This window comes from Scyliorhinus canicula, chromosome 15, assembly GCF_902713615.1.
Source record: "Scyliorhinus canicula chromosome 15, sScyCan1.1, whole genome shotgun sequence".
Lineage (NCBI taxonomy): Eukaryota > Metazoa > Chordata > Chondrichthyes > Carcharhiniformes > Scyliorhinidae > Scyliorhinus > Scyliorhinus canicula.
Window position 1 is genome coordinate 140,754,168 of NC_052160.1, and position 72,089 is coordinate 140,826,256.

Genomic DNA, 72,089 nt, shown 5'->3' on the forward strand with positions numbered 1-72,089 from the left:
TAAGGCTTTAGCACTCCAGAAGTTATCATCCAGAATAAAACTTTCATTATATCTAATGTAAACTAATTCTGCAACATTCTTCACCATTGGTCCCCTTCAAAACCCACAGCATGTGTCTCTTACCTCAAGGTTTACTTTATCACTCTAAGCTGTTTGCCTCAAATTCACTGTCTTCCCGAGTTTTAGTGATGCTTCCTTTTCTTTGTTCAATATATATGGTGAAAAGGAATATGTAAAACTAAAACACTAGGAAATGCAGAGCAAACCTTATTTTGGTATTTTGCGTTGAAACAATCAGTGCCTTAAATTGTTTCCTTCTGAAATGAAAATCGCTTATTGTCACGAGTAGGCTTCAATGAAGTTACTGTGAAAAGCTCCTAGTCGCCACATTCCGGCACCTGTTCGGGAGGCTGGTACGGGAATTGAACCATGCTGCTGGCCTGCTTTAAAAGCCAGCAATTTAGCCCAGTGTGCGAAACCAGCACAGTAAACCTACCCCTGGTAGGCGTGTTATTCATTGGAACCTTACTGCAGTTTATCTTAAGCCACATTGCTGAAGAATAGGCACAAGTCCCTTAGTGTAATTCACACTGAGCCTGACGTACTATAGATATATGTATCCAAAGATGCGTGGGAGGCGGAGGCAGCAAAGAGACCCCATCAATGAAACCCGTGTCTGAAGAGGTGTGAAGTACAAAAGCGACACATCAGATCAGTCAATTTCTAAAGAGTCCACTGACTACCTAAGAAAAGAAACATGATACCAACATACATTTAGTTTGGAAAAAAACTGCATTTATTGTTCAGTGATTGCCTCTGCCAATATCTAACAAGATTTGTACAATGGAACAGTGGAATCATGTAGCTGCCTAGGAATGTCACCACATATTCAACTCTTAGGGTATTTTGCGCGAGCTTTGGTTAAATCTTCAGGTTCATGAATGTTTTTGAAAGCCAAATAAACTCCAGCCTTTCAAAATATGCCCATTACTTTTGGTGACAGTAGAATTTAATTGAAATTAACATGTTAAGCCCACTAAAAATAAAAATTTAATATCTTCATTTAAAATAATGGAGATTCATTTCATCAGTGCATTAAGCACTCTGGTAAAAAAAAAATCACTCAGTCGTTTCAAGACTTATGTAGTTAAGTAGGAAAGATTAGCTAAGTCCTATTTTTAGCAAGGATTTCACATTAAGTGCACACGTGTGTATAAATACATACCTGCACACAATTTATATGTGTCTCCATAATAGCAACAAAACTAGAAGATAGAAAGATTTGTGAAACCAATGGCTCAACACTTCTTACCTGTGATGTAGGCAAACAGTCGAACCATTTAAAAAAAAAAGGTTACTGATATTATCGAATTGGGCGCTGTAACACCAGCCTAGCAACAGGCCTCATAAGTCAATTAGAAATGTTATTTTTCTTTTTGATTAACATACCAGAGTTGTTTGAACAAATGTATTGCGAAGATTAGCAGTGAAGAGCACAGTGAAGATGTGGTATACGTGACGCACCTAATGCATTTAACAATGAACAAAAAATACATTTCTTCTCTAAGTACAAGTGACAAATATGAATCAGGACTGAAGAATTAATGACATGGGTACACTCAAATGCCAAAAACAACCATAAAACAAGCAGAATGAATGAAAATTCAAAAAGAGTCGAGGATCCATTACATGCCATTGTTATATTGCAATTGTAGGTCTCTGATCAAATATGTCTTTTTTTAGCCTTGCTGCATTTGATAGCACTTCTTAAATCTGTTATACCTCCTGAAATGTTTCCATTGCTTTGAGTCAGCAGCAAGCGGGAGGGAGCATTTCAAAATGTTTGGCACTTCAACTACCTTTAACAAATTATTTAACAGGGGAGGGGGAGAGAAGAGAGACAATACGTTCCCCCCTACTTAACATTTAGGTTAGATGAAACTGTCACTTCAGATTGGTATGCAGCAAACATCATGAACAATGGTAGAGAACCCCAAGTTGCTGGAAAAAGTCACACGATAACAAAAAGAATGAGAATTACAAAACCGCCAGAAGAATGGAGTATTCATGAAGAAATGTCACTGAGATAACGGGTGAAGGTATAAAAAAAATACTTTCATGGCAACTAACAAGACAGACTTAAAACCTACATAAATCAAACTTCATAACATTAGTACAATAAGCATCCAAACCCAACTGCAGAAGAGGTTTCTAACTGCTAGTGACCAGTGGTAGCTCATTTTACTGAGCAATTGTTTTTAAAACCAAATCTTGTCCGAAATGGCCCAAAGCAACAAAACAGCTTTGGATGATCCGATTTGCTACTTAGATCCAGCGGTTTTTAATGGCACCTCTAACATTTATTACCATTGTTTAACATCTATGTAGTTTGAGCTGTGCTCAACCTTTTCTGTTAAGCAATTTAAATTGGTATGTATAGGAATCCCTCATTAGGATGAAGGATGGTTCTTCGCTGAAGATCTTGCTGGCGGATGTTTTAAAACAATTTATAGGTGACGGTTCGTTTTTGTCAAGTGTCGACACCTCCAGTAAACGCCCAGAGAGCTACTGGAGCTTGATTTTTAAAAAAAACTGCCACCTTCCTGTTTGTTGCCCGATAACCAGCTAACCAGCAGAGGAACATTCGAGGGAGAAAATTAAGACCCCAGCTGCTGCGGACGACTAAGACATTTTTCAGCTGGGCCGGTAAACGAAAGCAGTGTTTCTGTTGATTTCAAGTGGGAAGCTATTTTTCAATGTGAATGGAGGTCCTGGACCTATCCATTGTGAGGCATGGACTGCAACTCTTATGTATAAAACTGTCTTTCTGTGGGGCCATGAGATTCAATAGTACCACGCCTTGCACTTGGAATGACCCTCTAGCACCCCAACCCTCTTGCTTGACCTGGCGGCTGGTCAAGGCACTTTTGGCTGCTTTCGCAGACACTCTTTACTTCACAGCTGTTTTGGCCGTATGGATAAAATCACCCAATGTCAGGAGGCACAATTTACTGTGGGAACATTACAACTAGTTCTAGTCTGAACCCACCTAATGTAATAGATACCTTAGTTCCGCTGAATCCTAGGGCCTTAACCATGCAGTTGACTGGTGATTTCAATGTATTATTAATGCTTCAGTCCCGCATAAAGTTACTGAGTATAAGGTTATTGATTAAGTAATAATCAAACTATTTTAAAGAAGTCATTTCCCATATTCACACTTTGCTTCTGCTTTAGTTTGCTCTAGTCCTGCTACGCACAGAAACGCTCCTTCAGTCAGGAAGACAAGCATGGTTATTCAGGTTAAGACGCTTTATAATTGTTGCAGAAGCTACTCTATGATAAGCTAAAGGAGGCTCTCTGGTAGCAGGTTGATAGGGTCGTATCTGTGTTCAACCATTCGTCCACCCATCAGCTTGGCTGAGGATTAATGCAACTCACCCAAGGTGCTGTAGGTAGATAGGGCTGCTGGAGCATTCCTCCTTGCTTCTACAATCTGGTCGGGCAGCCACTGCTAGACTACCTGGTCCACCTAGTTAAATTCTTAAGCTGTTCAATTACTTTTTTGGACTAGATTGTAAGGAGGGTTTAAAATTACAAAGGAAAGAAAGTTATTGCAGCAAATTTAGCATTTTATGCAATGTTTACATGAAAACAACATATACTTGAGTATAAGGCAACACATATATAAGCAAAACAAAAATGTTACCCCAAAAAGTTCCAATTGCCTCATGTTATAAAGCTTCTCTGCACCAAAATTATTTATTTATTTTCGGCTGGTGTCCATACACTTTCACCCATTCTCATTTTAAGCCGTGCATACATGCTAGGCTGTTGCTCCATTCCGTCATGCTGCTATTTCAATGGAAAGACAATTTCTCTCACCCAACTTCAATCCTGTCCTCTTCTACATCTATGCCATCTCAGATCCCAAAGATGAAGTCCCCCAGTGCTAGTGCTGATAGTCCACTACTGGAAAAGCCAGGCAGAGCAACAGCTGACAGCAACCATGGAGAAGGGGACACTGGTACGGGTGTTGAATCCAGGCTCGAGAAATTGGCTCTGCTCGGAAGGACACACTCCATGAGCAAAATCTAAAAGCAGACACAATCCCTATTTGTTGCTTCATGTTAGGGACATAAATTTCCAGTCTTACACTTGGGTATATACAGTAAGCACAGACTGAAATCCAAAAGTAATTACTTCTAAGCACTCATTGTTGTAATGATTTTTTTCCTCCATTTAACCACAATTTTCTTGTCACGATTTGGAAAACAAATTCACAAGGATTCTTGGAATTGTTGCTCTTTTAAGTTTCGCAAGCAGTGAAAAAAAGTTATTTGTTTTTGCACAGCATTTTGACACAATTAGGCCGTATTACTGGCAAGCTTCAAAACAAGTTACACCCAAGATGGGCTCCTTAACGCTAGTCAGACATATATAGCCTGCACATCTTTGGGTTGTGGGTGCGAAACCCACGCAAACACGGGGAGAATGTGCAAACTCCACACGGACCGTGATCGAACCTGGGACCTCGGCGCCGTGAGGCAGCAATGCTAACCACTGTGCCACCGTGCTGCCCAATCGCACAGTTAATACTCCCAAACTAAATGATAAATAGCTCACCGTCACCACTTTTAAGTCATCCCAAACCAAGGGAAGAAGCTTTACTAATTACTCTAACTTCACCCTCAATTTTCTGCCCTTCACTCAAAAGCACCAAATTAAGCATGGAACAGGTTTCCACAAGTATCAAACACCCTTCTCGTGCCTTATCCAACCAGCTATTCTTTTATATACAAGTCTTGGCAATGAGTTTAACGCAGGGCAGGACGCCATAGCCAAACCGAATTCTGTTCTCAGTACGTGTTCCACTCCCTAACGGGGGGAAAATCAGGAATGGGGAACAGGAGTGCGGGTCGAGACCCCCCCCCCCCCGCCCCCCCCCCCCCACACTGTGGGCAATGGGTCAGTTTTAGCAGCCTGACTGTTCCTTCCACCCTCCCGCCCCATTCCGAAACTGGCTTTGCTGGTATGTACCGTTCAACCTATCAATGGGTGGTGCATTTACCAATGAAGAGCTCCTGAACTAAAACTTTAATCTACATAATGTACAGCCAGTTATCTATACTCAGCATATGAGGCATGTAGCTACCCATGAGAATATTATACAGTGAACTTGTAAGTATGCTTATTTTCAAAACCAAGTTCAAAGGACTAACATTTATTTTCTCAAGATTCAGATACACAAGTCAGAGTTACAGTAATTAATCTGAACGATTCCCATGCCAGAGCAATTAATCAAAGCTTTTGGTTTATATAAGAGACAGTGGAATCACTGGAGAACATTACTGTTAAACACATAATTACTGTATTAAGAGCCAACCAACCATTTGCTAAACTTTGGTCAAAGAAGTGTAATTTTTGGACCAGTTCTCTCTCAAAATCGTTTTCACTGACAAAGCATTGTAACTTGCCCTAACTTTACACAATGATGCATTTATTAACAAATGGCTGCTGTAGAAATTCATTCTAAAGGTCTCAAATGAAACCATTAGCAACGCATGCTGTAATAACTTCAGGACAGTTGCCATAGTTTTGAAAAAAGGTTAACACCAAAAATATACGGTGTCCAATGACACCAAACAAGGAAAACAACAAATGATACAAAACAGATGCCCACAAGGAACAAAATCTGTGCTTTACCTGACTAACAAAAACATTTATACCAATTCCTGTCCCCAAGGAAGGGCTTAAGACAATGGCATCTCCATAGGATATTATGTAATTGTGATCTTTACAAGGCCGAGGTACTGTATAAACTGTCTATTAACCTGAGATACTTAAGTGGAACATCTGCAGACAGAAGAGGCAACCAAACAAAGTAAAATTTGCACAGGCATTTGAGTACATTAATAATATTCCCCACCCCCATTTTATTGTACGACTTTAAACATAAGCAGCAAAAAAAGTTACCATCTTCTTAAATTGGACATAAAACAGTGATGCACAACTAACTGAACTAGTCCTCATAGGTCTCCGATATCCAAACATACGCAGGGCACAGTTCATCAGAAACTGTGTTCAATATAGACCATGCATCCTTCTCGCTAATAATTAATAAACGCGGGAGCAATATTAACATTTCGCATATTGAAAACACCCAAGAAAATTACAAATCAATCTCAAAGTCCACTGCTGATCTTCCCCCACCCCCACCCAACCTTCCAAAAAAAATTGCCGCAGCATTCAACATTATTTTGAAAACATGAGGTTTTGGAGCAGGTTGGATCATTAATTATAAAGATTTTAATGGTTTAAGACTACATCCTTGTGAGGCTAAGATATACATCTCACTGTCTCTTTAAGCTCAGTTGTCTGTACAATCCTGTATACAAAATAAACATAGCAGCAATTTTCATCAAACAATACAACTAAAACAAATAGTAACATATCGTCCCTTTTAGCAGCGCAAATAACAAAACAAAAATAAAATCACTCCATTCTTCGCCAAACCCCGCAACAACAATGCACAAAAGGTTTTAAATGCTTAACTTCGCTCGCTGTCGGGATTGTTAGCAGATACCAACACCTCACTAATCAGTGACTTGCCATAGTTGCTTCATTTCGATATTATTCCACATGTTGCCACTTTTTAAAAACAAGCTTCAATTTTTCATGCAATGACAAGCAGAGGAAATGATTAAAAGTGTCCTAATCAACAGAGAGAGAAAAAAAATGTCTTGAATTTTAAAAAAACTGGTAAATTGAACTTGTAAATTGCATGCACCCTCAGAAATTGGGAAACCATCAGTTTTGTCCCTTTTTATTTGGTCCTTCATATCTGCTAAGTTTTATGTGGCATAAATATTTAGTGTACAAGCTGGTCCGATGTCAAAATACTGTCAATTTTTGATTTAACAAGTCTCTTAAGATATTGATGGGCTCCCACAAAGGATATTAAGACAGCATGTTACCAAAGAGATTCTCTTGATCAATCACTGATCTGACAGGAATCTGAGAAGATGCATATTGGTTCTGAACCAATCAAAATGTGATCAATTGGTCCAGGAAGATATACAACCTTTACAACACAAAGGGACAAAGACACATTGTTCTGTTTCCGGGTCAGTTCCGCAGCACTTGGTGTATACCAGGTCCTCGTGGAGGATCTTCTGAGTAAGGCGTTGAGCAGTGGTGAATCGCAATGCCCCAATCTTTCGGCATGGAAGGGACAAGGTTCCATTCTACCAAGCACATACTCAGAAAATGATTCCCTATATGGTACTGCCCAATAACACAAGCCAGGCAGTCAACCGACTGCACTGGTTAAAATAACACCCAGAGAAAGTGAGGGTGCACTATTTTAAAATTAATTCTGCACATTTGACACTTAAAGGGGCTGTATGGTGCTCCAAAACCAAAACTCCATGGGGCAAAATGGGAGATATTGGCAATATATAAAGAGAAGTGTCCATACATGAAGCATGGGAACAGGAGGAAGCATTCTCAAGATATTATGCAAGTATAATTCAGAAGAGATATAATGTCCTATGACTTCTCTTTGAATGACAGGCTAATTTATTGGAATGTGGAGGATGAATGATTTAAGGAATACAAGAAAGAATCTAAGTGGGTTAAACGATTGATGTCATATTTAGCATAGGCAATTTCATGCAATCTAATTTGTAGCAGAAGTTATTTTTACAGCCCTTTATGCTCATACTAAATCCATTCACATACGTTACTAACTCCAGAACTAATTTTGATTCTCCTGTAAAATCACAGAGCTCTTGGGATACTTTTGGTCACCTCTAGTTTGCTGAAGCATTGTGCTTAAATCAGCAAATATTTGTAGCATTTAATACAATTAAAAATTAGCACACAAGTCCGTTTACTCATCGAGGGAATAAAGAATGCATAACTATAAAGCAGAGTTGGGAAAAATAAAAGGCAACAACACATTAAATTTTATGCCCATGTCTGTGTTCTGTGCTGTACTGTTCTATGTTCTATGTTCTATGTCTGCTGACTATTGAGCAAATGTAAATGCTGCACTTTCAATTCAGGAATGTTTTATCAAGCGATCAAGTGTTTTTTTTTTTAAAGCAGATTACGCCATTACTAAATTTTATCTCCAGGCTGCAATAGGCAAGGGGCAAAGGCTTTAAATACAGCCCAGAAAATATCAGGTAAAACTAAATTTTTCTGTCTCATTTTTTACTGATGATAGATACCACTGCAGAATAACGATACCACACAAATCATTGCTTTGGCAGAGTTAGAATGTCCATATCTGGGTGCCCTCCTTAAAAAAAAAAATGGTAAGGTCACAAAGAGGGTGCAGAAGAGCTTTACTAAGACGCTCCACAAGATAGTAAGCTTAATCTAGGAGGAATGTGTAAACTGGGTGTTGTCCGCTAAAACAGATGAGAGGCGATATGACAAAATTAAAAAAATATTTGATTAAGTTAAAAAGGGGCAAATTATTTCCTCTGGTTGCCCAGTCAGTAAGGGAAATTTAAGGTAGTTATGAAAAAGAACAAAGGGAGGGGTTAGAATTATTTTAAGGTAGTTATGAGAAAGAACAAAGGGAGGGGTTAGAATTATTTTAAGGTAGTTATGAAAAAGAACAAAGGGAAGGGTTAGAATTCTTTTTGTAGAGATTTATTGAAAATTCTATCTGGAACAAATATCCGATGAAAACAGAATCATTAATAACTTTTAAATAGGGACGTGGTTAAGTATTTGAAGACATTGTAATGAGGGGAACTGCATTAAGTGGTCAGCTCTTTCAGAGGCGAAAAGCACAATTTTACTTTGTGTGTCTGAAGTGCTTCTAGCTATTTTCGTGTCAAAGGTGGTGTATAAACGCATGTCGTCAGCCTGAATAGCTGGCTTCCTTAGCTGCCAAATTTTACCATTAACCCTGGAAATGTATCCTTTTTGTGAACAAGCATCTGAAGATATTAACTACGACAGGACTGAACTCATTACTAATTAGTATCTGGCTTATAATTGTTTTTCCATGTCACAGCTACACACACACACACACACACACACACACACACACATATACATACATACCATCGTACATCTTGGCTTAGAACAGTCTGTTTTTACGTGGCATAGCTACATACACAACTTAAATAATTACCTATAACAATGAACAGTGGAAATCTCTCCCCTGACTAGACAAATTCTCAATGCAAAAATTGCCTTCAAAAAGGGGAGCAGCCCTTGCTGTGATTGGCTTGCTCTGACTGTGCACACCAATACCTTTTCCTTTCAGTTGATGCATTTAAGCAAGGAAGCAATAATTATAAAAGTTGCTTAAATCACTTTAGTCATTTGCTTCAAGATTAAGCTCTAGATAATTTGCTACTACACACCCTTTTGGCCATCATGCTGCAGTTTTGGCCCTGGTACTTATTGCATTTACCCACATGGATATTCAAGTACATTCGTACCTCCGTGAGCGGCCACTCAATCGCGGGTTGAGTGAATGTGGTTTTGGAGACGTGGTTCTTTTCATGATTCGGCAACCTAGTATTGTTTGCCGAATCAGGCTGATGTTGCAGGCAACTGTTGTGGGTGCAGTTCGCGAGCAAAATCCATTAATTAATCTGCAAATATACAACCTTAGGTTCCTCATTCACCCTCAACTTTCCTCTATTTGCAGAGGATTTGCCACAGTTTGATACTGGGCAAGCGAAAAAAAGCGTTAGCCCCACGGGAGAGGCAACATTTAAAGAGCATTTGTCGAATCCTATAACATCACAGTACACAAATGAATGCATTTCCTTTTTCTGGGAAGTAATTTTTTTTTATGTACATGGAAGCGTTCACCCCCTCAGACAGGCCCTGGTTTTGTAGCTCAGAACAAGTGATGTCACCAGAATGAAGCGGATAGGGGCGGCTGAATCAAAAATAGAACTGACAAGTCTATTGTAATCTTTACAATAATTAAGTCTTAAAATAGATTTGGTTTGAACTGTAAAATTTTGACAAACATTGTAAAGATTGTAGTGGACTTCCATGGCTCTCTCTGATGTTCGATGGTCCTTTTTTTGTTTACATACCAAAGTTTCTGGTTTCGGTGAAGCTGTGTAAAGGGCATTAAATATATTTCATTGTGATATACATTCTATTATCAAGAAACCAGCACTCTATTTGTATGCATGTGCGCATGTACATATATATATTTTAAAATAAGGGTTGCACCGGTCTCAAAACTAGCAGAGCAGATATTTTGTTTCAGAATTTGAGCCCGCTTCATCTCCACTGCCTCATCTCCCAATTTCATTCCCACCAAGAAAAACAAATCTTGCTTCCTGTTACAGCCTTATTTTAAATATATTATATACAATTAGATCCTTGTACACAACGTCAATCAAAATGTCTCCAAAGAGCAGTACTAATCTACATATTATAGAATTATATTCTTTACATCGCTGTGCAAAATAGTCAAAGTCTGTTAATTGGGACATCGGAACATAAAATTAAAATGTCCCACTTATCAGATTGTCTCCATTGAGCAAAGTACCAGTACTGAATTAAACAGCAACAATGATGATGCTGAATGAATGGGCATGTTAATTGTACTTTTTTTTCCCCCAGGCATAATGGGGCGATTTTTCCTTTATTTCTTAAATTGTGGGATGACGTTCAGCTTAAATCTAAGGAGACAATCTCCATATGCCCGAACCTTTGCTTTTCCTTGGTGTGCGAGAGATGCTGGATGTCATCAAACTGCATGACTCGTACCCAAATAAGTTAAAACCAAAATAACGGCTTTAAAAAGGAGTACCTTGAACTTTTTTTTTTTGACGGCATTTTTGGGAAGGCACTAAAAAATAAAATTTAGAAACCAGACCCCTGAATATTTATTACAATTGCCAACTTCACAATTTGCAGCTGTTATTCATTGCTGGTTGGTCAACAAATCACAATCAAACCGTCTATATATATATATATATACACATATATAGTCAGTTGCAGGGTGCAGGAATTTCAAAAGATGATCACGGCTCTGTTTCGTTCCTTTCAAGTTTGGTCCCTCTTCAGTGCTTCCGCCCCACGTGACATATTGAAGTTAAGTAGATCTTGTCGAGATATAATTACAAGTCTTTTTTTTCATTTATAATGGCACTAAATAGTACTAATTCACTACATTGCCTTCAGAGCAGAGCAGTGATTTAAAACAATTGCACGTGGATGATCACAGGTTGACATCCCTTACGTCTGTAGGAGTGCTGGTTTGGTCTGGCTCGTGTACTGTCTTTGAGGACATGGTTTGCTCCTGCTGCTGTTGATATTGTTTTAAGCTTTCTTCCAGGGCAGCTTCAATCTGTTCTTGGCAAGCCTTCAGGCAGTCCTGGCACAAAGAACAATGACATTAACAAGCAGGTAAATGAGATCACCGCCTCCAAGTGGATCAATCTCCGAGAGCTATCGAGAACATGGATGATGAAGTAATACACATTCAGTTGCACACTGCCTGGTCAATATGTATTCTTTAACCAACAGCACTAAACAGATTATCTGGTCATTATGCCATTATTGTTTTTGTGCATGCTTACTGTGAGCAAACTGACCATCACGTTTGCTAAATTACAGCAATGACAACATTTCAAAAAGTACTTAATTGGCTGTAAAACCCTTTAGGATATTCTGAGGTTGCGACATAATTGCAAGACATTCTCGTCATCACCACAACAATGTGATGGATACAACAGCAGCTACTCCTGTGGACCTGAATGCAAGCGCAGTGCAGGTAACCCACAAGGAATGTGTAGCCGAGCTCCAATGAAAATAAATTAAAGCTCCTGAAACTAAATTCAGCTCTCAGCAGTACATCTGTTCATAAATCAATTTGCATTTTATTTGTGAAGGGAGACATTATGGTCTAAATGTTACAGATGGTGGGTCTTGCTTCCCACTATCGAAAGGTTGGTGGAACCACAACCTGACCAATTTGAGTGCCCACGGGCGGCCATTTCATGTTTGAATGAGCGTCAAGTGACTCCCTGGGTGGGATTCTCCCTTCTGCGGACCTAGTCCCCACGCCGACGGGAAATCCGGCGCCAACCACTCCGGCATCAACAGTCCACGAAAGTGAGGGATTCTCCAGGTATTCGGGGGCTAGTTTGACGGCGGAGAGGTTGGAGCTGCTCCAGCCGACGCCGAAGGGCCAGTGCGAGTTTGCGCATGCGCAGAACGGCCAGCGTGACCTCACACATGCGCGGACCGGCTGGCGTATTTCCGCGCGTGCGCAGACCGGCCGGCGTATTTCCGTGCATACGCGGGGGTTCCCTTCTCCGCGCCGCCCCCGGGCAATATGGCAGAACCTTACAGGGGCCCGGCGCGGAGGAAAGACGACCCCCAAGGAAACAGCCCACCCGCAGGATCGGAGGGCCCCGATCGCGGGCCAGGCCACCGTGGGGGGGCCCCCGCTGGGGGTCAGATCCCCTTGTGACGCGCCCCCCCCCCCCCCCCCCCCCCCCCCCCCCGGAACACTTACCTGCCTGGTCCCGCCGTGCGTGTGGTGAGTAATTCACGCCGGCGGGACTGGCCAAAACTGGACGGCCACTCGGCCCATTGGGGCCCGGAGAATCGCCGGGGGAACCGCTGTCAATGGTCCCGACCGGTGTGGCGGGAATCCCGGCGATTGCCAAAAAACGGCTTCGGAGAATAGGGCAGCCGGTGTTGGGGCAGGATTCGGGCTTCCCTTGGGGATTCTCCGACCCGGCCTCTCACTTGAGGAAACCCCGCCTTGGGAGAGCCGCTGGCCACTCTGATTGGCCAGCAGCTCTGCAGTGCCAAGAATGCCAAGTGGACTGAATAGGAATCGCATGAGGACCAAATCCGGCCACAGGAAGCCAAGGTTAAGTTCAAGTTGTCCCATGTCACGGAGGGTCGGGAAGGCCTGGGAGGGGGCGTGAAGGGGGAGGCAATTGGGGTTTTGGGGAGATGCCGGGGAGGGGGGACGGGTGGAGGCGGAGAACAGAGAGGGGTCTGGAGGTCACCTGATGTTAACTGGGGTGAGGGGTGGGGTAACTTCAGAGGGGGCTTTTCGTTTGGGGTGTGGGTTCTCCTCCACTCCCTCCCAAGATCAAAGTCTGTTAATTTTCAGGCTTCCTCCACACAAGGTCAATCCTCCCTAAAAATGGAGGCTGGGCGGCAAAAGGCTGGGCACTTTTGGGGCTCAATTGAGCTTCCCCCGAAGCCTTGCCTGCCCAAGTGTAAAATTGCTACATGGTCGGGTGGGCAGAAGGGAATCCAGTACTTTCAATTACAAACCCCCCCCCCCCCCCCCCACCCTAAATAAACACTGGCGGACGAGTGTGAAACTCTGGCCTACATGTTGATTGCCTACCTTCGACAGACCAAGGTGCTTAAAAACAAACAATCAATGCAAACAGAGTAAAATTCAGGGCACGATCAATATCAGTCCTGAAAATTCCAAAGAGCATTGGCTCGGTCAATGCTCAAGCTTAAAATTAGACAATTAGAAAGACTTAATGCATGATTAAACAATCTAAGCTTGATGTTCGTAATGAGCAGGCAATGCATACCATAAGACAGGGGCAGAATTAGACCACTCGGCCCATCAAGTCTGCTCCGCCATTCAATCGTGGCTGATATTTTTCTCATCCCCATTCCCCTGCCTTCTCCCCAAAACTCCTGATCCCCTTATTAATCAAGAACCTATCTATCGCTGTCTTAAAGACACTCAGTGATACTTCAGGTGTGATGCGAGTAATGGTGCTATATTCTTCGCACGGATAAGGGAAGATGAAGGGAAAGAGACAAAGCAAGTCCATGACGGTTTAAATGGAGAAGGTAAAGCAAGCAAAGGTCACTATCTTAGTTACATTTAACCCATACTCCCCACCCAACATCGGACCCTACCGTCCATGCAACCCACCGCTCCATCTACAACTTACTTGAACACATATGTGTTTCCCAAACCAATACCCATCTTTCATACAACGCCACGTTTGATTCTCTCCAAGACTTTGGCCCCAGTCACAGTATTGAAATAACTCTGCACAAAGTCACAAATGACATCCTGCATGACTGTGGTCCGTTACTCTTCTTGAGCCGTTGACACAATTAACAATCCTCTACCAAGGGTTATAGAGAACGGCCAGGAAAGTGGAGTTGAGGCCAAGATGGATCAGCCATGATCGTAATGAATGGCAGGGCAGGCTGGAGGGGCTGAATTGCCTACTCCTGCTCCCAGTTCTTATGTTAAGTTCTAACACTCCTCCCCAAATATGTTTATAGTCAGAGAAAGGATGAATAAAGTGCATGAGATCCATGGGATTCATCAACAGCGGCAGAGAGAACAAAAGGAACAGGCGTTATGGCAAACCATTATAAAACACTAGAATGGCCGCAAGTGGAGTATTGTATCCAATTCTGAGCATCACACTTTAGGAAGGATGTGAAGGTATTGGAAATGGTGCTGCAGATTCATGAGGAAGTTTCCAGAGGCGAGGAACTTCAATTAATCTGATGGACTGGAGAAGCTGGGGTTATTCACGTTGCAGCAGATTGAGGGGACGTTTGAAAGAGGTGTTCAAAATCACGAAGGGGTCTGAACAGAATAGATAACAAGAAACTGTTTATGTTTGTGGAGGGTCACGAACCAGAGGACACCGAGTTAAGGTGATTGGCAAAAGAACGAAAGATAATGCAAGATCATTTTAAAAAATAAATTTAGAGTACCCAATTCATTTTTCCAATTAAGGGGCAATTTAGCGTGGCCAATCCACCTAGCCTGCACATCTTTGGGTTGTGGGGGTGAAACCCACGCAACACGGGGAGAATGTGCAAACTCCACACGGACAGTGACCCAGAGCCGGGATCGAACCTGGGACCTCGGCGCTGTGAGGCAGCAATGCTAACCCACTGCGCCACCCCGCTGCCCAAGATCATTAAAAAAAAATGTAATTATAAATCCAGTGTGTGGTTAGGATTCAGAATGTACTGCCTGAGAGTGTGGTGGAAGCAGATTCAATCATGGCTTTGAAGAAATAAGGAGATAATTATCTGAAGAGGGAAGGTTTGTGGGGCTACGGATAAAAGGCAGGAGAGTGCCCTTGGGAGAGCTGGCGCAAACACTGAATGGCCCCTCAGTGTTGTGAACATTCCACAATTCTACTCCTGAAACAAATTAACCCCCCCCCACACACACACTTACCTCCAGTGGACCCCAAGAATCTAGCCTCCTATTATCCATTGTAATGACTGGAGGATTTTAGGAATATTGACATTTAAATATTGGGACAAGTTAAGAATTAAAAGCTTGGGGGTATTTGTTATGTGTGTTCGGCTGCAGCGGTCATGTCTTTAAAAATGGCGTTGTTTTGCTGCTCGGAAACAGCAGGTGAAATTGACCGGAGGAATGTGCTTTTGCAGCCTGCAGAGAACATTTGTTTTTCAGCTTGGGGAGAGGAGGTCATTGCTGGGTGGAGCACAGGAAGCTAGGGAGCTTGGAGAAGCCTTGAGAGAGAGAGAGGGGAGCTGAATTCTGATTTGCCTACCCCGAGTCCACAATAGAATAATAATATTTTAAAGCAGAGCAGTCTTGGCTGAAGACAAGGAAGAGGCTGTAACAAACAAGTTGAAGCAGCTATTTGAAGATATTCAGCCAGAGTCTGAAGGGGTTCCAACTATAGCCAAATCTGTTTTATAAAGCAAGCATTACTCTAGGCCCTGCTGATTTTTAAGCTGAATTGACTGCTGTATGTTTCTTTCCTAGTTGTTTAATGGGAAATTGTATAATAGTGTTAAGAGGTCATTTTAAGCTGTTCTTTTTGGGTGTGAAGTTAAAAGTTTAATACTGTATTCATAATAAAGTTTTGTTTTAGAAATACCAAATGTCTATTTTTTCATGCAATCACTCCTTGAGTGAATTACTCTTTCTGCACAGTCTTAAACTATTGGGGTTTCGGTCTAGTATCCTAGCCACTGTTGGGGTCTGGTCTGAGGGATTGTAATACCATCTACATGCTGCTCCTCATCAATGTCACCCAAAGACATGACACCTGGTCACACCTAACAGTGGACCACACTCTTCACCACCTCTATCTTGGCTGCAAGTTTGCCAGATGTCTAGAATTAAATTTTCACCAGTTAAACATTGGAAGTACCAAAGTGTTTGCCTTCCACCGCACACTGTACACCACCTACCTCACCACCCTCTTTAAACAATGCCCACACTCTCTCACCACTATCTTCGGTTGAACCAGGCTGGTTGCAACCCTAGTATCCTATCTGATCCAAGTTGACCTACCAAACACCTACCTCCTCCTTGTCAAAGGCCACCTACCTCCATCTCCATAATCTTGTGTCTGCCCCAGCCCATCATCTGTTGAAACTTTCATCCAATGCTTTTGTTACCTCCAAAAATGACAATTCCAATTCTGTCCTGGCTGATTTCCCATCTTCATTCCTCCATGAAGTTCAGTGTGCCCAAAACTATCATCTATGTCCTACCCTACACCAAGTCTCATTCACCCGTTTCTCCCCCCCCCCCCCCCCCCCCCATGCCAACTGAGCTACACTGGATGTTAGTCACCATTATCTCAAATTTAAAATTCTTATCCTGGTCTCCAAATCCTCCCTGGCTTCACCTCTCTCTAACCAGCCCAAGAACTGTGTTCCTGGAGCTCTGTTCTCTTATGTGCACCCTGATCTCTTTCCCCTATCATTGACAATTTTGCCTTCTAGGCCCCAGCTCAGAAGTTTCCCTCCCTAAAACTCTCCTTTCCGCTTTAGCCAAGCCGTTGTCATTTTTACTCGCATTCTGCTCCCTGGGACATTTTCCTACAATCAAGTCACTATTACAAATACGGTTATCGTCTCCTCCCTCCCACCCAGACATTTCACTCCCCAGATGAGGGCGATATTCATTTAGAGTCAAATAGAACGATCCTAGGGCGGAAGGATGGCGCAGTGGTTAGCACCGCAGCCTACGGTGCCGGAGACCCGGGTTTGATCCCGGGTCACTGTGTGTGTGGAGTTGGCACATTCTCGCCGTGTGGGCCTCACCCCCACAACCCAAAGATGCGTGGGGGACATGGACTGGTCACGTTAAATTGCCCCTCAATTGGACAAAAAAAGAACTGGGTACTCTAAATTTATTAGAAAAACCAAACAGAACAATCCTTCATGCACATACTAGGCCAAGTAGCGGTTTTTGCTCTGGTGAGCGGGGTGCCCAACCACAGGTTTCCCTATTCGGTTCCCAAGTACACTCGACAGCATATTGAAAAAAAAAAACCCCCACTCTATATCTTGGCGAGTTCGGTTTCTCAAAAGAAGCGTGCATTTACCAACTCCACAAACTCATTACCAGCAAAGGATATTGAATCAGTGCGTGAGATTAACCAACCCTCCCCAGTTTCAGCACACTGCTATATTGCGAACCGCATCATTTTGCAGGAACATGCATAACAAAAGTAGGTGACCTTTTAGTCAAGAGGAGGTGGCTGCAGTGGTCACTGAACAAGTTTGATCTCGAGTTAACTCAGCTACAGTGCACACTTATGTGAAATTCTCCACACGTAATTCATCATCGACTGTCAAGCGGCAAAAGTTTATACAACAGTTAAGCTGCGTAATTACTGCGACAGTAAGCAACTCTATAGAGCAGGATTAGTTCTGTCAGTACTGCTCATTTGTTGCTTTAACAGTGTTACGTTTAGATAACTTATTTGAGCTCATTACGGTGAGGGGGGGAAACCCCTGCTAACGTTGTGGATCTTAGTCACTGGAAGGTCCTATCGGAAATTTAGTTGCACAATTTTACGAGAGTAGAGACAGTTGGACAATGAGGAATCCCCAATTCCTGTTCTGGGCTTGTAGAAGGGAGGGCAGGACTCCAATGTTCCGAATTCAGATAGAGTAGGGACCCAGAATCTTGTTACTTAATACCATTTGTGACTCCTCAGATACTGAAGCATTGCATAAATGTAGCAAAATCTGGGCCATAACCAGGCGCGGACTGACAAGTAGGGGCTGGTTTAGCACAGGGCTAAATCGCTGGCTTTGTAAGCAGATCAAGGCAGGCCAGCAGCACGGTTCAATTCCCGTACCAGCCTCCCCAGACAGGCGCCGGAATGTGGCGACTAGGGGCTTTTCACAGTAACTTCATTTGAAGCCTACTTGTGACAATAAGCGATTTTCATTTCATTTCATTTCTCACAAATGGCAGGTAACATTCGCGCCACACAAGTACCAGACAATGACCATCTCCTACAAGAGAGGATCTAACCATCACCCTTTGACATTCAATGGCATTACCGTCGCTGAATCCTCCACAGTTAACATCCTGGGGGGCGGGGTTACCATTGACCAGAAACAGAACTGGACTAGCCATATAAACACTGTGGCTGCCAGAGCAGGTCAAGTGCAGGAAATTCTGCAGCGAGGAACTCATCTCCTGACCCCCCAAAGCCTGTCCACCATCTACAAGGCACAAGTCAGGAGTGTGATGGAATACTCTCCACCTGCCTGGACAAGTGCAGCTCCAACAACACAAGAAGCTCTACACCATCCAGGACAAAGCAGCCCACTTGATTGGCACCCCATCCACAAAACGTCACCTTCTCCACCATTCATACACAGTAGCAGCAGTGTGGACCATCTACAAGATACTCTCTACAGGATCTCACAAAGGCTTCTTAGACCGCACCGTCCAAACCCATGACCACTGTCATCTAGAAGGACAAAGGTAGCAGACATATGGGAACACCATCGCCACGTGGAGGTTCCTCTTCAGGTCACTCAACTTCCTGAATGGGAAATAGATCACCATTCCTTCACTGTTGCTGCACTATCAAAACCCTGGAGCTCCCTCCCTAACAGCACTGTGGGTGTATCTACGTCACTTGGATTGCAGCGGTTCAAGAAGACAGCTCGCCACCACCTTATCAAGGGAAATTAGAAATTAGCAAGAAATGCTGGCCTCGTCAGCCACACCCACATCCTGTAACTGGATAAAACAAATGAACAAGGCTATTTACAACTAAACTGGGAGTTCCTCTCCTAGACGAGAATAACTCCAGTCTTGAAAGTGGGAAGGCTTCTATCAGCGGCACCAGCTGACATCCCTGTCAAAAACCTCATTTCTGTGAAAAACAGCGCTCTTTTCTGCCTTAGAATGTGGGGAAAGAGTATTTGTAGCCCACTGCTCCAACTTATGTAGCCTTTCTAATTGCGATACGCAGCTTGCTAAGTGACCCAGCACATGGTGCTGCCCATTGATGGCTCTTGCAGCTCTGACAGGGGGAAAAGATGTGAATGCAGAATATATCTGTATGGGTAATGCACATCTTCTTTGGCATAACACTAATTTCATGTAATACAGCCTGCATCGATTAATTCACAGTTTAAAATGTCCACCATCTCTTACAAAAAGAAAACTCTGAAGTCGGTTTACTTTCAAGCTAGGAACACCTACTGCCATACACAGAAAATTAGACCTACGATTACCTACTTTCCAATCTTTGAGCTGCTAATGCATTTGTTGAGTTTCCCGCTTTGGCTTTTAAGGCAACTTGTAGGCAAGCCAAGACTACCAATCTCATCTCACATCTTCAAGCATAATTATCAACTTCACTGTGGACGAGGCAATGGTTAAGGTGCAGATTCACCACCATGATTCGCCACAGGATATCTCTGTATCGCTGTTGGCGGCTGCTGACTGGAGCCCACGTACTGACCCCTCCTCCGCCCTCCCCCAGGAAAGAAAGAGCACGGAAAGGTGAATCACTCCCAGGAGAAACCTTCCAAGCCCCATTGCTTGACAGTTAAAGACTGCACGGTCTAAGAAGGCAACGGGAAAGAGAAAGTGAAATACTTAATGCAGAAACTCGCAAGAATGCTCTTGGGCTTTAATTGAGCACCACGCTGCTGTCGTAATAGCTTTGAACGATACAAAAAAACGTCTACATTACTCTTATCTCACAACTATGACAGTTTAAACAGATAGGAGAGGCAGTCTATTCTTACTAGGAATTTAAAAGAAATGCTTCGAGGTTCAAATTGCAGAGGAAGTGGTGAACAAAAATAGTACCTCCAGTACGTCAGTACTCAGAATTCTCACCTCCTGCACGAATGGAAACATTGGTGACTGCATTTATTGATCCTAAGTGTTATACAAGAGAGTTAAAAGTCCAGAGCCTCACGTATTGTAGCCACTAAAACAAGAAACCTACTTTAAAAAGCAAAAATGAAACACATATTTAATACAGAGCTAATTCATTCACACCTGACAGATCTGAAAAATAAGATTCAAGGACTGTACAGCAGCGTGGTCCTGAGTCCTGTTACTGTAATGTGTTTTAATCTTCATACATCTTTTTGTACTTTTGGGGGGATGAAGCCACCCTGGTTAATCATCTTGATATTTTCTGACAGACACTACTGTCCACTAAAGAGATGAATGCAGCCTCCCATCTGTTCTCTTTCAAGCAGACTGCCCCACAAGGCAGTGTACAAATACCTAAGCTATTGGTTTTGTCTGCATCTATGCGGTTGTCGTAACTTTAGAAGTAGCCAGATTCCTTTCACCTATTGCCATCTATTATACGGAACTCACTGCAGCATTTCCAGTCCACAATGCTGAGGCACATCCCTCAAAGAGCAGCCTTTTCCCTTTATCTTCAACAGCTGTCAAGGAGGAAGGCAGTTGAAAACCGGAGAGGGAACAACAAACTCTTGGAGAGAGAGGAAGAAAAAAAAAATAAAGGCAGCTGGAGGGCAGGTAACACTGCTGCAGAGCAGTGGTATTGAGTGCTTGACAGAAAGTAAGATCAAAGAGCGAGAATAATACACTGCAGTAAACTCATCCCAGTCTTTCTGCTACAGAATGAATAGCAGAACAAGGGCCTTTGGGGCCAGTCGCACCATAATTGGTTCCAATTACCAGGATCAAAGGAGAGGCAGGAAACTAGACTCTGAACAGCCTATCCAGCTAACAGCTTGCCTATTTCTTATTTCTTCCCAATCGACACCCCCCCCTTACTTCTGTTTTTTTTTTAAATCACAAAGGGACATGCGATAAAAGCAACCCATTTAAGGACACGTAAATAAAAAAATTTGCTTCAGAACGGTTCTGTGCAAAATATACATAGAGGATAATGCGATGAGTATACCCACTCGCTACTCCTGTACTGAAGGAGTTACTTGGACATAAATACACCCCCCCCCCCAGTCAAATTCGAGGGGCGAGACTTTTTATGTAATAGAACAACGCATCATTCTCGACAGCCCAACAGTGACCTCTTCTTTATCCTCATTTGCATGAGGCATCACCCAGATTCTGCACTAAATAGCCAATTGTTGCTGTGGCAATCTGATTTCCAAAGCATGTCACACAGCAGTGCACTGAATAGCTGGATATATCCGGTACATACCACCACCCCCACCCCCCATGGCTTAGCGGGTAAAGGCATAGTTTGAGTGTGATACCGAGACACTCAATATAATGCGGACCAGGCAGCTTCCCAAATAAATCTCCTATGTCAGATTTGCTGGGATGTAAGGACTGGGCTCCAAGACTCTGCAGAAGAACGCAGAGTGGAGACTTGTGGGGAAGTGGGTCCAGGAAGCAGCCAAGGTTCAGGATTGCTATTCGGCATTCCACGTTGAAAAATGCACGGATGTTTCAAATAAGCGTGTGGTCAGTTGGGACACCCTGCTTCGCTAAGTTGTCTGCAAATGCTCTGGGAGCGTGGGCGGGTAACGGTGGACTGCAAACACCAATGGGACTGTGTCCAACATGGAAAGCCAGCCCCAGGCGAGCAAAGGGCAAAACACAACCAGCATTTAAAAAAGTTTCTCATTGAAGGACTTTCACTGCAAAGGTTGAGACCCGGGCAGAGCATGTGGCTCAATGATAACACAGAGAACATCCCAGCAACACCGACACATGATGATACATGACAGTGTAATTCGCTCATCCCCAGCACCACATAGACTGGAGGTGTTTTAGGAAGACTTGTGGAAAGGCTCAAATAGGCTTCCAGCATCCTTTTAAAAAAAAAGTTTCACACGAGCACTCCAGACGATGAAGGGAGCTCATTTTCAGACTCTCAATTGTTGAATTGCCTGGGACACTCAGCGATGCAGCGATTCCAGGTCACTCGTGGAGCATGTGCAGGGACTGATTTGCGCCAGCATCGAATGGTCCTCGCCCCAAAGGGGAAAGGTGCCGTGGTGTTTAACAACTGTGACTCAGCCAGGAGCACTCTCACCTCCCGAGTCAGAATGTTGGGGGTTCAAGCCTCAGAGCAGCGATTTGAGCACCGGATCACGGCCGACATTCCAAAGCAAAATACTGAGGGAGTGCCGAGTTGCTGGAGATGTCACCTTTTGTACGAGATGTTAAACGCCATTTTCCTTACGTAGATGTAAAAGATCCCATGGGACCATTCAAGGAGCAATGGCCAATATTTAGACCTCAACCGACTTCACTAATTATTTGGTCATTACCACAACACTTTGTGGGGCCTTGTTATATGCACACCTCCAACAGATGCTATTGTACCTGCATCCTAAAGCCCAATACTCAGCATGTAAATTTATCATCAATAGAAGAGCCATAAGTGGAGCACAAAATGTAACTTCAGAGTTGCTGATTACTGCAGACTCCTTTGATATAAAACGTTAATGAAACCCAACTGACATGAAAGATGCTTAACTGGTTAGTCACAAAATGAGGTATTCCAGCAAACAGTGGCTCAGCTAGTGTTCCAGCCACGATTCAAGGACACAATGTACAGGGGTTCAAAGTCTCCCACTCACAAGTGAAGAATACCACTCATCCAGTTCAAATACTTACAAAGCTCAGCAGATACAGTGGCATCTACATGTAGGGAGGAATTAATTAGATGGGAAAGCAAGATTTTAACTTTACAAAGTATGATTAATTTTAGCACTGATATTAATCACCACCATTCCGCTCTATATAACCTACCTCTCTTTTCAAAAATTTCCAATTAAGTGGCAATGTAACGTGGCCAATCTATCTACCCTGCACATCTTTGGAACGTGGGGATGAGACCCACGCAGACACAGGGAGAATGTGCAAACTCCACATGGGCAGTGGCCCGGGGCCAGGACTGAACCCGAGTCCTTGGTGCCGTGAGGCCGCAGTGCTAACCACTGCGCCGCCCCAAAACCGACCTGTGACCAAGCTTTTAGTAATCTGTCCCAGTATCGGTGTCCAGGTTTATTTGATAACACATCCGTGAAGCACTTTGGTAATGTTTTACGACGTTAAAGGCACTATTTCCGGGCAGCACGGTGGCACAGTGATTAGCACTGCTGCCTCACAGCGTTGAGGTCTCAGGTTCAATCCCGGCTCTGGGTCGCTGTCCGTGTGGAGTTTGCACATTCTCCCCGTGTTTGCGTGGGTTTCGCCCCCACAACACAAAGATGTGCAGGGTAGGTGGATTATCAACGCTAAATTGGCCCTTAATTGTAAAAATGAATTGGGAACTCTAAATTAAAAAAGATGCTATTTAAATGCAAATAGTTGTTGTCCTGTGGCACTTTGGGGGGGGGGGGGGGGGGAAGAGAGAGAGAGAGAGAGAGAGAGAGACCGAGACCCGCTGGGACCCGGCGCAAATCCCGCTTCAGGCCTCTCCCAGAGTTTCCCCCGACATTGCGGGATCCGGCCAGAAAATCGTTCCCATCATCAATACGTTTAATAATGAGTGCAGCATCAAGTGACGAGCAAGTCTGGATTTTAAGCTGAAACTTCAATGAAGCAGTTGCGACTCCGATTGATAAACGTTCGGAATACCTCCCAGCTTGAAAGGAGAGAAAAGTGAAAAAAGGGTTTTTGTTTCAACGGCTGGTCGTAGACAATTTACCCCCCCGATTCCCTGGATCAGCCCGTAGATCCTCAAGGAATTAGATGCTCCATTCATTAGTTCCAGATCTTTTGTACTCTGCTCCAAACTCACCAGTTCTGTACATGTGATCTTGGCCAGTAGCTCAGTTAAAGACTCCTCCGAAAGGGAACTGCACGAGATGCCAAGTCCTCGGATCGATGCTGCTATGCTTCCTGTTGCTATCATTGACGGTGGATACATCGCAAAATTAAAATCTGAAACAGATAGGCAAAAAAAAAACAATCACTGCAGGATCTTCAAAACCTGAATTGACTGAATAATCAAATTACAGGATTGTGCCAACGGTTATTGTACAAATATTTAATTTGTGTGTGTTCAAATGCATTAATTGACAAAATAGCAAGATTCCACAGACAACAATTAGACCAGTACTTCTTAGGTCTTGGTGGTGGTGGCTACAGATACTTTTTTTGACCATTGCCACAGGATCTTTAAGATCTTATTTCAAGTCTCAGAATCATAGAACATACAGTGCAGACGGAGGCCATTAGGCCCATACAGTCTGGACTGGCCCTTGGAAAGAGCACCCACGGCCCCACCCTATCCTCGTAACCCCACCTAACCTTTTGGACACTAAGGGCAATTTAGCATGGCCAATCCAGCTAACCTGCACATCTTTGGACCGTGGGAGGAAACTGGAGTACCCGGAGAAAACCCACGCAGACACGGGGAGAACTTGCAAACTCCGCACAGGAGAGTCACCCGAGGCCGGAATTGAACCTGGGACCCTGGAGCTGTGAGGCAGCAGTGCTGACCGCTGTGCCACCATGCCGCCCCATTATTGCAGGTAGAGTATCTTTCAGTGCAACATTGCAGCGTTAGTCAAGGCTATGCCCAACTCCGGCATCCAGGTTCAACCCCAATCGTCTGACTTGGAGGTAGGGATCACGTGAGCCAGGCCACAAAGATTGTTTCAGGAGCTTTATACTCTTAAAAAGCACCGATTCCTGAAACCCAAAATGAACTGCCACCAGCTGAACGCAGGCTGTTTTGCCTTCCTCGCTCTGCTCCGTGGTTTTGGGGTCCAGCATGGACTAATATGGACAGGAGCAGTTTACAAATGAAGGATTAACCCGGTGTTTTGGGCCACTGTTCCCACACTTTCCCGCACTGATTACATCAGCCATGAGGGTGAGACACAACACGGTTAAGATGTTACATACACGGCATGTTAAAATGTGCAATTTCAGCCGTGCCATTGGTAAGATGGAACCCAGTTCATCACGGAAGCCAGACCGTCGCTTTACAGACGGGAAAGGGGCGAGTTACTCAAAGCTGTTTTTTCACATTTCCCAGAGATTGATAAGAGGGTGGGGTTCGTAGAAGACTGACAGCACGTTGACCGCTCACCCATGCTCCCAACTGCTGAACTGTCTGGGACCTCCAAGGATTTTAGCATTGTGAGTAAATCACAAGAGTGGGGTTCTCAAGCTGCAACAGTGAGGCAAGGAACGTTCCGTTGTCCTCACAACGTCTATGAACTCAACCCAACCTCAGCCTAAGGGAAATGCGGAACAAAACAGTAGTTTTGCTCCTGCCAGTATCTTTGTAGCACTTGTACATGACTTGGGAAGAAAATGGGAATTGAATCTTTGCCACTGATAGCATCATTCCCAATAGGAACAGGAGTAGGAAATTCAGCCCCTCAAGCCTGTCCCCACCATTTAATGAGATGATGGCTGATCTATGGTTGAACTCCATATACCTGCCATTGGCCCATTTCCCCGAATATCTTTGCTTGACAAAAACTTATCCATCGCCTATTAAAAATGTTTTGTTTTTAAAAAAAATTTAGAATACCCAATTCATTTTTTCCCATTAAGGGGCAATTTAGCATGGCCAATCCACCTACCCTGCACATCTTTGGGTTGTGGGGGCGAAACCCATGCAAACACGGGGAGAACGTGCAAACTCCACACGGACAGAGACCCAGAGCCGGGATCGAACCTGGGAGCTGCAACAGTGAGGCAAGGAACGTTCCGTTGTCCCGTGAGGCAGCAGGGCTAACCCACTGCGCCACCATGCTGCCCCCCCGCGCCGCGCCCCCCCCCCCCCCCGATTTAAAAATAACTGTTTTAGCTTCAACTGCTGTCTGTGGGAGAGAGTTTCAAACCTTTACCTCTGATGGATCTAGTGGCCATTTTCCCAGTTGGTAAAATCTACACCCAAAGAACAATAGACTTGTTATTACATCAGCTTTTGGAAATATCATGCATCTATTATTCTGTTCCAGGACGTGTAACAAAATAATTTGCAAAGAGATTTACAATTTTATTACACATGGCAAGCTTGGAAATATTATCCCCAGAGGTTAATTGGAGCTGCCCTTAAGTAAGAACAAGCTTCTCCGTCTCTGCATTTATAAAGCAAATTTCCTTTAATTCTGATTAAAAAAAACATTATGTCAAACAACAAAGTACCTGTAGCACACATGGCAATGAATGTTTGAGAGTGTTTCTTAATAAGTTCCAGCTTGCTGAGTGGAAAAGCCAGCTTCCCCAGGATATGTTCAATAAAATCATTTGGCGTTATGGCCGAGAGATCCCACTTCAGTTTCCCCAGGACAATGATCTCCCAATTCTGAGGAAGAGGGGGGGAAAAAAAAAACTCTTTATTAGTGTCACAAAAGTAGGCTTACATCAACACTGCAATGAAGTTACTGTGAAAAGCCCCTAGTCCCCAGACTCCGGTGCCTGTTCGGGTACACTGAGGGAGAATTCAGAATGTCCAATTCACCGAACAGCACAACTTTCTGGACTTGTGGGAGGAACAATTGCTAAATGTCTCTACACATGTATGTATATACATTATATGTTATATATATATATTAAATATATTTTAAAAAGTCTTGTGATTGCACTATTTCATACGAGGAAACGTAACTATTTCCTATGCCATGATTTAGTCATGTCTCATGGCATTTTAGAACCTCGATCAATGTCTGTTCCCTGCGGAATGCATGAAGAATAACACTAACAAGCTAAACTATCCATACTTACCATTATCGTCACCTTGCAGCCCTCACAGTGTAGCATTGATATTGCTATCCTTATCCACCCCCCCAAAGGACATTATAACAGGCCTGTCTACCCATTTCCAACAACTCCGGGTGGGGGGTAATTCCGTTTACTCTACTGCAGTTTACAAAGCCTCTTAAGTCAGTGATGTCGGTCAGTTGTTTCTTTATAATTTGTTCACGGGATGGGGGTGTCGCGTGCAAGGCCAGCATTTGCTGCCCATCTGTAAATGTCCTCGAAGAAGTGAGGAACCACCACCTCGAACTGCTCCAGTCCACGTGACAATAGTTCAATCATTTCATTTATAAGAAAATACTCAAAGAACTCCGGTTACACCTTATATGTGCGCCAATCACAAATGCCCTCAGGGCACTTAGGGATTCCTTTGCAGTGTTGCCCATTCCACCACAACAAACAGGAGACACTGCAGGCCTGTCAGTGAATTTAAAGTGATAATCCAATGTTAGTGTTCATATAGGATATCCTACACCACAGGAACCGTTTATTTTTACTATCTGAATGCCCAGACAAGATTACTGTTTTGTATGTCACTGACAGCCAGAAAGAATCCTTGGCTAGTACCATGACCTTGCTTTTACTATCAGCGCTATTTGAAGCCTCATGGGGCCACTTGAATCTCAGCACTGACTCGTGTAGAACCACGTTGCCTGATTGTGTCAGACCACACAGGAACTGAACACCTGTACCAACAATTAATAGGCAAGAATTTTAATTAACCCAGGAGTGTGAATAGAATAGAATAGCGTTGACTTTTCTCATCACTTTGTGGGTATAGAACCAGTGCCCACAAGGACTGCTGATCTCTGCAGACATAACATCTTATGACGGATGAAAAGCAGCAAGGGTGGGAGAAAAGGAAGAGGGTAACGGAGAAAATAATTCTCCTTTATTTCATAATTTGCTGAGGTGGATACCGATATTCACTAATTAGAAATGTCACCCATTTCAGTCATGGTACAAACCTAGTCATGGCCAGTGCACACGTTCTAGAAAATAGCATCACTTTTGTGAATTACAATGCATTTGCTACATTCCAGACCAAAAGCCAATATGATGGAGGTAGGCTGATGCCACTAAAAGGAACTGTTAGCGGAGCCTACAAGTTACAACTGGAGTAAATGTATTGATGACGGGTTATCAGGGGTTATTGAAGGGCAAAACGGCAGGAACGGCCACACAAAAGGCCAACTGGACCAGTTCCTTCTTGAAGTCAATTGGGGAAGCGATGAAGCAAACAGTGTAACAAGTGTCTTCCTCTGGCCAACTAAAATACTTCTAAAAATGGCCCATGAGCTCACAATTGTTCTATTATGAATGTCTACAAACAAAGACATTACGCACATTTCACTCTGCGGCACTGGGAGATCAACTATGGCTAAGTTAGCTCAGTTTTATGGATATTGAAAGCATATCAAGACTGGAAAGTGAAATGTGCCCCCACTGGGACATGACAGGATAGACAACTTGAAGGTACATGACTCCTTTAACATAGAAAAACACCCAAAGGTGCTTCACAGGAGTGTACTCGTGCATAAATGGACAACGAGCCATTAAAAAAAGGTAAGCTTTCAGGAGAGTCTTAATGGAAGGGCAAGGGAGAGTCACCAGAACCGTGGGTCTCTCTGCTGAACGCACTACATAACCAGCAATTATTTCACTGGCATCACTAACATTTGTAAATGCATTCTGGCTGCGTAAAGTATCACTTGTGCTACACGCATTTATTGAGTGTATAGATGAGTCACGCTTGTCTTGTCAGTTCTTCCCCATTAAGTATCTTGTGAACAAATGCAACCTTAAAACACAAAAAAAACGTGCTTTGGTTCAAAGAGCTGAACTGCCTCGTTATCCTCCCACTAATCATTCCGTACAGCGTGTGGCAGTTTTCCCAGGTGCTAAATGCACAGTCACAGAGTTCTTGTTCTGTACCTTTCCCCGGCCAACAGTCTGCAAAAACCCCCAACATCAACACCAATATGCTGTTGTGCATATTTAAAATCAAAATACTCCCAACATCCAGCCAGGAAACAAAAAGGAAGGACGTATCTTGATATGGAACTTTACCTTGGCAAAAGTACTGTGAACTCGGAGTGTATGTTATACACTATAGCGCAAGTCAAAGATCTTGCAGGATGAATGATAAAAAGGGCTTGCACCTGTATACAACCATACTTCCCAAATTACCAAAACCTGCTTCAAGATGCAAGTTACACACTAGACATGTACATATTTGCTTGTTTGTTCAGCTGTCTACAAGCAACAGGAGTCGCAAACACCTCTGGCAGTGGAAATCCACGGCACACACGGTACTCCCAATTTAAATACTGAAGCTCCATTTTCCACCAAAGCTATTCCAGATTTCATTGAAATGAAAATCGCTTATTGTCACGAGTAGGCTTCAATGAACTTACTGTGAAAAGCCCCTCGTCGCTACATTCTGGCGCATGTCTGGGGAGGCTGGTACGGGAATCGAACCGTGCTGCTGGCCTGCTTGAAAAGCCAGCGATTTAACCGAGTGAGCTAAACCAGCCCCTCTCTCCCTGTCAACAGCTATGCTTGGTTAGTGGCATTCCCAAACTGGACTATTAGCTTAATGGGTTTGTAACTAGTGCAGTTAAGCAATGACACGTTTCCACCCATGGGGGGGGTTTCCCTTCTTTTTCAATCCCAAAAGGTTGAGTAGATTAGGATTGTTTTCGTTGGAAAGACGGAGGTTGAGGGGGGACCTGATTGAGGTCTACAAAATTATGAGAGGTATGGACAGGGTGGATAGCAACAAGCTTTTCCCAAGAGTGGGGGTGTCAGTTACAAGGGGTCACGATTTCAAGGTGAGAGGGGGAAAGTTTAAGGGAGATGTGCGTGGAAAGTTTTTTACGCAGAGGGTGGTGGGTGCCTGGAACGCTTTACCAGCGGAGGTGGTAGAGGCGGGCACGATAGCATCATTTAAGAAGCATCTAGACAGGTATATGAATGGGCGGGAACAGAGGGAAGTAGACCTTGGAAAATAGGAGACAGGTTTAGATAAAGGATCTAGATCGGCGCAGGCTGGGAGGGCCGAATGGCCTGTTCCTGTGCTGTAATTTTCTTTGTTCTTTGTAAAACAGCAACCATCCCAGAGATTTATAAATTAACGTCCGCAGTTCGATGCACAATTTGTAGTGTTATTTGACAGTTGCACAGTGCTGACATTTCCCACTGCTAGTGTGTATTCCTTACCCCCCAACCTCTAATCTAGATAATCTTCTCCATCCAATATCTGTCTTCTTGCACAACTGTTTATGATCTGCTGCACCCATCTGCCTCTCCTGTGATCTATGAGCACCATCTGTCTGCTTTTTGTGAAGCTCACCCATATCATTACTGTTGCCATCTATGTCTTTTTCTCTCTGGTGTCTCAGGTTCTTCATCCTCCAACTCTTGAAACTTCCACTTTTGTGTTGTCAAGGCTGCTGGTCTGAGATCTAGTCTCGGACGAGCAGTAACCACCTCCAGTTAAACCTCTCTGATTATTCCTCCTACTCGAGCCAACACCTGGAATGGACAATTTTGCTATTTATTTATTTTTTTGTTGCGGGAGCTCATTGTTTGCAAATCGGCTGCAACGTTTTTTTTTAACGATAGTGACAATACGACAGAAGCATTTCACTGGACTTTCTAAAAGGTGTTATATAAATGTAATTTTGTGCTTTCTCTCAGAGGCTGAATGGTAATGTTTACAATCTCAATGGCCTGTTTCAACCTTTGCAGAACTTCAAATGGCATATCCTCTCAATTACAAAACTATTGACTTTCACCCCGAAACAGACCATCCCACCACCTACATGAGTCTCAAGCAGATCGGTGCTTCTGTTAACTCTTCGAATGCCCTCACGTCCTGCTGCAGCATCTGTAGACTTTGGGCAGCACTGCTGCCTCACAGCATTAGAGACCCGGGTTTGATTCCGGCCTCGGGTGACTGGGCGGAGTTTGCACTTTCTCCCCGTGTCTGCGTGGGTTTCCTCCCACAGTCCAAAACTGTGCAGGTTAGGTGGATTGGCCATGCTAAATTGCCCCTAGGTTGAGTTACAAGGATAGGGCGGGGGATTGGGCCCAGATAGAGTGCTCTTTTGGAGAGTTGGTACAGACTCGATGGGCCAAATGGCCTCCTTCTGCACTGAGGGGATTCTATGATTCAGCTCAATGGAAGTCCCACCACCTGTACCCTGTCCCACACCAAGTTATCGTCACCATTTGCATTCAGAACAGCATTGGCTCGCAAATTTTAAGAGTACCTAAATCTTTTTTTTCCCAATTAAGGGGCAATTTATCGTGGCCAATCCACCTATCCAGACACAGGGAGACTGTGCAAACTGCACACAGAGTGTGACCCGGGGCCGGGATCAAACCCGGTTCCTTGGAGTGTGAGGCAGAAGCGCTAGCCACTGCGCCACCGTACCACCCACTCAATTTTAAATTTAAAACCCTCCATGGTCTCGTCCCTCCCTTCGCTGTGAACCTTTAGAGCCCCAAGAGCCAAAATCAGGTCATCTGGATATCCCTCCCATCCTTGTGACCATAAACTGCCGTAGCCCAACTTCAAATTCCTTCCACTTTAACAATAATAATCGTTATTAGTGTCACATTAACACTGCAATGAAGTTACTGTGAAAAGCCTGTTCGGGTACACTGAGGCAGAATTCAGAATGTCCAAATCACCTAACAGCACGTCTTTTGGGACTTGTGGGAGGAAACCGGAGCACCCGGAAGAAACCCACACAGACACAGGGAGAACATGCAGACTCCACACAGAGAATGACCCAAGCCGGGAATCGAACTGAGTCCCTGGCGCTGTGAAGCAATAGTGCTAACCACTGCGCTACCGTGCCGCCCTATGTGTGTGCCATAAAACCCACCATTGCAGAAGCTTTTGGTCACCCCATCTAACATCTGTTTGTTTGACGGAGCAAGTGTTCTTCATGCCTCTGAAACACCACAAAATGGTTTCTTCGACATTGCTGACTATAATTTAATGTAAGTTGTTGTCACTTCCTATTTTTGTATGGTTGCTTCTGCCTCCCTGACATGGTCATGTCTCGACAACCTGTTGACAGGCATGCCTTTCCTCTTTATATCGAATGCTGACTCCTGTTTCCTCTGGCCTCAAGTCTCCCTTAGCATACCCCCCATCCCCTTTCATTTGCCCCAATTCTGATCTCTCTTCGCATGTCTGTCAGTCTTCCTCATGTGCCTCACTTAAATCTCACTCTACCCTGTTTCTGTTACTCTGGAAGGCCGAGAGAGACAGTATAGGAGAAAAAGGGCAACAGATGGTGAATAGATCAGTGGTCAGAGCTGAGCTGCGAGGGCAAGCGGGGCCACAGGATAAGGACAGGACGAAAGGTAGGAAGCTAAGATGCAGGCAGGTCAGGAAACACAATATTTACAGGACAGGGAGGTAGGCACAGAAATTTAGGCAAACAACCAGAATAGGCTCAACAGTTTGGTGTTGGGGGGGGGGGGGGGGGGGGGCAAAATCACGAGCAGGAAATTACACTAGAGATGGCTAGGTGGTCACATAATAATAATTTTTATTGTCACAAGTAAGCTTACATTTACATTGTAATGAGCTTACTGTGAAAATCCTCTAGTTGCCACATTCCGGCGCCTGTTCGGGTACACAGAGGGAGAATTCAGAATGTCCAAATTACCGAGCAAAATTGCCACTTTTAATTCAAAGTTGTTTAATTCAAAGATCTGATCATTCAAATTTTTGCACTAATATTGCTGCCCTCTTTATGTTGCTTAATTTAGTTTTATTTAAAAAGCATAATAACATTTTTAAATCAATCAACCAAATGTTTAGCACTGCTGCCTCACCCCACCGAGGTCCCAGGTTCGATTACGACCCCGGGTGACCGTCCATGTGGGGTTTGCACGTTCTCCCCGTGTCTGCCTGGGTTTCGCTCCCACAACCCAAAGATGTGCAGGGTAGGTGGATTGGCCATGCTAAATTGCCCCTTAATTGGAAAAAATTAATTGGGTACTCTAAAGTTAAAAAACAAAATTGACCAAATGTTTACATAATCAGTTTCTAATGTAAAGACTGACTATACGTTAAATCATTAAAGCGTGCAATAGTTCAGTATACTAGTTGATTTTTCCATTGCATTGCTAATGGCAAGATGAAGAATGTGCAATTCTTGTCACCGACGTCTTTGTGCTCGTTCCTCTGCTTCCTTTTTTCTGCAAAGCACCCTTCCCGAACACTCTTTTGCTCTGCTGTTCCTAAATTTCTTAATTTTCATTCAGATGGGTGATATAGTAAAACGGACACTGAATGGAGCCAGCAACTCGCAAGAAAAATGGATCTTGACCACCTCCGCACTCCTACATCATTGAGGCTGTCCCCACCACAAGTTACATCTTGGGGCAAGAGGTTAGGTGGCACTTTAATCAGAAACCCCTTTCTGGAGCTAGGCGCTCACTCCCTCAAGGTCCAGTAGCCTCCAGACCTCCCCCCCCATCCTCACCTCGGAGACCACATTCGAGCCCTACCAGGCCTTCAAACTTAACTGAGCCTCCAGTACCTGGACTTGGGCTCTGACGCCCTCCTGCGTTTCTTCTTCTGTCTCTTGCAGTGCTTTTGCTGCAGGGAATGGGCAGCTGCCAACCAATCTGATTGGGACTTCCTTCCGAATGAAGGGCAGAAGTCCCGTCTGCAGCCGCTTAACACATATTCGAGAGCCAAGTGGTTGTCGGGCACTCGGTCAGCGGGGAATGTGCGACCCTGCCATCTGAAAAATTCATGCTCCTACTATCTCATCCCCTTCTTCCAACACCATCTCTTCATCTTTGAATTACCACCCCCACCTTGCTCCAATGCTACCGTATGATTAACACCACGACCCATTGACTCTCCTCCCACTCACTCAAACAAACCAGAAACACCAGTTCCCATTCTTGGCTCCCCGCCCGTTTTCTCCATCTCTATCTATTTTCCCCAAAAAGCAATTGCTGGTTCAAAATTCAACTTTAAAAAAAGGCAAAGAATAAATATCAGAGGCATGATATTGCTGGTTTGATTTTGTGCGACAATTCCAACCTACACAGTTTTTCTCTGCTGCTCCCTTGCTCAGGCGTTTCCCATTAACCTCTCCCATTTTAGTTCCTCATAAACACCATACTCTCATATCATATTCCCCAACACCATCCCATTTCCTCCCTTTTACCATAGAATTTACAGTGCAGAAGGAGGCCATTCGGCCCATCGAGTCTGCACCGGCTCTTCAAAAGAGCACCCTACCCAAGGTCAACACCTCCACCCTATCCCCATAACCCCACCCAACACTAAGGGCAATTTTAGACATTAAGGGCAATTTAGCATGGCCAATCCACCTAACCTGCACATCTTTGGCCTGTGGGAGGAAACCGGAGCACCCGGAGGAAACCCACGCAGACACGAGGAGAACGTGCAGATTCCACACAGTGTCCCAAGCCGGAATCGAACCTAGGATCCTGGAGCTGTGAAGCAATTGTGCTATCCACAATGCTACCGTGCTGCCCACTTTGAACTACCTACTCAACCCATTTATCTTAATGGGGGCAAGGGACTGAGAGGGAATGACGGGTCAGAAAACCCTAACTATGAGGCAATTTGTCACCCCCCTTCTACTCTCCCTTTCCTGCTTATGAAAATTCAATTTGAAAAGAGAAATCAAATTAGAACAAGGAAAGAAAACGACTGGGGCGGCACAGTGGCTCCGTGGTTAGCACAGCTGCCTATGGCGCTGAGGGCCCAGGTTCGATCCCGGCCCTGGGTCACTGCCCGTGTGGAGTTTGCACATTCTACTGTACAAATAGGTGGATTGGCCACGCTAAATTGCCCCTCAATTGGAAAAACGTAATTGGGTACTCTAAATTTATATTAAAAAAGAAAAGAAAACGTCTAGGACTCTCTCCCTTTGTGACTCTGTTTTGGTCACCAATATCTCTCAAATGCTAGAGATTGGATGTGCTGATTAACCATGGTCTTACTCAGCAATGGTACAGACAAAGGCCTAAACAGTCACTCCTGTCCCCAACAGTCTCAGATATTCACCATTAGTTTTGACTTGTTAACAAAATACAGGAGAGGCAATTAAAGGTCTTAAAAATTCAACTGATGTTCACTCTCCCCATGATAAACGTAGTAACATTATACAAAGAACTCATTCTCTCCTCACTCCCCTCTTTCATTTGTTTATCTCTCTCACGCATGGCTTCTGTCATTAGAGAATTTTTTATTTTTTTTAACCGTTTGAAGTTCGTCCCTCAAAACAAGATGGGAGAAAAATGTTGGAAACTAACAAAAAAAAAATTATTTGACAAATTGAACACTGGAGCATTTTGAGAATAAGGCACACTGAAGATGTTTCAATTCACAGCATCATAACTCTGGAAAAAAATATTAATTCAAGCCCTGGCTATTGGGAGAGACAAAAAAGACGCAAAAGACAATTCAATGGATGAGTTTAATCATATTGTTCTGAAATGTATATTTAAATTTTTTGGTTTAATCTTTATTTTGGGCAGCAGAAATGTCAGTTACTGAAAAATGGCAGATGAAAAATGTTTTCACAAAGTATTGAGAGAAATGTGTCAACTCAGCGATGAGTTTTCAAAGTGACAGGTTTACATGAGTATTTTTCATTACAAACATGGACAGAGAACAGAAAGTGAAGAAAGTTGACAAAAAAAGTGTCTAAAACTTAACAGGTCAGGTGGTGCAGACAGGAAGAGTATGCAGATGCTAGATTTAATATATTGTGGAGATATCATACTGTTTTTCAGCCACCCTTTCCCACCAGCTACTACTGCACGAGAAAACCAACACTGACCATTAACTTATTGAAAATAACACACCAGTACTTACATTGGAAGAATGTGTGGAAAATATTAGACAACAGTTAAAAGCTCACAGATGCAGAAAATAATCAAGTTTAGATTAATTCTTAGCTCTAAAATTATAGTCACTTGTTGGAAGTAAACTTATTGTTAATAAATTAAATTTGACTGGAGAATGAACTTGTATTTGTAGCCAACCGTACAACCTCCAGTCCCTAATATTTTGTAACTAATTAAGTACTTTAAAAGTGTAGCTAATTTCCACACAGCAAGGTCCTACAGACGGCAAGGAGTTAAATGAACAGAAAACATGTTTTAATGATTTTGGAGCTTACTGCCTCGAAGGATGGTACAAGAAGAAACTTCAATAGCCAAAGAAAACTGGAAAGGCACTCGAGAGAAATAACCTTGTGGTGCTACAGGCACAGAGCGGGGGACTATCACTGGCAGAGCTGGCATGGACTTAAATGGACAGAATGGCCTGTTTCTGTGCTAGAATGATTCTGTGAGTCTATGGCTGGGGCACACTTACTGGCTAGGGTGCCACAACACCTTTGGCCTTCTCAGACTTTGACGTGGAGATGCCGGCGTTGGACTGGGGTGAGCACAGTAAGAAGTCTTACAACACTAGGAGCTTCCGGGAGCAGTGCTCCGAAAGCTAGTGATTCGAAACAAACTGTTGGGACTTTAACCTGGTGACGCAAGATGTCTTACTGTGCTCAGACTTTGTCCATAGGATATTTTATGGTCACCCAAGAGTCCTTGGTCTGATCCACAGGCAGACTGAAGTGCTTATATGACAGGCTTAAGTCTCTGGAATGCACCCTGAACAGACATCTTTCAGATTCTGAGGCAAATTTGCTAACGACTCAAAGCTGACGCCATTATGAGTAACCTTAAATACTTTGTCACAAGAACTCTTTGTAAAGAAAAAATGTAGCTGGAAGTGAAATTCCTGCGTTCATTCATTTTAAATCCGGACAAAATAAAGCCATCAAGCTAGTTGTAATTAAGAGTCCATATAAAATGATTCTACCGCACACTTCATACCCAAGCTATTTGCTGACCCTACATTTTTGGAAACAAATTGCCCTCTCCTATCTTTTCAGAGTTCTGAATTGGAGCTGGTAGCTAAACGATGATAGTACCTATTGGCATATGACCCCTTTCCTTAATCATTAGCTGTCTCGATTTTTAATCATAAGCAGCTCAGTTTTACATGGCAAAACTGAACAGAAAGGCCATTCGGCCCAAACGGTGCATACTGGTGTTCATGCTCTGTACATACCTCCCATCACTCTAACCCAGTCATGCATAACCTTCTACTCCTTTCTCCACCATATCTTATCTGGCTTCCCCTTAAATGCATCTGCTATCCGCCTTAACTAATCATGGTCGCAAGTTCCCCTTTCCAGCCATTCTCCAGTTGCTTTTGAATTCTCTATTGGATTTATTAGTGACTACCTCATAAATGACGTCCCCCTCATCTAGATCTTTCTCACCATCTTCTCTCAGTGGCAAAGTACTGGCGGGAAGAGTGATGGCAAAGGGGCATACACAATTATACTACTTCAGAAAATTTAAATCCTTTTGATTAGATCCTACAATCATGAAACTCTTCTATACTGGTGCAGTTGAGAGTGCGATTCTTTTTGCATGTCTCGCCTCTTATCGTTGTCTTGGGGAAGTCGACATTTTCAGGGTACAGAACCAGGCAGGAAGGGTATTTAATGGAGCAGATCTTTCTTAACAAAATCTGCCCTTGGAAGAATTTTGACTAAGGTAAAGAGAGTCATGGACAGTGAGAACCAACCTCCGTCTCAATATCACTGCCGCTTGCATTCAGCAAAAAGTCAACAATGCCTCAGATGCAGGGCAAATCGGTTCCTGAACTTGTACGAGTCCTTCTCTAGAACGTTTAACAGGAGTTTGATGTCTGGACGAGGATATTCATTCAGGGAGGGTCGAATTGATTATTTTAATGTAATCGTTTTTCATTCATATTTTTATTCAAATTAGATCTGTGATGGGGTAATTTATTAATTTATACTTAATTTTTCAGCAAGCGAGCAACATACCCCAAATGTATTTCCGGATGGACAATAAAGTGAATTTAATCTACATGTACCCTGTTAAACTCTGCCATGAATTTAAGGCCTCCAACAAGATTTCCCCTCAGCCTTCTCTTTACTAGGGAAAATAACCCCAACTTGTTTAATGTTTTCTCAAGGCAATAACCTCAAAATTCAGGTTATCATCCTCAATAATATTTTTTGGACCTACTCCAGTGCTTCTACATCCTTCTTACAACATGGAGGCAAGTGGCAACACTTCGGAATGTAAAGTATAAATTCAGGAACAACAGATACCCACCACAATGTGGCAGCATGGGTGCTCACGCCTACAGTGTTAAAACACTTGAGAGCTCTTCAGAATTTGCACAGTCATTGAGGAAATTGCTTTCGCAAAAGGAAAAGCAAAATATCAGTTGTGCGAAAGGCCTTGCAGACTCAGTAACAGCTGGCTGCAAAGTGATATTGGCAAAACTGGGGATGGAATACTGTTCAGAGGCCCAAGTGAAGTCAGAAAATTTCTTTCAAAAAAACCACGTTAGAATTTTATCCTTCTTGCAGCCAGAGCCGGGAATGTACAGACTTCAGATTCCACAGTTATTATGGCATTGGAAGGGTTCTATTATTGGAAATAATCCAATCCCAGTTTCCTGAGAAATAGTGAAGCGACTGATGAGAGGGCCTGAAAACTGAGACCACAGTTCCTGACCTAGTTGCTCTGAATGAGTGTGAATGCTTGGACATTCCATGCGGATGGGAACGGGAAAGGTGAACCAAGTACTCCCATGCCCCATAAAGAAACTGATGGTTCTCTCTCAAGTTGTGTCATGTCAAGAGCAGTTTGCCCCCTGGATTCACCACTCCCCCGCGAGTTAACAGCTTGTCAATGAAGATCCTGGATGCCATAGACAGCAAGTGAAAAAGTGGATAAAAGCATGAAAATCAGGAAATTCTTAGGACCGATACTAATTTCCCAACGAGTCACTGGATTGTGATGAGGAATGGGAGGCCAAATGAGCTCAAATAACTCAGTTTGTATCACTCAGCACCACATCCTCCTCAGAGGTTACCCACTTGTTTAGCAGAGACCTAACCTGGTTAACATGGGCAATTAGTGGATCAAGGTTGTTGTTGTTGTTGATTTACACCAAGTCAAACTTTGCAGCCACAAGGAACTATTCTGTACATCCATACTGCGCACACAGACAATGCAAGTAACAATATACCTACTACACCAACTAGAGAATGAAAGTAAGACACAACTGGAAATCCTTTTAGACATGATCATTAAATTATGCTGAGCTGAAACATAAGTGTTTTCATGATAATCAGATAGCTCATTTGAGCATAAGGGTGACACAGTAATAAACAGAAATGGGGCCCAGTCTCTTTCTGGTAATTATTACTTAGCAGGTGAACAGAATCCTACATTTTTCTATTGCTCTCAGACATAAGATTGTATTATGGATCCAGAATGTCATGAGCAGTAAAGGGAAGCAGATAAAAAGGATCGGAGTTAGTGAGCTCTATCCAAATTTGACAATGTGCAGAATTGTGATAGGAGTCCAAGGAAACACAACCACAGGCCACTTATCTTTCACACCGCACCCCGCATCATATCTTGGTGTTGCCAAGTTCTACATTAACACTTGAAGCTCTGTATGTGCAGCTAACTGCATCCGTGTTATCTGGCATTGGAAGGGTTGAAGAGACAGTATTTCACATTATTAATACAAGCTTGACCATCGGTTTTAGCTCAAATTTCTCACTTGCTTCTAATTCGAAGTCTGGTGCAAAGAAGCAACGCTCGTGAGAACTTACTGAGGCATTGCTAACAAACTTTTCCCAAGCAAAGTGACTGAGAAAGCCCTGCAGAGTGCTAGGGGAATAGCCCTGGCATTAATGTTGAAAGAAAAATTGAGCGTGACTCTTAAAAGGGAAACAAAAAGGAAAAATGGTAACAACCTTCCATCTCTGCAGGTTGCTGGATGAGCAAACTGCAGTTGTGTGGTCCTGATGACCCAGTTATTATAGTAGTGTGCCGTACACAGCCAGATGTAGCAGGCTTTCTATCACAACTGTCCCTGAAGGATCGCACAGGTGTGGGGTGGAGCCTGGTGCCTGAATAGCGTGCCACCCCACGAAGGTTTTGTTGAAAATTTAACTAAATCCTTGGGAGCCTTAGATGCCCCAGAAAGGAATTCCAGTGGCCCCTACATCAAATTAATAAGAGCCTAACGAAAACTTCAAGCCCTGCAAAGACAGATTTGTAGGCATGTAACCGTTGACCAGCTCAAAGTTCACAATGCTTAATGTATCGAAAACAATTATCATCCCTGTTATAATAAACATTACACGTTATAAAGTGGCTGCAACATATAAAAATGCAAAACACAGATGACACCATCCAGATTCTGGAACTTTAGCTGCTACAGTTGCATGGGTCACATTTCACTGAAGTACAAGCCAGAAGGGATTATTAATTGCAAAATTATAGACGTGCTTTATTTGAAAGCACCGAGATACGGGCAGGGTGGGCGTTGCAAATTTGCACCAGAGGGCGCCAGACACTTAGTCATGAGTGTCAGATCAGCCGACTGAATTATAATCAATACCTGCAACCATCACGCCTCCACAAATGTATCAATTTATAGAGGGACCCTTCCTTAAGTGTCAGAGACTTTCTACCTTAGACAAAAAAGCTTCCTGTGCACCTGAACATAAAACGATTTAAAAAAAATTAAACATGTTAAATAATTACAAAGCAATCTTAACTTTGACCTGTGCAATAGTATTTTTTGTTGCGCTTTTTAAGATAAAGAGCATAAAATAAAGCGTGTCAAACTGCAGAAATATTGGTGAATTTACCAGGAGGTCTTCTGGGGTGATTGAATTGTCTGTGTAAATGCAGAGCTTCTCAGCTGTCAGGGGGATCGTCTCTTTCAGTTTAGACGCTAAGAACATGCAGACTGCCCCCAGCAGCTGGAGGTGACATTTTCTAGTGTAAACCGAAGATAAAAATCTATCCAGATAATTCATAGCCAACTGAAAGACTTCCTCTTCGCATTTCTGCTCCTCGCACACCTAGAACAGGGCAACAAAACAGAACAAAAAAAAAAGAGAGAGAAAAACGACGAGAAGTTGGGTCATCAGCTTAAAAACAACAATGTGATTTATTAATTATTTTATATATTTTTAAAAAAAAGCCAAGAAATGATTTCAATCCCATGCAATTTCTTGTTGCTTTTTTGGCGAGAGCACCGAAAATATAAACGAAAGGGAGTCATTTGCAAAGAAAAAAAAATCCAAGTCAGAAACACTACCCCTTTTTCGACCCACTCTGCAAAGCAGAGCAAATTTATACATCTGCTACCCCCCCCCCCCCCCCCCCTCAAATAAAAAAGTATTTATTTTTTTTGCAAAGATTTAACATTTCTGGGCAGACAGCCTGCCCCCTTCATTACTTTTACCCCCCCCCCCCCCCCAACCTCTTAAAAGAGAAATATTAAAAGGAAATGAAATGAAAACTATCGCGTGGCTGCCAGCAGAGTTATCTTTTGTTCGGCGGAAAGTTTCAAAAAATCGGGAAAATTAGATAGTGGCGCCCAGGGAGAGGGTTTTTGACATGTAAATGAAGGGGAGATCCTCAGCTTTGCTGGGGGCCGGGAGATGACCCCCAAACAGACCCCCCAGGGGCCAGGAAACGGGCAGGGAGAGAGAGGGGAAGGCGAGGGTTTTGGGTGGTCCCGGGGTCCGGCACGCAGCAACTCACACAACTCGGTGCAAAAGGACAACTTTTTTTTTAAATGGGGGGGGGTGCAAAAAAGGCAATGCAACATATCCTTAAACCAACTCCCCTCCTACCCCCTCTCTCTCTGCAGCGACCCTCCAACCTTATTCACCCCAAATAAAAATAAGCCCCATCTGATGATCCCCCGACGCACAGAAAAAAAAGTTTTTCTTCTCTCTCCCGCAAGTCAACATGGCGACAGCATTTTGTTTATCAGCCATCATTCCAGGGCTTTATAAATGGGGTGGGGAGTTGATTAAATATATACTTTTGTACAAAAAGTTCAGCAGGGCTCCTGCTCTCCATTCTGGGGAGAAAAGAGCTTGTTAAACTTTGCACGCACTTTGTACAATAGCCATCCCTTCCCCCAACAATCTGCCCCACAAGATGCAACAATTTTTAAATAACATCCCCCCCAAAAAAAAAACCCAAATACAATTTGAGTTAATGTGACAACAGCAGATTCCCAGCCCCAATACTTTAGCCCAGAGACTGTACAAGGGGGGGGGGGGGGGCAGGCACTTGCATGTTGAATAAAGTGCTGCTTCTCACTCTCCCTCCTTTAATTTTCTTTTCCGTTTTACCTCCAGCATCCAAAATGCAACCATTTTTCTCATGCAGGGTTCGATTTCTTTCTGGACACATTTGAAATAAGAGGTGCTCGCGATGTATCTGTCCTCGACGTGCAGCAGGTTTTGCAGGACCCGGTGGTCGGAGAGGAGTGTGGGGTCCGGGAAGGCTCGCTGGATCCTGGGGGCACCTTCCATGCAGAGGAGCTCCATGTCTGTGTGTGTCTCTGTCTGTGTATCTGTGTGTGTTGGTGATGTGACCCTGCTGGCTCTGAGCTCACTGTGCCTGTGTGGCTCCCTGTCCCTCCTCCCCTCTCTCTCTCTCAGTCTGTATCCAGGGGGGGGGGAGCTGAGCGCCGCCTTCACACAGGGTGGATTTGCTACATCCACTGTATCCAGCTCACGCGCGCGCCGCCGTCACCCCGGCAACCGCGCACGCGCGCGCCGCTCCCGCCCAATCCCCGTCCCCGTCCCCCGCTGACATCACAATCCGCCTCGCAGCGCCGCCCGCCAATCAGCGCCGCCCGGCCCAGGAAGCGGAGCACGTGCGGCTGGAGGAGGGGTGGGGGTAGAGAGAGTGTGGGGGAAGGGAGAGAGAGGGTGAGTGTGTGTGGGTGGGAGGAAGGAGAGAGTGAGTGTGGGAGGAAGGAGAGAGTGAGTGTGGGAGGGAGGAAGGAAGGAGAGAGTGAGTGTGGGAATGGAGAGAGTGAGTGTGGGAATGGAGAGAGTGAGTGTGGGAATGGAGAGAGTGAGTGTGGGAGGGAGGGAGGGAGGAGAGAGAGTGAGTGTGGGAGGGAGGAGAGTGAGTGAGTGAGTGTGGGAGGGAGGGAGGAGAGAGAGAGAGTGAGTGTGGGAGGGAGGAGAGTGAGTGAGTGTGGGACGGAGGAGAGAGTGAGTGAGGGAGGGAGGAGTGAGTGAGGGAGGGAGGAGTGAGTGAGGGAGGGAGGAGAGAGAGAGTGAGTGAGGGAGGAGAGAGAGTGAGGGAGGGAGGAGAGAGAGAGTGAGGGAGGGAGGAGAGAGAGAGAGAGAGAGAGTGAGTGTGGGAGGGAGGAGAGAGAGAGAGTGAGTGTGGGAGGGAAGAGAGAGAGAGAGTGAGTGGGAGGGAGGAGAGAGAGAGAGAGAGAGGGAGTGTGGGAGGGAGGAGAGAGAGAGAGAGAGTGAGTGTGGGAGGGAGGAGAGAGAGAGAGAGTGAGTGTGGGAGGGAGGAGAGAGAGAGAGTGAGTGAGTGTGGGAGGGAGGGAGGAGAGAGAGAGAGTGAGTGAGTGTGGGAGGGAGGAGAGAGAGAGAGTGAGTGTGGGAGGGAGGGAGGAGAGAGAGAGAGAGAGAGTGAGTGTGGGAGGGAGGAGAGAGAGTGAGTGAGTGTGGGAGGGAGGAGAGAGAGAGAGAGAGAGTGAGTGAATGTGGGAGGGAGGAGAGAGAGAGAGAGTGAGTGTGGGAGGGAGGAGAGAGAGAGAGAGAGAGAGTGAGTGTGGGAGGGAGGGAGGGAGGGGAGGAGAGAGAGAGAGTGAGTGTGGGAGGGAGGGAGGAGAGAGAGAGAGTGAGTGTGTGTGGGAGGGAGGAGAGAGAGAGAGTGAGTGAGGGAGGAGGAGAGAGAGAGAGTGAGTGGGAGGGAGGAGAGAGAGAGAGAGAGAGTGTGGGAGGGAGGGAGGAGAGAGAGAGAGTGAGTGTGGGAGGGAGGGAGGAGAGAGTGAGTGTGGGAGGGAGGAGAGAGAGAGAGTGGAGGGAGGAGAGAGAGAGAGTGAGTGTGGGAGGGAGGAGAGAGAGAGCGAGTGAGTGTGGGAGGGAGGGAGGAGAGAGAGAGAGTGAGTGAGTGGGAGGGAGGAGAGAGGAGAGAGAGAGAGCGAGTGGGAGGGAGGAAGGAGAGAGAGAGAGTGAGTGTGGGAGGGAGGGAGGAGAGAGAGAGAGAGTGAGTGTGGGAGGGAGGGAGGAGAGAGAGTGAGTGAGTGTGTGAGGGAGGAGAGAGAGAGAGTGAGTGTGGGAGGGAGGAGAGAGAGAGAGTGAGTGTGGGAGGGAGGAGAGAGAGAGAGAGAGTGAGTGTGGGAGGGAGGAGAGAGAGAGAGAGAGTGAGTGTGGGAGGGAGGGAGGAGAGAGATAGAGTGAGTGTGGGAGGGAGGAGAGAGAGTGATTGTGGGAGGGAGGAGAGAGAGAGAGAGAGTGAGTGTGGGAGGGAGGAGAGAGAGAGAGAGTGAGTGTGGGAGGGAGGAGAGAGAGAGAGAGTGAGTGTGGGAGGGAGGAGAGAGAGAGAGAGAGAGAGAGTGTGGGAGGGAGGGAGAGAGAGAGTGAGTGTGGGAGGGAGGAGAGAGAGAGTGTGGGAGGGAGGGAGGAGAGAGAGAGAGAGGGAGTGTGGGAGGGAGGGAGAGGAGAGTGTGGGAGGGAGGGAGAGGAGAGAGTGGGAGGGAGGGAGGGAGAGGAGAGAGTGTGGGAGGGAGGGAGAGGAGAGAGTGTGGGAGGGAGGGAGGGAGAGGAGAGAGTGTGGGAGGGAGGGAGGGAGAGGAGAGAGTGGGAGAGAGAGGAGAGAGTGAGTGGGGAGGGGGAGAGAGTGTGGGAGGGGAGAGAGAGAGAGTGGGGAGTGGGTTTGGGAGGGAGAGAGTGGGGAGAGCGAATGAGGAAGAGTGAAAGTGTGGGGGTAGAGAGAGAGAGAGAGTGACTGTGTGTGGGGGTGACTGGGGAGTGAGTTTGGGAGGGGGGAGTTAGTTTGGGAGGGGGAGAGAGAGTGTGTGAGAGAGAGTGAGGAAGAGTGAGATTGTGGGGTCAGAGTGACAGTGTGTGGGGGTGACTGTGTGTGTGTGGGGGAGAGAGTCTGTGTGGAACGGGGTAGGGGAGAGTGGGTGGGAGAGAGTGGGGGGAGATTGTGTGTGTGGGAGAGAGACAGAGAGTTTGTGGGGGGGGGGGGGGGTAGGGGAGAGTGTGTGGGAGGAAATGTGAAGGTGGGAGAAAGTGTGGGGACGGGGAGAGCGTGTGTGTGGGGCGACAGATTGTGTGTGGGGGAGACGAAGGAGAGTGGGATGAACTCCATCCATTCATTTTGACAAAGAGTCATCCAGACTTGAAGCATTAACTCCCTTCTTTCTCCACAGATGCTGTCAGACCTGTTGAGATTGTCCAGCATTCTTTGTTTTTGTTTCAGATTCCAGCATCTGCAGTCATTTGCTTTTATCCATTCATCCATTCTAATGCTTTTGCTTAGTTGCCGCACATTTGAACCCACAGTCATAATTTCCCTATTCGATTTCGGCTTTCTCGTTGCAAATTTTTGATTGAGTCAACAATTTCCCCGTGGATGACCAGTAAATCTTCCTGACAGGACGCGGCACGGAGCAACCTGCCTTGAAGGACATTGAATTCCATGGCTATTACCTGACAAATAGTTCCAATTTTGTTTTGTTAAATTTGAGGTATACTTCAATTAATTGCCTCCGTAACGATGACACGTGTGGCATCTTCATTTGTCGGCTTTTTTATAGGAGAACAGGGTGGGTGGCAAGGGTTATTACTCAATCCATACCCTCGCTCATAAAAAAGTCCAAATTGTATCTTTTTTTGCAGTAGTTACTTCGGCAAAGCAAAAAAAAACTTGTACAGTTACAGAAATGATGAATCCTTTTGCTATTACTGTGCAGACTGAGAGTTTATTATTTTGGGGGGAATTCCTACATGCTTATACGTGTTCAAATATAGTTAAATAAGATTCATGTGTAATTCTAAGAAGATATATACTGAAGAAAGTAAACCACATTACAAAGTTTGACTCGTCTTACTGAAGACAACTTGGAATAAGTGGTTCTATCCATTTACTGTCCAGACGTAAAAATTGTTAGCAGCACAGAAATAAATTTCACACTCATAATGTATCTAAGTGTTTGAAGCAGTTGCAAAAATTGAGAGAAAGTTTAGTCACAACGAACAATAAGCGCAAAGTATAGTAAGTTTTGCAGCAACCAATACTTTAGAATGGAAGTATTTTGTGAGAAAAGAATGTAATTTGACTGAGAAAGATCTACAGTTTTATTACAAACTACCGTGTGAGAAGTTTCCATTTCTGTTTTTACTAAGAATCTCCAGAGGTTAAAATACTATTTTTAATACTGTCATAATTATAATGCAAAATGTATTCTTAGTATATACTTAACAAATTATGCTTTCAAATTGAAATGTGTAGCTAACAAATAAATAGTAAGAAAACCATATTTTGTTCTATTAATTTTGATGTTTTTGTTATTTTAAAAAAAGTGACCATACAAGTTAGTCAGTAAGAAATTAAATTTAAATTAACTAAGTTGATTTCTAATGAATAACCTAGTCTGTTTACTGTGTTCTGTACATATAATTCCGTATCTTTTTTATATTTAATGATTTTGAAATAAAATACAACAAATAGTCTTCTTGAGAATTTGGATTTGTTTTAAGCTGGAACTTGATGAATCTTTTTTTTTTACATTATTTAAAAACATTTGGTAAGATTTGAGTTATAACATTGAGATATTACAAAAGCACGCACAATGAAAACAAAGTATTACTTTTTGCCTGAGAAAATACAAGAATGTTCCATGCTGGCAACTGATCTGTCTTATTGATAGCTAAAGATCAAAATAACTTGCTTTTTCTTGTGAAATTATAAAAGGTTAATCCCTTCCAATTCATTTGAAAGATCGAACCCCGTTTTTAAAAATAACGGAAAATACAAATATATTTTTGCTATGTATAATGGTTAAATGATTTTGTTTGAACAGAATGTGAAAACTTTCAGGGTACTAGTTTGGATCAGTTGATGAGATTTCAATGTTAATTTTGCGCTCTAATAATTAATCTTGATGATTTCTTCCAAGAATATTCCGATATGGTGGCAATAATCATTGTTAAGAGAAAATAAATAACAAAAGTCAGTGGCAAAATATTGTCATCCTAATCATAAAAATGTATGAATGAGAATTAAAAGAATCTTAGTGATGTGACTCTGTTTTAAAATTTAATACTAGTTTGCCTACTTTTTTGTACATGGAGTGACCTTACAGAAAGGAAGTCATGATAGATGTCCGACTTGCAATATCTGCAATATTTGTTCTGAATTGATGGTAAACAAAATTATCACTACAACATGAATACTGGAATATTATCATCTAAGGTTGCACTGATAAATTTTATTAATTTAAAACAATTCTTAAAGGAAAAACACTTCCTGTGTACTGACAACAGGTATCTATTTACTAGCCATAGCTGGATGGTGAAAAGATGGTGTTGACAGCGTAATTCCCAAATTAAGTTTGTTACATTCGTTTTTAACAGCAGAATAAACCCACTTGACAGAAGCATATGTTCCAGAATCACAGAATAATACAGCGCAAAAGAGGCCCCTCAGTCCATTGGGTCTGCACTGAAGCAGGAAAAACAGCCTCAGCTACTGCTACACTAATATTAAATGAGCTGTATAGTTAATTGGAATGTGTTTCAAATGGAATTAGATACTAGCAATGGTAAAATTAATAATGTGGCAGCACGGTGGTGCAGTGGCTAGCACTGCTGCCTCACACACGGAGGATCCGGATTCGATCCCGGCCCCCGGTCACTGTCTGTGTGGAGTTTGCACATTCTCCCCGTGTCTGCGTGAGTCTCACCCCCACAACCCAAAAAGATGTGTAGGCTAGGTGAATTGGCCACGTTAAATCGCCTCTGAATTGGAATGAACGAATTGGGTACTTTATATGAAATTTATATTTAAAATTATTTAATTTATATTTTAAAAAGATAACCTGAATAATAGTGTACTTTAAAGACTATCTATGTTTTGGTAGTTAAAATAAAATTTAACATTGGGTTAGGCTTTTTATTCGTTCATGACGGCTGCTGGGAAGACCAGCATTTATTGCCCAGCCCTATTTGTCCTTGAACTGAGTGTGTCTCGCTCAGCTATTTGAGAGGGCAGTTAAGAGTCAACCACGTTGCTGTGAGTCTGGAGCCAGACCAGGTAAGGGGGACACATTTCCTTACCGAAAGGCCAAGTGACAATGGTTTCATGGCCATCATTAGACTTTTATTTCCCAGATTTTTAAATTAAATACAAATGTCGTGGTGAAATTCGAACCTGGACCACCGGAACAATTTCCTGGCTCTCTGGATTACTAGCCCTGTATCCCTCAACATTTGCCCCGGTGCATACTTTTACTTGGCAGTTACATTAAGATCCAATTCCTGCATCACGGTTCACCAATGTATAGATCGTACTCCAGTGTAACATTTTACTGAAAACCATGGCGAATCATTTACTGGGAAATACATTGGGTTCCCACCACCTTCTACTGCAAACGTCAAAGGCAGAAAATAACAAGGTGACTGATCAAAATAAACAGGCTAGATCTATGTTTCCGACTGAATAATACATAGAGACAAAACCACACAACTATACAATGCAGCACAGTAAATAAAAATAATAGAACTAGATTCAGCTCACAAGGGGCATTTATTTTAGTCCCTTCTTGGAAAACTCAAAAAAATATATATATGGCAGATAATGTGCAGTGGTTTCCAATAGAGCCCCTATTGCCCTTGCAATGCCAGCAGCACAATTAGAAATGGAACTGACGATAATAAGGATGTTCCTGAAGTATGGTGCTCTTTTTTAGTGAATAAAATTTTGAACATTGAACCCATGTACCACGCATTAATGGTGCAGGATAGAATCTGAACTTGTCAATATTCAAATTTGGATAAAAGTAAAATACTGCGGATGCTGGAAATCTGAAATATAATCAAAATTCTGGAAAAGCTTAGCAGGTCCGGTGGCATCTGTGTGGAGTGAGAAACGGTTAACATTTTGCGTTTGCATGACTTCTTTAGATTTGAATTGGTGGATGAAGAAGAGGGGGAATGAAAAGATATGGGAACATGGTAGGTAAATGTGATTTGAACTATTTTCTCTCGAGAGTGTGAATCAAAGAGGACTAATTCGGCTGATTGACCTGTTTCCATGTTGTATCATTTTAACATATTTCTGTGTATCGGAATATGCAGTATTCACTCCCAAGTGAATGAGAATGACATCTCAAAGCATAAACTTCAGTCTGTGCATTACCATCATATTCAACCCCAAGCCTAATATACAAACCAAAGAAACTTTTACTTAGAGAATAAACATTAGATTCACCTTCAGAGTATAAACACCCTCAGACAAGGTAGAACCACCATATGCACTCAGAGAATAAACACCAGAGCCATGTTATTCACTCCCAATCTGCATTTAAAACCTCTCAAGTTACAAAAAAGTTTATTCATCCTCCATCAGAGTATTGACAGCATAACCCATTCTCAGTCATTTCCACCACATGGCTCTGCTATCGAAATTTTCAAATGTACTCAGTGTATAAACACAATATCCACCCACAGTCCGTGTATAAGAACTACAATGCTAAAATATAAGAATCAAGTTTATCTTCAAGCAGTGTGACATTATATTCACCTTCAATTCGAGCATAAGCCCCTTAACCATCTGCAAGTAAAATATATACACTGCAACCATTCTCAGAGTAGATGTATCAAATTCACCGTCAAACACTGCAACCAGCCAGAGATTATAAAAGCAATATCCAGCCACAGTCAGATGATAACAAGTACCACCATTGTTTTAAAGGCTAGTCCATGTCAGTCAGACTATAAACCGGACATCCACCCTGAATATAAACAACATATTCACCCTTAGTCAGAGAATAAACAGCATATCTGCCGTCAGCCACATCTTAGGCATATTCACTGTCAGTTATATCCACCATTAGTCAAAATGTAAGTATCATATCCAGCCTCAGAACATAAACATTGTGGACTCTTAATTACCCTCCAAAGTAGCTTAACAAGTCACTTTGTTGTATCAAAACCAATTAAAGAGCCACCAGTACACTTGCCGTGCAACTAAGAATGGACAATCCCCAGAATGAAATCAAAAGTCACAATAAACAAACTTATATTTACTGTAATATCAATTCTCAATTGGGCTAAAAAATCTTGAATGGCTGCTTTATTCCAGTTATTGACTTCATATATAACATGAAAAATAGAAAATGCTGGGAAATCTCAGCATGCCTGGGTGCATCTGTGGAGAGGAAAATGGAGATAACATTTTGATTGAAACAAGACTCTTCGAACCATTAACTCTGTTTCTGTCTCCACAGCTGCTGACGGCCGTGCTGAGATTTTCCTGCACTTTCTGTTTTTGTTTCAGATCGCCAGCATCCACAGTATTTTGCTTCTCTTTTACTTCCTCCATAGTACTGGATATTTTGATTCTTTTACTCCAAATGGAGACTTCATATTTTACAAGTGGATTGTATGCTCAGCATAATGTCAACAACATGTGTTCTCTTCGAACAGAAAAGGTATATCAATTGCTACAATATGAATATTACACACCATCTTAGCAGATATATGTTCTCTTAGTTAGAATATGAGCAACACACACAACCGCTCAGTGAATATATAAATTATAGAATGCTACCCCTCAATCTATATATAACCAATTGCCCCTCTCTAATGTTGATAGATGGCTAATTACCTTACTTTATAATCAACTGTTTAGAATATTAACTACATATATACAATCGGTATATCAATGATGTTTAGGCATTAGCTTTGACATTCTAATTATTAATTTTTTTATTGGCATTCTTTAACAGTTATAATAATGTAAGGAAATGGAACATCAAAATTGAAGAAAAGGCATTGACTTGAATTGTGAAACAAAGGGATAATGAAAGATTAAGGGATATATTTTTCTTTTAAACTTTTCGCAGTTCAAATCCATTATTGTTAAAAAATGAAAACCAGACAGTTAGGATCCATCACTGCTTTACATCTAAGCCCTTAATGTGCAACTCATCAGGGAAGTTGATGGAACTTTCCATAATCCTGACCCACATTCCCCCCTCAATAAAGACCACCAAAATCAGACCACCAAAATCAGTCCATTCACCTGTTTGCTCTCCATAGGGTTGGTTGTGTGAAAGTCAGTTCCCAGGTTAATAATAGTAACTGCACTTCAAAGTAATTCATTAGTTGCAAGACGTTTCAACAACCTGCTGTTAAGGTGCCAAATAAATGAAAGAGTCTTTTTGCTAACCCAGCTGTTTGAACGTTTTAGTCAATATGGAGCAATGAAGATTTTATCCAAGACTCGGGGTCATTGTCTAAAAATCAGGACTAGATCGCGCAGGAATGCAATTAGGAAATACTTCAAGACACATAGGGTGGTAGAAGTCTGAAACTCTCTTCTGCAAAAGAACAAGTCTGAAATTGCTAGATTTTTTTATATGGGAAAAGGCAGATGTATGGAGTTAGTCACAGATCAGCCCAAACCCTTGTTGAATGGAGAATAGGTTTGAGGTGCCCAATGACCTGGTCCCATTCATATGATTCTATGTTCCAAAATCCTGATTTATCTAACTCCTGGTGATAATGCCAATGTGACGAGGTCCTCTTGCAATTTCAAAGCTTAGCAATAAAATGCCAGGTTCAGCTGACATACTGCTAGAAATGAATTAATCAATGACAAGTTCACAAATCTTAACATTGAGAGGATTGATATAAATGGTTTATGAATTTATAAGTACAAGGATTTTTACGCTTATAAACAAAGCACTCAGATTTGTGACACTGACAGTCAGGGACCTATACACCGATGGCAGGGTCGCAACACTGGACGAACTGACAGAGAAATTCCAGCTAGCCAGGGGGAACGAGCTAAGATACCTGCAACTCAAAAACTTCCTACGAAAGGAGACAAGGACTTACCCACAACCCCCACAACAGACATTACTGGAAGAGTTACTGGACGCAAGCATATTAGAGAAAGGAAACTGTAGCGACATGTATGACCGACTGGCAGAAGGGGTCGACACCGTACTGGACGCAACAAGAATGAAGTGGGAGGAGGACCTGGGGATTGAGATAGGGTGGGGACTCTGGAGCGAAGCACTGCATAGGGTAAACTCCACCTCCATGTGCGCAAGGCTCAGCCTGACGCAACTAAAAGTGGTACATAGAGCCCACTTAACAAGAACTCATTAGGTTCTTCCCGGAGGTGGAGGACAGATGTGAACGGTGCCAGGGAGGCCCAGCCAACCACACCCACATGTTCTGGTCTTGCCCCAGACTTGTGGAGTACTGGACTGCCTTCTTCGAGGCAATGTCCAAAGTGGTGGGGGTGAGGGTGGAGCCATGCCCGAAAGTGGCGGTCTTCGGGGTTTCAGACCAGCCTATTTCTGGGGAGGAGGGCAGACTGGCTGTCCGACCTCTCAGAATCTCTCCAAATGGAGAAAATCAAATTCGCCATCCAAGCGTGGGAGCCATTCACCCAATTGTTCCCGGACTTGTTTGTGGCCAACTAACAGAAGAATAACCAGGTAGCCAAGAACCAGGGAAAGCAGCCAAAGCATGAGAGGGAGAGATAGACCTGGAGAAGGGGAGGACAGCTCAATCTAAGAGGAAGGAAAGGCGAACCACAGGGCGGGGGGGGGGGGGGGGGGGGGGGGGGAGAGACAGGGAACAATAGAGGAGAGCCAGGGGGGTAGGTGGGTGAGGGGAGGGGGAGGGGGGAGGCAGGGAAATGTTAACTAACTTGACAGCCACAGGAACAGAGAAAAAGGAGAATACAAGCGGAAGACGGGAGGACCGGCTGAAGCAGTAGTGTGCACGAGAAGACAACGACGGCGAAATCCGTCCGGGAGTAGCATGGGGCAACACTGGCACCAGACCCATTCGAGGATTGTCCTCCGGAATTGTCTCTCCAGCACAAACAGATGCCTACTTATATATATATATATATATATATATATCATATCCTGTGCAATAACGGCAAATATACTTTGTTCAAAAATCCAGTAAAAAACATTTATAAAAGAAAACACTCACATTTGTTAATTTATACAATTGTGTTAGTATTTTATTCACATCTTAAAATACTGATAATTATGGCAATATTCTCCACATTAAATGTGATGAACTAGTCAACCACATGTTCATTCATTTAATTGTGTAAGTTTACACTAGGATTCGGTCGGGTTTAAGAGTTGAGTCAGATGAGGAAGCTTAAGTCTGGTTCATGGGTTTGAGAAGTTGAATATCCAAGTGTTCGGAAGGGTAGACTGAAAGGAAAAGGAGGTGGTGTAGTTTTGCTAGTAAAGGAAGGGATCAGTGCTGCAGTGAGAAATGATAGAGGCACTGGCGATCAAGGTGTGGAATCAGTCTAAGAAATAGCGAAGCAAGTAAGTCCATGGTGGGAGTAACCTATAGATCTACAAACCGTAGTTCCACATTGGGGCACAGTATGAACCAGGAAATACTGGGGGCTTGTAAGCAAGGTGCAACAATAGCCATGGATGATTTTAATATACATAAAGACTGGATTCATCAAATTGGCAAGGGTAGCCACGAGGGAGAGTTCATTAAATATATTAGAGATTGTTTCTTCAAGCAATATGTTTTGGAGCCAACTATTCTGGATTTGGTATTGTGTACTGAGGAGGGATTAATTAATGACCTCATGGTTAAGGATCCTCTAAGGTAGAGTGATCATTGGATGATGGGATTTCAAATTCAGTTTGAGGGTGAGAAACTGGGGTCCCACACAAGCGTTCTGAAGTTAATCAAAGGTAATTATGTAGGCATGAGGACAGATTTGGCCTGAGTGGACTGGGCAGGAAGACTAAAAGGCAGGACAGTTGATGAGCAGCGGCAGTTGTTTAAGGAGATATTCAAATCCTCCCAACTGAAATATATTCCAGAAAGGACAAAAGATTGGAAGAGGGGGAAAAACATCCATAGCTACATACAAAATTGCAAAGGCCAGTGGCAGGCCGGAAGATAGGGAAACTTAAAGATCAACAAAGGGTTACAAGGGCAGCATGGCAGCACAGCGGTTAGCACTTCTGCATCACAGCGCCGAGGTCCCAGTTTCGATCCCGACTCTGGGTCACTGTCCGTGTGGAGTTTGCACATTCTCCCTGTGTCTACGTGGGCTTTGTCCCCACAACCCAAAGATGTGCAGGGTAGGTGGAATGGCCACGCTAAATTGCTCCTGAATTGAAAAAAATGAATTGGGCACTCTAAGTTTATAAAAAACAAAAAAAAGGTTACTCAAAAGTTATGAAAAGAACAAGGTAAATTATTAAAGAAAACCAGTGCAAAATATAAAAAAGATAGCAAAATCTTCTGTAAGAATATAAAAGGGAAGAGAGTAGCTAAAGTAAAGATTGGTCTTTTGGAGGATCAGACTGGGGAGTTAATAGCTGGGAACACAGAATTTAAAAAATAAATAAATTTAGAGTACCCAATTAATATTTTCCAATTAAGGGGCAATTTAGTGTGGCCAATCCACCTACTCTGCACATCTTTGGGTCGTGGGGACGCAACCTATGCAAACAGGTGGCGGAATTCCACGAGGGAAGCACATAGCATAGCCGTTAGCACAGTTGCTTCACTGCTCCAGGGTCGCAGGTTCGATTCCCGGCTTGGGACACTATCTGTGTGGCGTCTGCACGTTCTCCCTGTGTGTGCGTGGGTTTACTCCGGTGGCTCCGGTTTCCTCCCACAGTCCAAAGATGTGCAGGTTAGGTGGATTGGCCATGCTAAATTGCCACTAGTGTCCAAAAAGTTTAGGTGGGGTTATGGGGATAGAGGGGATATGTGGAGACGTGGGGCTTAATTACGGTGCTCTTTCCAAGGGCTGGTGCGGATGCGATGGGCTGAATGGCCTCCTTCTGCACTGTAAATTCTATGATTCTAATTCTATGAATGTGCAAACTCCACATGGACAGCGACCCGGGCCGGAATCGAACTTGGGACCTCGGCGCCGTGGGGCAGCAGTGCTAACCACTGCACCATCGTGCTGCCCCTGCAGGGGACACAGAAATGGCGGAGATTCTAAATCAATATTTCGCCTCAGTTTTCATGGTGGAGGACACCAGTACCATTTCAATAGCAACAGGTAATTCAGAGGTAATAGAAAGGGAGTAACTTGAAACAATCATTATCAATAAGGAAAAAGTACTTAGCAAACTATTGGGGTTGGAGTCAGACAGGTCCCCAGGGCCTGATGGGTCTTAAAGGAAGTAGCAGGAAGATAGCGAATCCATTGGTTATAATTTTCTAAAATACCCTGGATCAGGGAAAGGTTCCAATGGATTGGGAAAATGCTACTAGAATCATAGAATCCCTACAGTGGCCATTCAGCCCATCAAGTCTGCGCTGACCCTCCTACCTAGGTCCAATTCCCTGCCCCATTCCAATAACCCTGTAATCCCATCTAAGCTTTGGACACCTGGGGCAATTTAGCATAGCCAATCCACCTAACCTGCACATCTTTGGACTATGGGATGAAACTAGAGCATCGGAGGAAACTCACGCAGACACGGGGAGAATGTGCAAACTCCACACAGACAGTCACCTGAGGCTGGAATCGAACCCGTGTCCCTGGAGCTATGAGGCAGCAGTGTTAACCACTTATGACACCCTTATTCAAAATGGGGAAAGACAGTAAGAAACTATAGGCCAGTTAGTTAAATATCTGTCATTGGGAAATTGTTAGATTCCATTCCAAAGGAACCAATAACCGGACATTTGGAAAATCAAAATGCAAACCATCAGAGTCAACATGGTTTTAGGAAGGTTATAGCATGTTTGACTAATTTGCTGGAGTTCTTCGAAGATGGTCGCAAGCCAAGTGGATAATGGAGATCCTGTAGATGTAGTATATCTGGTCTTCCAGAAGGCATTAGATAAGGTGCCGCACAAAAGGTTAATACATAAGGTTAGATTACATTAACAGCTTGGATAGAAGACTGGCTAATCAACAGAAGGCAGAGAGTTGTGATAAATGGGTCCTTTTCTCATTGGCAAGATGTAACCATTGGGGTGTCACACGGTTCAGTCCTCAGGCCCCAACTATTTACAGTATATTAATGACTTGGATGCCGGGACAGAAGTTACTTTGGCCAAATTTGCAGATGATGCTTAAATAGGTGGGATAGGAAGCTGCAATGAGGAAATAAGAAACTTAGAAGTAGGTATAGATAGGTTCCGTGAGTGGACCAAAACTTGGCAGATGGAGTTCAATGTGGATAAGTGCGAGGTCATCTATTTTGGTCAGAAAAATGGAAAGGCAACTTATAATCTAAATGGAGAGGAACTTCAGAGTGTTTCGATGCGGAACATTAGCATCCAGGTACAGCGGGTAATAAGGTAGGCAAATGGAAATTTGGCCTTACACCTTTGTTTTGTAACATGGGAAATTAGAAGCATAGAATCCCTACAGTGCAGCAGGAGGCCATTCGGCCGATCGAGTCTGCACTGACCCTCTGAAAGAGCATCATATCTAGGGTCAGGTCCCCACCCTATTCCCATAACCCCACCTAATCTTTTGGACACTGAGGGGCAATTTGAGGGGAGGAAACCGGAGCACCTGGAGGAAACCCATGCAGACATGGGGGGAACGTGCAAACTCCACATGGGCAGTCACCTGAGGCCAGAACTGAACCCTGCTGCTGTGAGGCAGCACTGCTAAACCACTGTGCCACCTTGCATCCCACTAAAGGAATAGAGTATAAAAGTAGAGACGTGTTGCTGCAATTGTACAAGGCATTGGTGAGACCGCACCTGGAGCACTGTCCTGCCCTTGTCTGCCAGGGTCCCAAAGTCCGGGTGGTTGGGGGTCCCTTTAATTACAGTTTGAGTTCGAAACACCCTTTAGAAAGAGCGTTCCAATCTCTGAATCGTAGCTTTGCAGCCGGGTTTAGCCCCCCCACCCCAGCTGGCTACGTGATCTTCACCAGCACTTTTGAAATTGCACAGATCTGGCCAGTAAAGGAGAGTTAGCCGGGAAACCATCGATTTTTACTGCTTCCCTCGCCTGATCCAGCACTCGGAGCAATCTGTGGACAATTCCTCCCAACATGTTTTTATTACGTTGATGTGGGGTGAAAGTTGACCAGATAGCACATAGAACATAGAACATGAAACATACAGTGCAGAAGGAGGCCATTCGGCCCATCAAGTCTGCACCCACCCACTTTAGTCCACACTTCCACCCTATCCCCTCACTTCCACCCTATCCCCGTAACCCAATAACCCCATCCAACCTTTTTGGACACTAAGGCAATTTAACATGACCAATCCAGCTAGCCTGCATGTTTTTGGACTGTGGGAGGAAACCCACGCAAACACGGGGAGAACGTGCAGACTCTGCACAGCCAGTAACCCAGAGGGGAATCGACCCTGGCGCTATGAACCATAGTGCTAGTCACTTGCGCTACTGTGCTGCCCAGTGAAGAGAACTTACCTGCTCTTCTTTGAAACAGATTCTCACAATATTTTACATTCTCCCCCTCGTTTCTGCCTTGGAGTGTTAACCTAAACTTTGTGCTCATGTTTGTGGAAAGGGACTTGAACCCACAACCTTTGGAATCAGAAGCAAGAGTGTGACATTGACTCTGTCTACACCTCCCGCTGCCTTGGGAAAGTGGGCAGCATAATCAAAGACCCCCTCCCACGGGGTTATTCTCTCTTCCAACCTCTTCAATCGGACAGGAGATACAAAAGTCTGAGAACACGCATGGGGGGGGGGGGGGGGGGGCATGGTGGCACAGTGGTTAGCACAGTTGCTTCATCGCTCCAGGGTTCCCAGGTTTGATTCCTGGCTTGGGTCACTGTCTCCCTGTGTCTGCGTGGGTTTCCTCCCATGGTCCAAAAATGTGCAGGTTAGGTGAATTGGCCATGGTAAATTGCCCAATTTGTCCAAAAGGTTAGGTGGGGTTACTGGGTTATGGGCATAGGTCGGAGGTGTGGGCTTAGGTAGGGTGCCCAAGGGCCGGTGAAGACTCGATGGACTGAATGGCCTCCTTCTGCACTGTAAATTCTATGAACATGTGCAAAAACAACTTCTTCCCCGCTTTTATCAGACACCTGAATGACCCTCTTATGGGCTGAACTAATCACTCCATGCATATTCTGTCCCAAGTAGTACTACACTCCATATGTTTCACCTAATGCCTGAGTCTATGTGTTTACATTGTGTATTTATCGTGTAAAATGGCTTTAACTAGATTCGGGCTTGTGACACAGACAAGTTGTACTTTTATAGTAATTGTTTAGAGAAGGACATCTACTGACTGTTTTCCGGAGAGTTGATTGCACATTTTTATTTGCCGGAGTTAACAAAATGATGATCTGACCAATAAATAAGACATTGAGCTAAAGTTATTTCCATCCCCCCCCCCCCAACATAACAGGGATTGTGTTGAATGTGTAAAAGCAGATTAAACGTATTGACTTGAGAAAGCTATCTGAGAATGCCTTAATTTTATCTAAAAGAGCAGGCAATTATTATTTGAAAATATTATTGCTACCAACCCTCACAATTTGATTTTCATAGGTCTGATTAATTGTTTGGTGTCAAATAACAGGTAGCTGGAAATATCACATGACATGAATGCTGGAAAACATCAATATAATCTGAGAGTATATTTATTTGATTGATAACATCATGTATCCATATATTTTGGGGGCAATGAAGTAGAGTTTTTAAAAATGTGAATTAAACTAAATAACTATGTTGTTAAAAGAAGCATTTTGAATCACAATTGCAGCCAGTAAAGTTGTACAGTGTTCAAGAACACCTCTAGTACTTAGAGCAGACACTGCAGCGGGAACTTGTAATTTCATGATCAGAATTCAGCTAGGGATATTTGTTATTCACCCGAAATAAGAATAGTGAAGGTAACCTTGATATTTTAAGGGCGGCACGGTGGCACAGAGGTTAGCACTGCTGCCTCACGATGCCGAGGATCCGGGTTCAATCCCAGCCCCGGGTCACTGCCCGTGTGGAGTTTGCACGTTCTCCCCGTGTCTGCTTGGGTCTCACCCCCACAATCCAGCAAGATGTGCAGGGTAGGTGGATTGCCACGCTAAATTGCCTCTTAATTGAAAAAAAAAAGAATTGGGTACTCTAAATTTAAAAACAAAACAAACAAATGACTTTGATATTTTAAATTGAATCCTCACAGATCAATGAATTTGCCAAGAAAGGTTATGCATACATCACAGTTCCTGCAGGACATATATGCAAACAAACAATTTGTAAATGATTGGGAAGGAGTGCTCACAGTTTATTAATTGTTTTTAACTCCAGTTGTGCGAATGGAGTCTAGTGGAGGAATAGCATTGAAATGAAAATCACTTATTGTCACGAGTAGGCTTCAATGAAGTTACTGTGAAAAGCCCCTAGTCGCCACATTCCAGCACCTGTTCGGGGAGGCTGGTACAGGAATTGAACCGTGCTGCTGGCTTGCCTTGGTCTGCTTTAAAAGCCAGTGATTTAGCCCAGTGAGCTAAACCAGCCCCTTGTGTCACAAAGCTAACATAATAACCAAGAGTGCAAGGCTTGAATACCGCACGAAAGCCGCCTGGTCCCAAAGTCTTTGTTATATCCTTCAGCATATTCAGATTTTGTCCTTGACGCATTAAAAAATATCCGGTAAAAGAAATGCTGATCCAACAGATTAGCTTTCTCAAAATAAAACGTGTGCTTAGGTATTTGTACATTGAACATTATTGCATTCGCAATATGGAAGATGAAGTTGGTGTATCTGTTGATTAAAATACTATTAAACTAACTACTAAAGGATAACTAAAACTGCCACTGATTAACATGACATGTAAAATTCTCAATCATGAAGAAAACCTGATTCTTGAATCTATTTGAATTTTTGGTATCTTTCTGGGGACAAATCCACTTTCATGGGTGTGAACATATTTGAGTTTTGACTTCTGCTGTTAATGCTGCCAAATATTGCAATACCCAAAGGCTACATCATGTCACTGGAAGAAATTGTTCTTACAATGTTCTGATAACCCTTTATTGGAAACTTTATTTGTAAAAAAAAAGAGGACTGGTAGATAATACTGTTTTAGTTAGGTCTAATCACCTTTATAGGTTGGACCATTTATATCTTTCTTCTGATGCAGATTCCAAAATGATATTTGGAGCTTTGCATTCTTAGATACTTCAAAACAATTTGGCAGTGCAAGGTTTATTTTTTGTTCCAGTGTGGGTGTCAGGCGACAGATCCAGAGCAGTTTCAGTACAAACAAGGAGGAGAAATCTAATGGAAAGTACTTAGGGTGGTGTAACACTTTTATATTTCAGCTGCTTCACTGCTATCAACCCTGTAGATAGCTCTTGTCACTCATTTGCTTAAACTCTTCCACCGGGGAAGATGTCAAACTGTGCAGTGAAGTAAAATACTCCCTCCATTCATGTCATGCAGAGCAAATTTTCTATCCACCGATCTATTCATTTGTTTCGGTAGCTTAATCATAATAAAAATAATCTTTATTAGTGTCACAAGTATGCTTACATTAACACCGCAATGAAGTTACTGTGAAGTTACTGCCCTCATGGGCAGCACGGTAGTACAAGTGGATAGCACTGTGGCTTCACAGCGCCAGGGTCTCAGGTTCAATTCCCTGCTGGGTCACTGTCTGTGTGGAGTCTGCACGTTCTCCCCGCGTCTCCAGGTGCTCCAGTTTCCTCCCACAGTATGAAGACGTGCAGGTTAGGTGGATTGGCCATGCTAAATTGCCCTTAGTGCCCAAAAAGGTTAGGAGAGGCTATTGGGTTAGGGGGTTAGGGGGATAGGGTGGAAGTGAGGGCTTAAGTGGGTCGGTGCAGACTCAATGGGCCAAATGGCCTCCTTCTGCACTGTATGTTTTATGTTCTAAAATCCCCTAGTTGCCATACTCCAGTGCCTGTTCAGGTACACAGAGGGAGAATTCAGAATGTCCAATTCACCTAACAAGTACATCTTTGGGGACTTGTGGGAGGAAACCAGAGCACCCGGAGGAAACCCACGCAGACAGGGGGAGAACGTACGGACTCCGCACAGGCAGTGACCCAAGCCGGGAATCAAACCTGGGACCCTGGTGCTGTGAAGCAACAGTGCTAACCACTTTTACCGTGCCGCCCACTGTAATCGGTTGTGGACTGGATTTTACAATGAAGTAGGGATGATTAACTCACTAGGTTGTTCACCGAAAATATTGACAAATAATGATTGATTGACAATGAGCCATTGCCTTGTTTTCCAGTGACAGACAATGCAGCTGAATAAGCTAATTTTGAAAAAAAAAAACAAGTTTAATTCTGTTATAAAAATAGCAGACAAGATAATTTCGTACAGATGAGTTTTGTTGAGTATCAGGTGCCTGTAGAACCCTACCAAGCTGCTGGCGGCACCCATTCAAATATCCAACTATTTTTGTTTTGACTTTGCTCCAGATTTCTGGATTTAGAATTGCTTGCTCCCCCTCAAAGGGTATTCGCACCTCGCTTTGCATTCTTGTGGTTTTAGGTTTGAATTTTCATTGTGACATGAAACTACTCGAGAGCTGCCGAGCCTTTTAAGCTTTACCCATTCTCAGGCAAGCTGCTAGGCGGGACGACATGCCTTTGGGTAGAGCCGTGTAGTTTGGGAAAGGAAGTGTCACGCCCACCAGCTGTCTCAACCTGTAGCAGCATGCCCTAGTATTCGCAGCCACACATAGTGGCATTATTGCCAGTATCTCTTTTCCCAGCAACAACTTTTACACCAGGTGTGAACAGCCAGTGCTCTATAGTTAATTTAAAAAAAAATTATTTTTATTAAGGTTTTGCAGAATTTTTCATAATAAAATAGTAGTAACCATAATAACAAAACAAACTAGTGTGAACATTAACATAGTGCAAAAAGAGAATATATAATTATAATTAAAGAGACAATTTGAGCAGTGATAAAGCCATCTGAGCCAATATACCTCACACTTAATGTTTTTTGTATTTTGAACTAATTTTTTTCCAAAGAGCCGCATGTGTTTAACAAACCTCTGATCATTCAGCGGGTTTTCCCCATCTGAAAGAAGGAAGATTGAGGGTGGAGCAGGTATTAAAGTGACAAAGTGAAACAGGCAGAAGTATAAAATAATTTTTGATCAACCTACTTTTGGGACGATACCGCAAAACGACACGGAAATCAACAACGTTCATCCTTAACTGGCACTTCAGGAACAGAGTTATTATGGAGCACTTTTCTCCTTGATGGCAAAAAAGGTATGGATAAGTGGACAGGAAGGGAAATGTTACTAATGTAGCTTCTTTGTGATTTCAGGTTCAATAAATCATAATTGTCAGTTTGAGGACAGAACGATATTGGCAAAGTGCTGGTGAGAAACTGTCAGCATTGTGAAGGGCTCTGGACTTTCCACTTCAATGACTCATCATTTGTATGGGAACAAATGTGATCTCTTCGCTCACCCTTGTGGTTGGGGGCTGGACCAAGGAATCCTCATGTGAAGAAGCAGTTTGTCCCCACCTACAAGCTTTAGATACTGCATGAGTCAATTTGTCATCTGTAATCGATTTAATTAACCTCTCCACGCTGCAAAGAGCCAATAATGTACAGTGTCAGCATCGCACGTGATATCAGCATACATTGGAAAATATACAATAATGTACAGTGTCAGCATCACACGTGATATCAGCATACATTGGAAAATATACAAAATGAAAAGACATTGAGTGCACCGGACTAACCATTGGTGTTTATGAAATTCAGATATTTTGGGCTTGACGTGGGGAGATGCTTATGCGAATACTGCTAGCAAAAGACGGTCTTATTTTAAGCAGTGAAGGAAATAAGGGAGTATTGAGAGGTAATTTCCCTTTGCTGGGGTAACACTGAGGCTACGTTTTCTGGAAGTAAGTAGCACTGTGTGACGAGCGTCTGCTGGGGTAATGGCACTGTTGTCACAATGAGGTAGTACCTTCAGCTGATCATTGCAAACTGGTTTAGCTCACAAGGCTAAATCGCTGGCTTATAAAGCAGACCAAGCAGGCCAGCAGCATGGTTCGATTCCCGTACCAGCCTCCCCGGACAGGCGCTGGAATGTGGCGACTAGGGGCTTTTCACTGTAACTTCATTGAAGCCTACTCGTGACAATAAGCAATTTTCATTTTCATTTTTCAAACGAGGAACCAAAATACAGAGGGCGCGATTTAATGGCAGTGTAGCGCTTAAGAGAGAGCACAACGAGGCTGTTAGATTGCAGGACAGGCCGAAATCGAGAACCATGCCAGGTGGCGATCGGTTTACGATCTAACTGGCCCTCCCCGGTGAAATCAGGAACCCGCCGTAGCGACCCCCTATCTAACGGCCTCCCGTGATCTAACCGCCTCTCCAACGTTTGGTCATGTGGGCACCAATCAGTACGCCTACAATTGTGAAGCCGGCGGAAGGGCTGCTTTTGGGACCCAAGGAGGTGACTAGCCACCTTCGCTCCTGGGCAATGAGCCTGGGGCACTGGGGTTGGTGTCCTGGTGCTCGGAAGGGTGGAGGGGATCCTCCAGGGGCCAATCCTGGTCGGGGTGGCCCGCCATTAGGGGGGGGAGGGGATGCGGGGCAGGGGGGCCGCCAATGGCCTGGGGAGGGGGGTGCGAGATGGATGTCTCAGCACCCCCGAGTCTGCCATGAGGTCACAGATGCCCTGTTTTCCCAGGCAGCAAACTATATAAACTTTGATATGGACCAGGCCAAGCTGGATGCCCAGGCAGCAGGTTTCTCCTCCATTGCCGGGATGCCCGGGGTCCAGTGGATGGCACGCATGTCGTTTTACACTCACCAGGCCGTCTGGGAGTGCCCTTCATCAACAGAAAGGGGTCCCACTCCCTGAACATCCAGCTCAGGTGCTCCAGATTGTGCCCCAAAAGCCTATTTATTATCATCGCTCACCAATGCCCATCGTCCATCTCTGCACTGGCGGAGGAGGAAGCGGATGACAGCTGTGCCGCGAATACGGTGGTCTCCCCAGAACTCCCGTCAGAGGTGTTCTCATGGGAGGTACTGGGGGGGGATGCACGGACAGGCCGGCATCGTCGGATGAGGACCCTGCTGGAGAGTGGACATGTGGCTAGTGGGAGGGATGGGTCACTCTGTATCACATTAACAACTCACGTGTGACAGGTCATCTGGGTGGGGGCCAGTGTAACCGCACCTCTATGTCGGTGACAGATATGTTCTCAGCCACCCCCACAACTTCCAGGGCCCATTCCTCACAGTGGGTGAGCAGTGCGGGGGGGAGGGGTGGGTGGGTAGGTGCAGAGTTTGTGGGGGGAATGGGGAGTATGGGGGGGGGGGACGTGGCGACACTGCTAGACATTGGCGGGCTGCGGCACGGAACAGTGTTGAGCGGGGGCGATGCCAGGTGCATGCTCATGGGGAGGGGGAAGGGGGGTAGGGGTCTGTGCCAACCCACCCTTCCGGCCTGGTGGAGGTGGTAGACCTTATCCGACACTGGCTGGTATCCCCGGTGTTACGGCTGCGAGCTGTGTGGGGTTGGCTGTGCAGGAATGGTTTAAATGCTGTTCCCCCTTGTTAGCAGGGGAATGACGAGCGCTTCCCGGCGAATCAGCCGGCTGGACAGTCGTTTGCAACGCGAAGCCCATGGGGCCTTGTTAAGTGGTCCAATGAACGTGTTCTAGCTGTGACAGCCTCGGCGTCTGAGTGTCTGGAAACTGGCGGCAGTTCCTACTCGCTACCACACTGAGAAACCTTTCCATTAAATTGCACCCAGATACTTAATTTTCTTTATTTCCCAATTAAGGGGCAATTTAGCCTGGCCAATCCACCTACCCTGCACATCTTTGGGTTGTGGGGGTGAGACCCACACAAACACGGGGAGATTGCGCAAACTCCACACGGACAGTGACCCAGAGCCGGGATCGGACCCGGGTCCTCGGCGTGTGAGGCAGCAGTGCTAACCCACTGTGTCACTGTACTGCCCCAGAGGCTTTATTTTCCAGGAGGGTTATGGTATGCTGTTGTTCGTTATTATGGCTGCACGATCAGTTGTGCCAAATGCCACTTATTTCTGTTTGCCATTTTCTGTATGTTCTGCAACCAAGCCTAAGACTTTCAATATTATTTGAGATAGAAAAGATGGAAAGCCTAATTTCTAGCTGAGGAGGTTGTGTGGAACCTGGCAGCAGTGATCATCTCCTCTGTTTGAGCTGATCTTTTAAGTTCTGCTAATGGGCCAGGGAGGGGAATCAAGCGGCTGTCAGGCTGAGTTCAGCGACCACCTTGAACTCACCATCGCTTCGCATCCTTGAAAGGCCTCAGTTGAACTCACGCCAATTGGGAGGTGACTTTAGCATCTTGTAAGGCCAGGAATCCGCTCTGGGAACAATGAGCTCCATTGGAGGCTCGGTTGCTCCTCCATGAGTCAAGGACAAATTAAGCTGTTTCCAAGTTGTTTCAATGTAGACTGTACCGCTAGGAATTTTGCGAACCAGTGCCTTAAGTTGACCTAAGCTGCTCGAGATACATGACATGAGAAATTGTCAAGATCGGTTATTTTGTTTAACCTCCTTTCATCTTTGAACTTGTCAGTCCCAGTTGCAATAAAATGTAGAGTTTATAAGAAGTGCATAAGTAAACTGATTTAAACCACAACATCTTAGAACAAAGGTCCTAAGATATGTTTGGAAATACGAATGGTGAAATATAGATAATAGAGTTCTAATTCTAAATAATACAGAATTGGCTGCGATAGAGTTCTATTATGTTGGGAGTGCAGGTGTGTAAGTGCATGAAGTATAGTTTAAAATTTTTTTTACAGTACCCAATTCATTTCTTTTTCCCAATAAGAGGAAAGTTAGTGTGGCCAATCCACCTACCCTGCACATCCTTGGGTTGTGGGGGTGAGACCCACGCAGACACGGGGAGAATGTGCAACTCCACACAAACAGTGACCCGGGGCCGTGAGACAGCAGTGCTAACCACTGTGCCATCGTGCCGCCTGTAAGTGCATGAAGTATAGTTGATAAGGTTTGTGAGGTTTGGCTGCAAGTAACCACATGAAATTATGATGAAGGTATCTGAAACCTGGAGCGACACGGTGACGCTGTGGTTAGCATTGCTGCCTCACACCGCCGAGGACCCGGGTTCAATCCTGGCCCCGGGTCACTATCTGTGAGGAATTAGCACGTTCGCCCGTGTCTGCGTGGATCTCACCTCCACAAACCAAAGATGTGCAAGGTAGGTGGATTGATCACGCTAAATTGTCCCTTAATTGGAAAAAATAATTGGCTACTCTAAATTTATTTTTAAAAAAGATATCTGAAACCTGGCTGAATAAAGAGGAGGATTAGAAGCTTAATTTTCACAAGGTATAAAGTATTCAAGAAATGGGAAAAAGGAGAAGAAATGATAGTTTTGATGAGGAAAACATTACAGTTCTGGAAGGAGAGTAGGTCCCTGGAGAATCAAAGAGAAAATTTACTCGCCTGGAATTCAGAAACAGTACTGGTCTTTTTTTTTATTTGGAAAGAGAATGAAGGAGCAGATTTGCCAGGAAATCACAGAGAGGTGTAAGAATGATAGGATAGTGATAATGGGGGCCCACCACATTATTGAAAGGGCCAGTGATAGTGATAAAGGCAGAGAGGGAGGAATTTCTGAAACTTGCTGAGGAGAACTTTCTTGATCAGTATACTTCCTGTCCAATGAGGAAGGAGGCATTGCTCGATCTAGTCCTAGGGATGGGAATAGACCAAATATCACAGTGGAAGATCATCTCAGGAACAGTGATCATACTAGAATAAATTTTGGATTAGTTATAGAGAAGGGCAAGGACAAATCTAGAATAAAAATACTTCACCTGAGATGGGTTAGTTTCAATTAATTGATGAGGCTGTCCCATGTAAATTGGAGTCGAAGACTGACAGGCGGACTGTAATAGAAGCAATGGGTGGCCTTTAAAGAGGAAATGATTCAGGTACGGTCTAGATATAATCTCACAGGAGGGAAAGTAAAGACAACATAAATCAGAGCATTCTGGATAATGAAAGTGTTAGAGAGTGGGATGAAGCAGGTAAAGTGGGCGTATGACAGATGTCAGCAGAGAAGTGAAAAAGGAAATGAGAGGGGCAAAGCGACAGTAGAAGAACAGATAAAATAGGTAAACATAAAAGGGAATTCAAAGATCCCCCATTGGCATACTGGCAGGAAAAGGGCTGTCAGAGGATTGATGGGCTGATTAGGGAACAAAGTGGAAATCTATTGAGCGAGGGAGAAGTCATGGTGTGCTACCTCATGTGTATTTTACATGTGTTTAACACCGATGAAGACTTAGCTAAAGGTTCAGTGACTTAAGGGGTTGGGCAGATACAGGACGAGCAGGAAGTAGATAAAGAGCAGCTCCAAGAAAGATAGGCGGTACTTAGAAGTAGATAAGCCAGGATGGGATACCTCTTGGGTTGCTATGGGGAAGTAAGGGTAGAAATTGCAAAGGTGTTGGTCACAATCTTTAAATCCTCCTTAGATACTAGGGTGGTGTCAAAGGATTGGAGGATTAAAACAGGTACATCCCCATTCAAAAAAAGGAGAGAAGGGCAAAGCCCAGTCGGTTTCGTGTAGATGATGTGGAATATTTTTGAAATAACAATCTGGGAGAAAATGAACAGTTGTTATGGGCCAGGGTTTAGAGAACCCCAAAGTGTATCATGGAGTTCACCTGACCCACAACTTTTAATAGATTGTGGTATGGGGAGCACATGGCCTACTCTACAGTGTGGTACAGCAGAAATGGAAAAGTATTTTTTAAAAGCAAAACAATGTTTATTCTACGAACTCAAGTTAATCTTTTTAAAACATACAGAGAACATCTTAGCAACCACCAATTCAAATACAACCCCCAAAGAATACAATACTAAGTAATCCCTAATAACTTCCCAAACAACATCCAGAAGACAGAAGAAACACCTTTCAACAGAAGCACATTAGGTTTACATTCACTACTGAAAACATTCATAATTCTGAATTCATCAAATGATCAAGAGATAGTATTTTCATGGCAGAGAGATCAACAGTACACCTGCTCTGTCTGGCTTCAACTCCAACACTGAAAACGAGACTAAAACACACCCTGCAGCAAACAGCCTAAAACAAAAGTAAAAAGCTGACAGACAGCCCAACTCCACCCACACTCTGACATTACTGATAAACACCTATTTCTTAAAGGTACATTTCTTAAACACCCATTTCTTACAGGTACTCTCACATGACACAGTCAATTGGACAAGCATGAACTAATGAAGAAAGGGCAGCACAGATTTGTTGAGAACATATTTGACCATGCTGATTAAGTTCTTTGAGGAGGTAAGAGAGGGTTGATGAAGGCAGTGCTGTCGATGCTGTATACATGAACTTGCAAAAGACATTTGTTAAACTGCTAAACATTGGGCTTGATAGCCAAATAGAAACCGCTGTGATAAAGGGGTTAGGGGCAGCATGAGTACAAAATTGGCTGAGGGTTAGAAAACAGAGGGCTGGATTTTCAACCCCCCTCCCCCCACCGCCCCCCACCATGTGAAAGTCAAATACAGTGTGATGATTTTGGGTGGGAAATAACCAATTTACAACTCACTGAGCTTGTGAAATAGACAACTGTACCCAGATGTTTGTAGTCTGCCGTATTTCTCAGACGCCGGACAGGAAAAGTTTGAGTGTGCTCTACAGCAAGTATGATGAGGTGGTATTAGAGCTGATGATTAATGCCCACCACCAGGACCATTGCTGCCTGGTGCCATAATCTCTGCTGGTGAAGGTGGCAATGCCTGGATGTCTCTTCTCTTCATGTATTAACCTTTTGAGCTTGCCTTAGAAATAAAGCGAGAATCAGGCTGCGGAGGCCGCTAAATTAGTTGTTGTGACAAACCTCTCCCTCACATCCTGACTCCTCCACTTCATGACATCCTAGCCTGGACTCCCGATTGGGTGCGCTTGCCTTCCCTCTTCACAACGCTAATTGGCTTCCTTCCAATGCACTTGACTGGCTGATCTGGGACAGAGGGGTTGGGAGCGGGAGCGAGGAGACCACACTCACTTTCTCTTTCCCCTCGCTCACCCTGCTGGATTTCGTAAACCGCAGCCCAGACTGTTCTAGAGGACGGTTGTTTTGCTGACTGGAGGGAGGTGTAGAGTGGTCAACACAGGTTCAGAACTAGGACCACTGCTATCTGTGATCCACATAAATGAGTTGGACTTCGGGGTGCGGGGCACAATATTGAAATTTGCAGATGCCAGCTAGTTTGTGTCGTGAAGGATGCAGTAATAGGCTTCAGGCAGATGTGGACAGGTTGGTGGAATGGGCTGATATATGGCAGATTAATGTGAGGTGTTACATGTTGCAGGAAGAATGTGTGGCAGGATTTTCCAGCCCTTCCTGCCGGCGGAATCGTCCTGATCCGCTGAAGGCAATTCTACCCCCCCCCCCCCCAATTCTACCCCCCCCCCCCCCCCCCCCCCCCCCCCCCCCCCGGCCCCCCCAACCCCCACAATCCTTTGGCCTCAGTCTGAGTATCGTGCACAATTCTGGCACAACGTTTTGGGAAGGATGCAAAGGTTTTGGGTGGGGTATAGAAGAGATTCAGTTACATGGATGGATTGGAGAAACTGGGTGACAAAGGTGTTCAACGCCACCAGAATAAATAAGGAGTGATTTCTTTTCCAATGATAAGCAGAGAGCACAGATTTAACGTGATCAGCAAGCGAAGCGGGGTGACATGAGGAAGATCCATTTTGCGCAATGAGTGGTTAGGATTTGCAATGCATTGCCTGATGGTGCAATGGACACAGAAACAATAGTGGCCTTTAAAAGAGAATTGGATGACTGCTTAATAGAGAGTGAATTGCAGGGAAGCAGAGAAGGAGCTGGGCAGTGAGATTAACAGGGTTACTCTTCCAAAGGGTTGGCGCAGACTTGACAGGCTGAATGGCCTCCTTCTGTGCTGTCCTGTTCTTTAACTTGTACTTCTTAACTGTCCTGGATATACAATGCAATTAAGACACTTCTCTTTCCACATGGGCGGGATTCTCCAGACCTCCAGCTGCATTTCCCTGGTGGTGCGCCATTCGTTGCTGTCGGGATTCTCTCTTCCCGCCGCTTGTCAGTGAGATTTACCATTGAAGCTAATCCCGCACTGGGCGGGAAACCCATGGGCGGGGGCGCGCTGCCGGCACGGAAACAGAATCCCAACAGCCGGGGAATTCTGGCCAAGGTCTCTGATTTTCACTTGAAATTGGACCGGATTAAAGTGAATGCGTGACCCAAACCTGCCCATTCCACTTGGCGGGTCCGGTTAATAACCCAAAATTTGACACTGTTGTCACTGTTGCCAATGCAGGATGGTTACCGCGTTTGCCAAAAGTGAAAACAGTTATTGGGACCCAAGGTAATTCACTGTGTGAAACACTTCAGACATTCTTGAAACTAAAGTTCAAGGTGAACGATCACATGGAAGTGATAACTGTTAGAAAACTCAATATCTATGTTACCTAGAATCCAACTCCTACTCCCTGAAGGGTCTCCCATGCCCGGCGCACACTTGGGCCGGGGTATTTATGCCCCAGTGAACCCTCGCTTAAGGGGGTAGCTCCGTCCTCTCATCTGGGGAGATCATAGTCAGGTGAGGCCGCTGGGACTCAGATGTCGCCAACCCCATGGCCTCCAGTTGGGTTATAACACCCCCTCTCCCCCAAGTCCGATATGTCAACCATTTTGATGGCTGAAGTGAAAATTTCCTTTGCCCTCTTTGCTCAGGGCTGTTTCTCAATCGGCCCGATGCTGGGCCCGATGGGGTGTAACGGACAGGGCTGCAGAGTTTTGGGGTCGAGACTTGGTTGGTCAACCCTGCGATGAAGTTTCCATGTCTGATTCGGGGTCCGATGAGTTGGCATCCCGCATCACATGATTGAGGGGCTTGTCCGTCTCACTGGGTAGTAATGGCGGCGGCACAGGAGGAAGGGCCACCACTGGACGCAGAGAGGCTTTGGCTGCCCCCCGAGGACCTGTAGAGCACGGCTGCAGAGGTGGGCCATGTTCCGATCCCTGCACACTCACCGAGACTGAGCCGGATCATCGCACCACAATCTCTGGGATCCAGCGGAATCCCTGTCATTGAACCGCGTCACAGGCTGAGAATTTCCTTACGGGCCTGAACGTGTTCTTGCTGGTCGCGGACCTTCTCCCCAATGACCGGCAGGACCAAGCTCAACCGCGTCTGCAGCCGGTGGCCCGTCAACAACTCCGAAGGTGCTAGTTGGGGGGCGGGGGGGGGGGGGGGGGGGCGGCGGAGCGGTGCTGCTGGCTGGGGGGGCTTCGGTGAGGGCTGGGGGGCTGACGGGGGGTAGCTCGGGGGTGGCGACTGGGTGTCCAAGGGGGCACTATCTGGCAGGTCGGGTCCGCGCGCGCCGACACTATGTTGTATGGCGCGACTGCTGCAGGTCATTGCTGTACGCATGCGCGGCCATGGACCCGGCAATTCTCCAGGCGTTTATCTCAGATAGGCTGTGCAATTTAAGTGGGCTGCTGCCAGCCCCTCATCGATCGGAGGGTCGATGCTGGGGCCTCGCCGATTTTTTGCAACGTAGAACTGGACGCAGTGAAAAAACTGGAAAGGGATACTGTAACAGGGGCAGCACAGTGGGTTAGCACTGCTGCCTCACGGCACCGAGGTCCCAGGATCGATCCCAGCTCTGGATCACTGTCCATGTGGAGTTTGCACATTCTCCCCATGTATGCGTGGGTCTTGCCCCCACAACCCAAAGATGTGCAGGGTAGGTGGATTGGCCACGCTAAATTGCCCCTTAATTGGAAAAATGAATTGGGTACTCTAAATTTAAAAAAAAAAGGAAAACAAAAAGTGCACTGTAACAGAATTATAAATTATTTATGCAAAACATATTGAATACTCC

At 44.3% G+C, this 72,089-nt stretch overlaps 1 protein-coding gene across 1 annotated transcript; it reads right to left on the bottom strand.

The window, feature by feature from the left end:
- Positions 1–5,212: 5,212 nt before the first annotated feature.
- On the bottom strand, positions 5,213–42,656 carry ccnd3 (cyclin D3). The gene is made up of 5 exons (XM_038820057.1): positions 42,286–42,656; positions 40,780–40,995; positions 26,360–26,519; positions 23,991–24,133; positions 5,213–11,377 (listed from the first exon to the last, which is right to left on the bottom strand). The coding sequence occupies exons 1-5, from the start codon at positions 42,481–42,483 to the stop codon at positions 11,222–11,224; spliced, it is 873 nt and encodes a 290-aa protein (XP_038675985.1). The 5' UTR covers positions 42,484–42,656; the 3' UTR covers positions 5,213–11,221.
- Between the last annotated feature and the right edge of the window lie 29,433 nt (positions 42,657–72,089).

Coding starts and splice junctions, on each gene's coding strand:
- ccnd3 (XM_038820057.1), bottom strand. CDS start 42,483: ATGGAGCTCCTCTGCATGGAAGGTGCCCCCAGGATCCAGCGAGCCTTC. Junction 40,996..42,285: donor TTGCATTTTGGATGCTGGAG/GTAAAACGGAAA, acceptor GCCCTGTTCTAG/GTGTGCGAGGAGCAGAAATG. Junction 11,378..23,990: donor AGATCACATGTACAGAACTG/GTGAGTTTGGAG, acceptor TCTTTGTGCCAG/GACTGCCTGAAGGCTTGCCA.